The 69,059-nt window shown below is 33.9% G+C and overlaps 1 protein-coding gene across 1 annotated transcript; it reads left to right on the forward strand.

Moving 5' to 3' along the window:
• Positions 1–39,588: 39,588 nt before the first annotated feature.
• LOC131145542 (cytochrome P450 71A1-like) lies at positions 39,589–42,067 on the forward strand. Its single transcript, XM_058094685.1, has 2 exons — positions 39,589–40,618; positions 41,286–42,067. Exons 1-2 carry the CDS (start codon positions 39,611–39,613, stop codon positions 41,892–41,894), a joined length of 1,617 nt encoding a protein of 538 aa, XP_057950668.1. The 5' UTR covers positions 39,589–39,610; the 3' UTR covers positions 41,895–42,067.
• The last annotated feature ends 26,992 nt before the right edge of the window (positions 42,068–69,059 follow it).

Genomic DNA, 69,059 nt, shown 5'->3' on the forward strand with positions numbered 1-69,059 from the left:
ACCCAAATTGCCGTTTCAACTTTCGTTGAGAGAGAGAGAGAGAGAGAGAGAGAGAGAGAGAGAGAGAGAGAGAGAGAGAGAGAGCAATACCTAAAGATAATTAAAAAATAAATCATCAAAAAATTTTATCATGAACCAGACTAATGAGGATATTTATATTTTATACTACTATCAGCAAAGATAATACAAAATGAGAGCTAAAATCTAAAAGGTAATATGCTAATATGCTGGAGTGAAATATGGCACATAAAGTGAAATATGGCATATAGTGAAATATGACACATAACTTGTAAATATGTTATACAAATATGCAAGTAAGAAATCATACTTTATGAGCTAAACAGATTCATATTCAAACATGTTGGATGATATGCTATTTGTTCACTTAAATTTTTTGTTAAAAGGATGCTTATTGTAAGGGGGAGTTTTTTTTTTTTTCAAAGGAACTCTTACCTTTACTTCTTGTTTGTCATCATTAAAAAGGGGAAGATTGTTGGCCTAAATGGGTTTTTTCAATCAGTTTTGGTGATAACAAACAAAGGAAAATCTAACTTGGAATGGTTGAGTAGTGATGTTTCAAGTTTGACAATAATACAAGGATCATTATGGATCATCAAGCTACAAGTGATCTAAGAGAAGCTCAAAGCAACACTAGATTGATCAAAGCATGGGGAAACCAAAATTAGCTCAAGCTAAAGTCCAAGAGATTTCAAAGTGACCATGAAATGGAAGATTTTAAGTTTAGAGTATAAGGTTTTAGGATGAGCAATGTAAGTACTTCAAAGTTAAATATCTATTGAACTATCAGTTGAAGCTCTTTAGGGAAAATATATGGGCTTAGAGACCTATTTTAAAATCTCGAAAAATGTTTTATAAAATAACAAAGAAAAAGAGAAAAACATATTTTTGAAATGGAAATAAAAACCTAGAAAGTATACTACTCAAAAGACTGAAGTTATTGCCCAGAAGATTGAACTATCAACTTCAGAAGACTGAAGTTTAAGCTCAATCGTTTGAAGAATTACTTCAGATGTTTGAAGATCAAGTTCAGTCGTCTAAAGTTGACACTTCAGTCTTCTGGGCAGTAACTTCAATCTTCTAAGCAGTATACTTTCTGGTCTTTTACTTCCGTTTCAAAAATATGTTTTGCTCTATTTCTTTGTTATTTTATAAAAAAATTTTCGAGATTTTAAAATAGGTCTCTAAGTCCATATATTTCCCCTAAAGAGCTTCAATTGATAGTTCACTAGATATTTAACTTTGAAGTACTTACATTGCTCATCCTAAAACCTTATACTCTAAGCTTAAAATCTTCTATTTCATGGTCACTTTGAAATCCCTTGGACTTTAGCTTGAGCTAGTTTTAGTTTCCCCATGCTTTGATCAATCTAGTGTTGCTTTGAGCTTCTCTTGCATCACTTGTAGCTTGACGGTCCATCATGATCCTTATATTATTGTCAAACCCGAAACATCATTACTTAACCATTCATTTGTTTGTTATCACCAAAACTGATTGAAAAGCCCATTTAGGTCAACAATGTAACGAACCGAAGAATAATGGTAATTAAATAATAAAAAGAAAGGGAAATGGAAATAGGTACAGAAGGAGGCAGTCGACGACGTTGCATTTTGGACAGGATAACCCCAGGAAATTCTCCAGACCTCATCGACGAACACAGGGGATTCATTGACGAGGGTATAAGAGGAGCTCGTTGACGAGAAAATACCGAGCAAGAGTTTGAGAGATTCTAAATTTCGTTGACAAGGAGAGAATTCATCGACGAGTCTTCTTCATGACCTCGTTGACGAGATGACGTGGCTCGTCGACAAAGGCCAGTGTATAAGTAGGGGTAAAATTCATTTTTGGCCTAAAACCTGCGCAAGTATTCCTCCTTCTCTCTCTTCTATGCCCCTCCTACCTTCTCTCAACAATCTAGGTCCAGATTGTTGTCAGTTCGATGATCTGAAGACACCAGGACGCTCCTGGGAAAGTTCTCTACAAATCTGTCGAAGCGAATCGTCGGTGGGGCTAAGTTGTGAACCATCGCAAATCCAGGGTAGGACTTTCTACTCAATATTTGAATTTTTGACTATTGTAGAAAGCGTAGTATACGTAGAAATACTGAACTTTAGTTTTGGGAAATTCCTTTTTCAGGGCGTTGAACAGGGAACCCTGCGGGTGCAGGAGTATTTCTCTTAGGGGCTTTTCAGGACACTAGTAAGGGGATAAACTAAGCAAGTATTTTATGAAAAATATGTATATTATTATAGCATTTGATTTCAGGAAAATAAATATATATATATATATATATATATATGTTTTATATTTCGAAAATACTGTTGAAAATGAGGGTATGTTAAATATATGAAAAACTTATTTAGTGTGACATAAGTAGAAATTGTTATGAAATACTGTTTTGGGAATGTGTTAATGATACCAATTTTTATAATAAAAAATTGGCGTACGGGCCGAGATTTTTATATATGTTTGCCGGCGTACAGGCCAATTTATGTGTATGATTTGTCAGCGTACGAGCCAAGCTATGGAAATGATTTACCAGCGTACGGGTTGTGCTATGGATATGATTTGCTGGCATACGGGCTGATCTATGAAAATGATTTGCCAGCGTACGGGCTGTGCTATGATATGATTTGCCGACGTACAGGCCGAGCTATGGTAAAATGTGAAATACAGGCGTACGTGCCGATGGTTTTCATGATATACATATATATGCAAAATGATATGATTAATTTGATAATTAATGATATAAGATATCCATGTATCACAGTTTTAGTATATGTTATATGATATCAGAATCTGGTTGGCTTGGTCTAGGCTAGCACTTGCACGGTACCGTTGCTATGTGTCCATGGTCATCATGATCATGATATTTGTGTTAACGCCGCTGTACGGAGTGGTGTGAGATTGGATGGTCGATGTGGTTTTTAAGAAGTGTGTGAACGCCCCTGGTGTATGGACCAGGTCTGGAAGACCCATCAGACTTACAGACTGTACTTTTGACTTGGCAGTGGTCGGTCAACCATTGTCAGGTCCCGCCTTCGGGCCACACAACCCAGTCATGTGGGGGTAATACATGACAACAGCCAACTAACCTACCAGGAATGTTTTTGTATTATTATTATATGAGATGATATATGTTTATGAAAATGCAGTATGTTCTGCCATGTTTTGATGATATATATGTTTTCCCAGATTTAACATAACAATTTACTGAATATGTTCTGTATGGTATATGTATAACATGGAATATTCATGATGCCACACACTAGTATTAGTTTATTTCCCTTACTGAGAGGTGTCTCGCCCCGAATTTTATAAACATTTCAGGAGCCCTTGATAGGAGAGCGAGTAAAACCCCACTGATCTAGTATGGTTGACCTGCCCTTCCAAAAGGGTAAATGTTTTGATAGGGTCGGATGTATTTTGTGAAAATGGCCCTAAGACATCTTTTGGATTGTGTATTGTGTATATCTATATCTATATCTATATATATATATACAGTGATTGTAGTAACTCTGGTATTGTGATGTATGGTATAATGAGATGTATATGATTGTATGTTTCCTACTGCTTAGGCTTCCGTTTTGTATTTTGATGTATCCCTGGTACCCACGGGTCCAGGTGGGTTATGATTTGCTAAATTTTGTGATATTATAAAAAAAAAATGTGGAAATTAAGCAAGTCGTCACAAATAATCTTCCCTTTTTTGATGATGACAAACAAGGAGCATAGATAAGAGTTCCTTTGAAAAAAAAAAAAAAAAAAAAAAACCCTTACAGTAAGCATCCTTTTAACAAAAATTTTAAGTGAACAAATAGCATATCATCCAACATGTTTCAATATGAATCTGTTTAACTCATAAAGTATGATTTCTTACTTGCATATTTGTATAACTTATTTACTTGCATATTTATAAGTTATGTGCCATATTTCACTATATGCCATATTTCACTTTATGTGCCATATTTCACTTTAGCATATTAGCATATTGCCTTTTAGCTTTTAGCTCTCATTTTGTATTATTTTTAGCATATTAGCATATTGACTTTTAGCTTTTAGCTCTCTTTTAGCATGTTGCCTTTAGCTTTTAGCTCTGTTTTAGCATAGTTCCTTTTAGCTTTTCGCTCTCTTTTAGCTCTCATTTTGTATTATCTTTGTTAATATTTTCTCCCCCTTTGTTATTTCTCAAAAAGAAACAAGAAATAAGAAAGCGAGTCATATTATAACAGCAAGGATGATTTACACATAGAGGGAATTTACAATAAAAAAAGTAAAAAACAAACAAAAAAAACATTCAAACATTATCATACAATGCAAACAACTTATGACTACATCATAAACTAGCCATCTACTCTAGTTTCTTCATTTTCCTGTTCCTCTTCTTCTTCTTGACTTTCTTCTTGACCTTCTTCTACTTCCTCTCCTTCTTCTTCCTCAGATCCTTCTTCTTCGTCCTCAAATTCTGTTTCAAAACTATCAGCTTCACTGCGAGGAGCTGAGCTGATGTCCATAGGATCGCCACCCATAGAAGATTTCTTCTAATGTTCCTCAATCCGAGTTATGCGTTCATCAAGTGAGATAACTTTATCCTTGATACTCTGAATCCTGGATAGCACTTCAAATGAGAAAGTGGAGAAGTCTTTCTAAAAGGACAAAAACCACGAGGGTGCCTCTTGTGAAGATCCCTAATCGTAAGTAGGAGAAGGAGGAGCTCCTGCTAAGGCTGCTAGAGCACGCTAAGGTCTACCAGTCTTAAAGTACCAACCCTCATTGCCTTTTTCGTATCCCATTTTCTTTTTAAGGTGGTAATATTGAAAAGATCATATCGGGTTCTTTTAACGAAGAATTTAGAAGCACTTGAGATATGAAGATGAGCAAATAGAAGAGTGAGAACACCACCGTAGGGGAGAACAACTCTGGTGGATTGTAGTTTGGCCCACATCCATTTTATAATCAGGCCAAATCTAGTTTTTTACCTTTGACAAGACACCAATGAACAAAGCATTCCATGTATAAAAGATGATCGAATGAACCTTGTTTGGGGAGAATATTATAGGAAATAATATTAAGCAGAATTTGAGCTTTTAAAGTGAGTTGCTTATATAACAGAGGATGCCCAAAGTATACGGGTTCATTGTCCATAATTAATGGAAGAAAGGTTTCGAGAGTAAAACCTTGTTCCAAAATCCAGGATTGAGTGGGCGTAGGACATTCAAATTCTCCTAGAGTAATTTTGAAGATAGGAGATAAAATTTTAGAATTTAAAAGAATTTTCTTCCCTTTAACTTCAGATGAAAAAATGCCATTTTCATAAGTCAAGTTTGCATAGAATATTTTAATGAGATTGGGAAAGATGCCTTCAGGTTGCTGAACAATGAAATCATACATCCTATGTTTTTAAATAATGGGAGAATTTCAAGAAATTCAGCAGTAGAGAAGGAGATATCTAACACCTTACCCAGAATAGGATCAACGGTGCCAAGAGAGGCACGGTAACAAAGTTTGGCTTGTGGTGCAACAAGCCATTTTTCAATATTTTGTTCTTCCCTTCTTGAAGAAGAACTGCGATTTGTTGTTTGTTTGGTGCAAGGCATGATTGGAGTAGGCGAAAAACAACTTGATTGGAAAACCCTAGACTTCATGAGATTTACTTTTAAGGAGTGAATGGAGCTTTGAATTGAAGGATTTTTGGTTGAGAGTGAAGGGAGATAGAGAGAGGTGAGTTAGGAGGAGTGAAGGAATAGTTTTCAGATGTCTGAAATTAGGGTTTTGAAAGAGTTGTTATATTTAAACTTCGCGACTTCAAAATATTGAAGATTATCTTCAGTCGTCTGAAGATTTCCAGATCCTAAATTTTAAAAGTCAGTAGCCTCCCAGACGTCTAAAGTTTCAGGTTCAATCTTCTGAACCTGTAGTCTACAGTGTTAAGTCGTCTGAGGATTTATGTTCAAACGACCGAAGTTCAGAAAAATTTATAATTTCTTTTCTAAAACAGATCTCTGCTATGTATTAATCCAAGTTCTCTCCTTATGGTTATAAATCTTTCTTCATTGAGAGGTTTAGTAAATATATCTGCCCATTGATCACTTGTATTAATAAATTCAATTATTATATCTTCTTTTTGAACATTATCTCTTAGAAAGTGATGTCATATATCAATGTGCTTAGTTCTTGAGTGTGAAATAGGATTTTTAGAAATGTTTATTGCACTTGTGTGGTCACACTAAATTGGTATTTTTTGGTATTCAAGATTGAAGTTTATCGCAAGAAAATTCTCAAAAGCAAAAACCGGTATCAGTTTGTAATTCGTGCATAACTTTTCCATCCAAGCTTCGATCGAGAAGATTCAAAATTCTAGAGAAAGATGAGAAGATTATATACAACTTTCATATTTTGATCTTTGAGTGAAACGAACTCCAAAAGGATCAAAATTAACTTGTTCTCTAAGAAAAAAAAAAAAGAAGAAGAAGAAAGAAGAAAAAGAAAAAAAAAATAAAACAAACAATTTTGATGTGACCCGTTTATGTAGCCGGGTCGGGTCTCCTATCTGGGTCTTGTGGGCATAGGGTAGTGCACCCCCTCCCTATTTAACTCCCTCTTTTCCTCTTGTTCCGGTGGTGCCCCACGCACGCCCTCTTCCTCTTCTCTCTCAACCCTTCTCCCTGCTCTCTTTCGGTTTCTCTTTTTTTCTTTCAGTCTCTCTTTTCGGCTGCCATCTTTTTGCTCTCTTCCTCTTCTTTCTCTTACTCTCCTCTCCCCTCTCAGCTCTCTCCCTAACTCTCCCTCAGTCTCTCACTCGAGTAGCCCTCTAGTCCATGCACCAGCTACAACCCAGCCCTCTGCAACTTCGGCCAACCACCAGAACTCCAATAGCACCAGTTGAGGAGATTAGCCGCCAGCCGAGCACGAACTAGCCACCACCATTTTCAGACCTACTACACCATCCACCAACTACTCTAGGTCCAGGCCATCCACAATTGTTGCAGCCGAGCACCAGGCAACAGAGCCACATTTCCACCTCAGTCCGGATGCCAAACCACTCGAGAGCAACTAGCAGCCACGACTCTGCTGAGAGCACATAGCATAGCTCCTCTGCCCCACGACCAAGTCACCAACCACCTACTAGCAACCACACGACTCTCTCTCTGTCTCTCTCTCTTTTTCATCTTTTCTTTTCTTTGTTTTATTTTAGTATCAGTTATTCTCTTCCTCTCTCTCTCTTTCATATTTTCTTTTCTTTGTTTTATTTTTGTTAGTTAAGTGAGTAGTGATAAAGTTTAGTTTTAAAGTTCATTTAAAATTTTAGCTGTTGAATATTGTTTAAGTTGTTTAAATATTATTGAGGTTATTTATTTATTTATTTTCTTTTAATTAGCGGTAGATTTAAGTTAATCTATTAAATTAAGTCTGGTTTGGTTCTAAAAAAAAAAACAGAGAATAAAATACAAAAAAAGAAAAAAAAAAGCGTTTTTTGTTTTTGAGAAATTAAATTAGTTGTTTTTTTTTTTCAAGATTTAATTTTTTGTTGAAGCTCGATTTAGTCTAGGGTCCCTTTTATTAAAGTTCGTATTTTTATTGAGTCTGGTTATTGTTTAAGTTTTTAAGGTGTTAAACTTTTTCCCGAGTTCTTGGTTGCGTTTAAATTGCGATTGTGGTTCAAATTCTTGATTTGGTTAAAGATCCAGTTTTTATTGTTCGCGTCTATGTTTGTGTGAGTTTCATTATTTCATGTTTTAATTACGTGTTTAAAGTTATCATCGGTAGTTAACGCTTGTTTCGATGCTTGCCTGATTAGACATAGGGTTTCTGTTCTTACTATTTAGTTCAGTGTATGCTAGGATTAGGGTTTTAATTCGCGTGTTCGTTGAATTTGTCGAAGGAAATCTTAACCAATTTTGAAAATCTTGAATTTGAACTGAGTCTAGTAATTTTTTAATTTCGATTGGAAAAACGTAAAACTTGATATTAAAACGCGTTCCCTGAGGAGACGATTTAGCCCTTGGGCTAAACATTACATAACATAACTCCTATACTTGGGATAGCTTTTGAACTGCTCATTTTTCGAGTGAGTCAAGTTTTTGGTACCGTTCCCGGGGAATGTCGGTCTTAGACTCAAATTAGCGTTTCTCCTGTCATTTTAATTAGTCTTATGGAAAATAAAAAAAGAAGAAAACAAAAAAGAAAAAATTGAGTTTTTGAAAAAAATAAACAAATAAATATGGCTGCACCAGCACCACGCACGATGATGAATTTTTTGCAGCTTAAATACACAACTGCACCATCTACCACTGTTTTACCTAATGAAGAATTTGATTTCATGATGCAGCATGAGAGGATGTCACTACTACCCTAGTTCTACGGGATGAAATATAAGTGCCCTTCTTAGCACTTGACAGAGTTCGAGTTAACTTGCAATATGTTTTTCTCTCATGCTAGAACTGATGAATCTATTAGACTGCGTTTATTTCTTGCCTCTTTGCAGGATGGGGAAAATTTTGGTTTAATTCCTTGAGACCTCACTCTATCACTAATTGGGCTAATATGGGGCATGAATTTCTTCACATGTTTTGTCCCTCACAAAGAACTCGATTTTTGCAGGAACAAATTATTCAGTTTGTGTAGTAGAGTGACGAGACATTTCAGGTTTGCTGGGAGCGATTCAAGGTTCTACTAAGTACTTGTCCATATTACGGGTTTAACTCATGGAGGTTAGCTAATTGTTTTTATACTGCTCTTACCCTTGATTGCAAGCACTTTGTCCAGACCATGTGCAATGGAGAACCCTTCAGCGAGGATCCAGATCAGGTACTATCATTCTTTGATTACCCAGCTGAAAGTGTTCCACAGTGGAATACAAGATATAATTAGGCACCCATGATAGTACACCCTATCGGCACAATCAGTGGTGGAGATAAATATGAGCCAACATACTACCTAGACACCTTTCCACCTCAGTATTAGCCACAACAGATCCCTCAGAACTGTGCACCATTAGGATTTCTTGATGATAGCATGACACGGATGGCGAATATGCTCCAACAATTCATGCAAATTCAAATTGAACAATCTACCCAAGACTTAAATGAATTGCAGGATGTCGTTAATGCGATAAGCACGCGAGTGGATATCTTAGCAAAAAAGGAATTTTCTGTGGAACCTCAACCTAGTCCTCAAGAATACCAGCAACAACAACACCAAATACATAATGATTCTATTGAGACAGTGGAGGTCTCTAATACTTCAAGAAGCAAAAAAGAAGTCCCCCAACCTGAGATGCTCATCGCCGGACAACCAGTTGTCCTTGCACCGGAAGTTATGGCTGAAACAGAAGAAGTCAAAGAAAAACCAGAGGAAGCAGGCCTAGAAGTGAAGCAGTCAGTTAATGAGGAAGCTAATACTAATAAGGAGTACCAACCTATGGTACCTCATCCTCAGAGCTTGGCAACCGTGGAACCGTCACTCCCGATTGAATTAAATGTCAAGGAACCCAATGCTAAAATAGATCCTTGCAGTGGTAAGACGATTGGTACACTCGATAAAGAGGGTGAGCAGAATGGTGAATGTTTATCTTTCAAGGAACCAGGTAAAAATTTTAATGCTAATGCTTCTAAAGAACTAAAGGTAACTGTTCTAATAACCTTTCCTCAAACACTAGTTCGTATAGAACTAAATTTCCTAGAATATATGTTGAATAAAGACCTTTTTTTGTTAAAACAAGAAAGTCGATCTACACATGTATTGTCTGGTATTTTGACAAGTATTAATTCATTTAAGGCAAACTTTCGTGCAGGTATGAAGACTGATTCCTTATGGCGGCTCAAATTTGGAGACCCGCTAGTTCAATTTATAGACTTACACCCACCAGACGAAATTCCTTTAGAGCCTCCGTCAGACAACTATGATGTTTTTCTTTCCCTTCTTTTCATTTTATTTTACCTTATTTCATTTTTAGTTAATTTTCAGGTACATTTTCTTACAGTTCAATTTTCATTTTCCATTACTTCTCCACCCAGGTATGCCCTATTTCTCCCGTGCACATTTTTTTTATTTCTCCGATGCTTTCACATTGAGGACAATGTTCCACTTTAGTTAGGAAGGGGGGTGAGCAATTGCATGTGACACTGTGCATGTATACTTGTTGGGTTTTATATATTAATTTGAAAAAAAAAAAACAAAAAAACAACAAAAAAAAAAACATTTCAAAAAGAGAAAGAAATGAAGAGTAGTGAGGAATTACACTGAATTATGCGATGATTAACACTGACTCATACCCTTCACATACTTGCATATAACCTGAGAATTACACACTTGAGTCATTTATGCGTAGTTTCTCTTTATATGACATTGTAACTCCATGAAGAATTGATTGGTAGTACACTCGTGTTAATCTGGTTAAATAATTTCTTGTATTTACATGACATCTCACGAGGCTGAATAGACACATTCATGTGATTCATTGCACTTAGGGTTCCTTGTGAGCACTAAGAGAACACCCATGGTGACTATGACACCTTGTGAGATATCCTTGAGCTATTTATCGTCCTTTTGAGTGTTAACATCAAATCAGAGTTCATGGAACTCAGTTCTCTTTCCTTCTGGAATATTCTTTGTACACTAGTCTCTATTTTTGATTTGCTAGCCTAGAGGTGACATCTAGTGGGGAGATAGAAACCTAGGCCTTGTAGCCTACTCAAGATGTGAAGGCTGAGCCACCCCTAGAAATAGACTTAGTTCATGGACTACTGTTTGAGCTTAATTCCCATTGATGGTATGAAGACAACAAAAGAAGTGTAATGACTATCCTAATTGATTAAGAAAAGATAGAAAATGAAGAATGAGCAGAAGAAAGAATAAGAAATAGAAATGCACATGAAATGAAATGCTAATGCCTGCTCCATAGAAATACATCAAAAAGTCAAGGACACAACACATGTTTTCCACATACGAAAATTCTTCAACCAATTAATGCGTCAAATGTATTCACAACAAGTTTGTGAATAAGTTTATCTAGGGTGGTCTTGGTTAGATATGACGAGTAGGTGATGTAGACACCCCATTTTTACCCAGACCCAATATATGTATTATTATTATTATTATTATTATTATTATTATTGTTATTTTATTATTATTATTATTATTATTATTTTATTTATTCTTATTATTATTATTATTATTATTTTCTTTATTATTATTATTATTTTTCATTAGTATTATTAATATTACTTTTATTTTTATTTTTTACGTCTATTTTATTATTATTATTATTTATTATTTTCATTATTATTTTTATTATTTTTATTATCATTATTATTAGTATTTTTATTACTATTATTATTATTATTATTATTATTATTATTTTTCATTAGTATTATTATTATTACTTTTATTTTTATTTCTATTTATATTGTTTATTATTATTATTATTATTATTTATTATTTTCATTATTATTGACATTATTTTTAATTATTATTATTATTAGTATTTTTACCTTTATTATTACTATTATTATTATTATTATTTTATTTATTTATCTTTTTTATTACTATTATTATTATTATTTTATTATTATTATTATTTTTATTGTTATCATTATTATTAGTATTTTTTATTATTATTATTGATATTATTATTTTTATTATGATCATTATCATTATTTTAGATATTATTTTATTATTATGGTATTATTTTTATTATTATTTCTTTACTATTATTTTGATTATTCTTATTTTTCTTGATTATTATTATTATTATTATTATTATTATTAGTATTTTTATCTTATTATTATTAGTATTATTATTGTTTTATTATTATTTTTCTTACTATTATTATTATCATTATTATTATTTATTTTTGTTATTATTATTTTGTTATCATTTTTAGTATTTTTATTATTATTTTTATTATTATTATTATTATTACTATTACTATTATTATTATGCTATTATTACTATTACTATTATTAATACTATTATCTTATATATTATTAGTGTTGATACTTTACTATTCTTATTATTATTATTTTTATTATTATCATTTATATTATTTATTTTTATTATTACTATTTTTATTACCTTATTATTATTATTATTGATAAGCTAGGGTTTTGGGAGTTTTGTTTTATAAAAAGCCAAGAGAGGTGCTGCAAACAGGGGGGGCGCTGCAGAGGCACAACATCACACAGCCGGCAACCGGAGACCAAGAAAAAAAACAAAAAAACCCGGCCATCCATCCTCTCCACTCTCCCCTGGTTCCTCACTGAACCAGTCATAGCCTCACGCCACCACAGTCGCCACTGCCGCCGCCTCAATCCTCCTTCGCTGCTCATCCTCCTTTTGGCCACGGCAACTCCTTCCACATCATCCTCAGCCACGAGATCCACGACCACCAACCGACCTCGCCTGCAACTCCAGCCACAAGATTCTCCAGCCATCGTCCTCAGCCGTCACCCGCGTAAACTATTGCTTCAGTTCAACCTCCATTCACACCGCAGCAGCAGCGCCGCCGTTGCTCCCCGCAGATCCAGTCCAGCCCCTGCAACTCTCCGCGACGACACCACCTGGGCCCCGAGCACTTCTCCAGTCGCTGGTCCTGCTGGAAGCCGAGAGAAGCTACCCAGCACCAGCAGCCGTCGCCGTTCCTCCATCGCCGCCACAGGCTCTCCGCCCCACCGCCTTTCGCCGTCGCCGAGCCTAGCTCCGATCACCTTTCCTTGCTGTCGTCACCGCTCCCAGTCTCAACTCTCCGGCGGTACCCCCCGCTGTAAGTCCCTCTGCTGTTTTTGCTGCCCACTGTAATACACACACACCCGCTCTTACTAAGCACGCACAATACACACGTGCACGTGTGTTTTATTTTTATTTTTTTTATTTATTATCTTTTATTTTTTTTTTCATTCATTTATTGATTTAATTTTCTGTTTCTTTTCTTTTTTGGATTCGTTTTAATATTTAAAGCTTAGGGCTTCATTGTATAGGTATGTATATTAATATATTATTTGTCGTGATATGTAGTTAATATTCGCATGTAGGCTTTTTATTGTATATAAGTTAAATTTTAATATTGTGTTTACGATTTCATTTTACGGCTATGATATTTGTTTAGATTTTTTTTGTGATAATTATTTTAAATACTAATCGGTTTGTTTTCATTATTGTAGGATTTTGTTTTATTGCGGAGGTACGAGTTTTATTGTTTGATAGTTAAATGTAATAAGTAATAAGTTTTGATCGTTGGATATTTTTGAGTGTGCCATATTAATATTATATGTTTAATGTTTAAGTTTTTCTTATAGGACCCTATTTAGGCAGTATGATTAATATTTAGGGTTTTGGGTTGTGTCTTTATTCATATTCATTGTTGTGTGTATTTAGGCTTTTTGGTTATTATTGCACTCATTGTATGTTTAATATTTGTATATTTAGAGTTGTGTATTATGGTAACCATACTAAATAGGTGTATACTATTTTTAGAAATAAATTTTTTTCATAATTTCATTACTTTCTTGGCTTCTCAATGGTTTCCATATTATTAACCCGTAAGTTTGATTTGTTTCCTTAGTTAGTAATTTACCAATATATGTAGTGTGCATATCTTTAATTGCATGTTAGTATTAAGGGTAACTTTTATATTGTCAAGATATGTATATTATTATTATTATTTTTTTATTAGCGTCATTAATAATATTTGCTATTATTACTATTAATATTATTACTATAATTATTATTTATTATTATAATTTATCATTACTATTGTTGCATTTATCAATGTTACCATTATCGTTACTATTATTCTTATTTATTGTTATTATCACATTTGTCATTATTATTAAAATTATTGTTACTAATACTATCATCAGCACTATTATCATTATTACTATTATTACTATTATTAGTTATTATTATTATTCCTTTTTTAGGTATATGTAGATTCAATTGTGTTATTTTTAATACTTGTATTAATTTGTTATTACTTTAGTATTATAACATTTTTATTAAATATTTTTTATATTTAATCCCTATGATTTTATTGCGAGGGTATGAGCCTTCGGGCATTACGTACCCTAAGCTCTGAGGGAATATATGTATATATTTATTTATTTTCCTATGTATTTATAAATTCATAAAAAGGAGTAATGTAAAGATTTATTAGATTAACTTAGGGATAATTTTAAATTAATTAGATGCCGTTCTTAAGAACGGGCGCGTAGGGGGTGCTCGTACCTTCCCCTCGCGTAACCGAACTCCCGACCCCAACTCTGGTAATGTAGACCGATTCTACCCCTAACGGGGTAGTGATCATGTGTTCTAACCGCACTAAAGGTTAGTGGCGACTCCTACACCATATTTTTCCTGAAAATATTAAAATAATTTTAATTTCGCCGCCCGGGGCACACGCGCTCCCGGGATGCCGCGACAGCTTGGCGACTCCGCTTGGGAACTTAGAGTGTCGAGCCATTAATTAATTGAAAATTATCCAAAGTTTAAATTTAATAAATCTTTTAATTACTCCTTATTTTGTAAATATAGTAATTCATAAATAACCTTGATTAATTGTAAATATTTTACTTCCATAATTTGTAAATAACCAAAATTAATTAAAAATATTTTGTTTCCTAATTTTGTGAATATTAATTATAGATATTTTATTTCCAAATATTCTGAATAAAGCATATTAATTGTAAGATATTTTAAAAAAGTAAATTAATCATAGATATTTTGTATACAAATCGTAAATATTTTGTTTCCTTATTTTTGTTTCCAAATTTTTTGTGAATAAACATATTAATTGCATATATTGTGTTTCCTTATCTTTTGAATATATATATTAATTGTAAATATCTATTTTCCATATTGTTTATAGCATGTGAATAAATGTGGGGATAGTGAGATTAGGTTAAAAATTAAATTCACACACTCTCACGCTCTACACCCGAGCTTTCTTTACTAGGATTAGATAGGAGTGTAATAGCGTTTGTCCCCACGTGGCAGGGCTTGTGGGGACCCGCGAACCACTCCACTCAGTTTAAACTTTGTCCAAACCCCTTTTGGGTGAGGATGGAGGTTAGATTGGGAACCTGTTTTATATAGGGATTAGAGCCTACCCACACGTAATTGTCCATAGTTTTCCCTTAATTAGGATAGAGCCATGAAGAAACCCTATAAAATAGGTGTACCTACCCTGGGATGGGACAGGAGCCACATCTTTCTCCATGTATAGTGTGTTGTATATAAGCTATAAGATACTTTGTATTATATCATACATTTGACATCCATACATACTACTTAGTCAGTATTTAGAAAAAGCCCAATAATGAGACAAAGGCCCATCCTTTCAAAAATGAAGCACTTGGCCCAACTATTTTAAAATATGGGTTGACCCAACCCTTTTCAAATAACTCGGGCCCAATTTTTTGAGAAATAACAAGTATAGGCCCAACATTTTCCTAAGCAAAAACTCGGCCCAGGCCTGATTTTCAAAAAAAAAAAAAGAGGGGGTTAAACCCAAATTTCAAAAATGGGCTTAGGTCCTATTACCTAAAAATCCGGCCCAACCCTTTTCAAATAACTTGGGCCCAATTCTTTAAAAACAAACCCAGGCCCGACATTTTCCTAAGTAAAAACTCGGCCCAAGCCTGATTTTCAAAAAGGTTAAAACCCAGGTTTCAAAAGTGGGCTTCGGCCCTATTGTTTAAAAATATGGGCCAATATTTTTCTAAGCAATCCAAACCCAAATCCCTTTAAAATTAGGGCCTGATCCCATCATGAAGTATATTGAAGCCCATATTTTAAAATACTTGAGGCCCAAGTGCACACTAAAGTCCACAAGTCCGCACTGAACAAGTCCAACGGGTTGACCAACCTGGGTCAACCCCAACCTCAGATCATAATTTGACCCTTCATAAAATCTGAGATACATGAACCAATTGAGGGAAGAATTGAATTTAAATTGTGGCCCATCAATGATTGTCTTGAAATCTCTCATTAGTGGGACTTTTCCTAGAATGCTGACAAAGTAGTTAGTTAGGTTACATTGCATCCATGTATTCATGCGTAATTTCACGAGTAATTATGCACGCTAGGTCACATGCATGTTCATATCTCTATTTGTATGTGTAATTGCACTAGTTACATCCATGCACAAACATACATTGCATCCATGCATTCATACCTATGCATTCACGATTCTAAAAAGGGAAGGTTTTGGTTTGCAGTGCCTAGCCACAGAATTCGTCTGAGCAAGCAACATTGAGACTGTCACGCATCAATACAATACCAGGAGAAGGGCAAAAGAAATGAGTGAACAATTGGAAGGTAGAGTCCTGGGCATAGAACAAGGACAGGAAGAATTGATTGAAAAAATGAGTAAAATTATGGAATTGTTGATGAACAAAGGAAAAGAGGTACAAAATGATTCTAAAACAGATATAGACCCTACTCATCCTCCAGGGTTCACCCTAAATCATGGACAAACATCAGCTCCACCACCGGGTGTCATGGGGGATCCAATGCCAAATATGCCTCCATTTATCCTAACTGTGCCTGCACAGGGGTTTCCAGTGGTAGGGACTTCCCCCTTAGCAACTCCTGATATGGGGATAAATAGACCTGAGTCTGAGCGTCGTTGTGACATATTGGAGGAGCGCTTGAAAGCAATTGAAGGGTATAATACATTTGATTCCGTTGACCCTAATGACCTTTGCCTAGTACCAAAGGTCACTCTGCTGCCAAAATTCAAGTTGCTGGATTTTGAAAAATTCGATGGGACCCACTGTCCTCGGACCCACCTGCGTTTGTATTGCCAAAAAATGGCTGCACATACTGATGATGAAAGGTTGATGATGCATTGCTTTCAAGATAGTTTGACTGGAGCAGCTATCAGATGGTACATTCAGCAGGATCGAGCTCGAATTCGTACTTGGAAAGATCTGGCAAATTCCTTCATAGCTCAGTACCGCCACGTGATAGAAATGGCGCCTGATCGCATGACCTTACAAAGCATGCAAATGAAACCTAATGAAACATTCAAAGAATATGCATATAGATGGAGGGACATGTCCATCCAAGTGAGCCCTCCAGTGGAAGATAGGGAGGCTATCTCCCTATTCGTGAATACATTGAAAGATCCCTACTTCGGACATCTCCTACGGGCAACCCCACATGACTTTATGGATATTGTTGCTACTGGAGAGAGAATTGAAACGGCCATCAAAGTCGGAAGAACCAAAAGTGGTGATGCAGAAACTGACCCAAGTAAGAGGAAGAAAGACGAGGAAGCACAGATGATTCAGGGGCATCATTACCAAGAGGGTAAAATCCGGGGGACAAATAAGAATTTTTCCTACAAGCCCATAGTCCATCAGATAGTGCATTCAGGTGCGCAACCCCAAGCAGTTCCCTTCGGACCTAAGCCTATTTCAAGGCAGCTGAGTGTTCAGGACATGGGAGGGAGCCCCCTAATGGAAAGAAAGAGAAAAGAAGTTCAACCTATTCCGATGACTTACGCAGAATTATTCCCGCAATTGGTGGAAATTCAAATGGTTGCACCAATACTAGGATTGTTGCTACAATCCCCTTTCCCAAGGTGGTACGACCCAAATGCTCGATGCGAGTATCATTCTGGGGCAATAGGTCATTCAATCGAGAAATGTTGGCATTTCAAGCATAAAGTACAAACCTTAAGAGATTTGGGTCTATTGGCAATTGATGTGGAGGAGCCTGTTGTGCAACATTAAAAGAATATTTTGAAGTTCAGATCAGTCAGAGAAGTACAACAAGTTTTGAAGTTCTCTTCCCTCTTCTCTCTTAACCCTTCTCCGTGCTCTCTCTCGGTTTCTCTCCTTTTCTTTTAGTCTCTCTTTCTGGCTTCCATATTTTTGCTCTCTCCTTATTCTTTCTCTTACTCTCCTCTCCCCTCTCAGCTCTATCCCTAACTCTCCCTTCGTCTCTCCCTCAGTCTCTCACCCGAGGAGCCCTTTAGTCCATGCAGCAGTTGCAACCCAACCCTCTGCAACTCCGGCCAACCACCAGTACTCCAAGAACACCAACCGAGGAGAATAGCAGCCAACCGAGCACGAACCAGCCACCACTATCTGCAGACCTACTACACCATACACCAACTGCTCTAGCTCCAGGCCATCCACAGCTGTTGCAGTTGAGCACCAGGTAACACAACCATAGTTCCACCTCAGTCCAGCTGCAAAACCACCCGAAAGCAACCAGCAGCCACGGCTCTGCTGAGAGCACCCAGCACAGCTCCTCTGCCCCACGACCAAGTCACCAACCACCTGCCAGTAACCACACAACTCTCTCTCTCTCTCTCTCTCTCTCTCATCTTTTCTTTTCTTTGTTTTATTTTAATATTAGTTATTTTCTCTCTCTCTCTCTCTCTCTCTCTCTCTCTCTCTCTCATCTTTTCTTTTCTTTGTTTTATTTTTGTTAGTTAAGTGAACAGTGATAAAGTTTAGTTTTAAAGTTCATTTAAAATTTTAGCTGCTGAATATTGTTTAAGTTGTTTAAATATTATTGAGGTTATTTATTTATTTATTTATTTTTAATTAGCGGTAGATTTAAGTTAATCTTTTAAATTAAGTCTGGTTTGGTTCTAAAAAAAAGAGAATAAAATACAAAAAAGAACAAAAAGTGTTTTTGTTTTTGAGAAATTAAATTAGTTGTTTTTTTTCAAGATTTAATTTTTTGTTGAAGCTCGATTTAGTCTAGGGTCCCTTTTATTAAAGTTCGTATTTTTATTGGGTTTGATTATTGTTTAAGTTTTTAAGGTGTTTAACTTTTATGGAGTTCTTGGTTGCATTTAAATTGCGATTGTGGTTCAAGTTCTTGATTTGGTTAAAGATCCGGTTTTTATTGTTCGTGTTTGTGTTTGTGTGAGTTTTATTATTGTGTGTTTTAATTACGTGTTTAAAGTTATCATCGGTAGTTAACGCGTGTTTCGATGCTTGCCTTATTAGACGTAGGGTTTCCGTTCTTGCTATTTAGTTCAGTGTATGCTAGGATTAGGATTTTAATTCGAGTGTTCGTTTAATTTGTCGAAGGAAATCTCGACGAATCTTGAAAATCCCAAATCTGAACTGAGTTCAGTAAAATTTTTTATTTCAATTGGAAAAATGTAAAACATGATATTAAAACACATTCTCTGAGGAGACGATCTAGCCCTTGGGCTGAATATTACACGACATAACTCCTATATTTGGGATAGCTTCCAAACTACTCATTTTTCGAGTGAGTCACTACCCCATTTTCATCTTTCTTATTTATAAAGACCCATTTGGTTTTTATAATTGAATGTTCTTTGGGTTTAGGTACTAGTTGCCATATTTGACTCCTTTCAAACTAATTTAGTTCGTCTTGCATAGCCATAATCCAAGAATCGTCTTTTAAATCTTCTTCAATATTCTTGGGTTCATCTTGAGATAAAAATGTATAATGGTTGCATATAATTTTCAATGATGCTCTAGTGGTTACTCCTTTTGATGGTTCTCCAAGAATTTGATCTTTTGGATGACTTTTAACATATTTCCACTCTTTTGGTAGTTCTTGGTTTTCTATGGAGTTTTCATTTGAAGTTTCATCATTGTTTTCTTCTTTTATTTCAAGATTTTTTTTTTTGGTGAGATATCTTCTCTTTCATCATTCTTAATTTCTTTGACATAGTGATTTGATTCATCAAAAGCTATATGAATGGATTCAACAATAGTAAGAGTTCCTTTATTATAAACCCTATAGGCTTTACTATTTGTGGAATATCCTAAGAAGATACCTTCATCAGATTTTGCATCAAATTTACCTAAATCATCTTTAGTATTGAGAATAAAGCATTTGCATCCAAATACATGGAAGTAGGATATGTTGGGTCTTCTACTTTTCCATAGTTCATAAGGTGTTTTATCTAGACTTGATCTAATAGATACCCTATTTATAATATAACAAGTAGTATTTATAGCTTCCACCCAAAAGTACTTAGGAAAATTATTTTCATTTATCATGGTTCTTGCCATTTCTTAAAGGGTTCTATTTTTTCTTTCTGCAATTCCATTTTGTTGTGGAGTCTTAGGTGCTGAAAAGTAATGGTTTATTCCATAATCATCACAAAATTTATCAACATCTTTGTTCTTAAACTCTCTACCTTGATCACTCCTAAAGTTAGTTACATTATAGCTTTTATCATTTTGTAGTTTCTTGCATAGAGTGATTAGCATGTTACAAGCTTCATCTTTATTTGCTAAGAACAATACCCAAGTGAATCTTGAATAATCATATACAATTATAAAGGCATATTGTTTGCCTCCTAAGCTTTGGGTTCTAGTTGGACCAAATAAGTCTAGGTGCAAGAGTTCCAAGGGTCTACTAGTTGATATGTATTTCTTCTTTTTGAAACTTGTTTTGACTTGTTTTCCTTTTTTGGCATACATCACAAATCTTTTCTTTTATAAATTTTGTATTTGGTAATCCTTTTACTAATTTTTTCTTGGATAGTTTAGATAATAGGTCCATGCTTACATGTCCTAGTTTCCTATGCCAAAGCCAACTAGTTTCATTCATGACAGCCAAATAAGTTACATTTTGATTAACTAGGTTATCAAGATTTATACAATATACGTTATTCACCTTATGATATGTGAATAAGGTTTCATTATTCTTAGGATTTTGGATAATACATTTATCTTTCTTAAAAATTATTTCAAAACCTTTGTCACTTAATTGACTAATACTCAAAAGATTATGTTTTAAACCTTCTACCAACAACACATCATCAATTGTAAGAGAGGGTTCTTTACCTATTTTACCAATGCCAACAATTTTACCTTTGGCATTGTCACCGAAGGTCACGTATCCCCCATCTTTTTGTTTTAGTATGGTGAACTTGGTCCTATCTCCAGTCATGTGTCTTGAACACCCACTATCCAAGTACCACTTTTCCCTTGATGGTGTTGTCCTAAAGCACACCTACAATGAAGGATTCATTGTGTTAGTTTTTGGAACCCAAATTTTCTTGACTTTCTTTGAATTATTTCTAGTTCCGTTGTTTACTCTCCATTCACCTTGAATTTTAACATATTTACTTTTGAGTGGGCAATTAAACATCACATGTCCTTTATTCTTACACATGTAGCAAGTAGTATGTTCATGCATATTGGTTGAGGAAGTACTAGCACAGTACTTTGCTTCTTTAACAAAATATCTCATGAATAACTTCTTACTTCTTTTAATTTTTTTTCCATTGTATCCGATTCCTTCTCTATTTCCATGTAATCTTTGTTGTCCAATCATCTTTTCAAAATTTTCTTTACGTTTGGTAAAGCTATAAATGATTTTCTCTTTATCCTCTATTGTTTTCTTAAGTTCATTTATTTCTAAATCCTTCTTATTTAGATCATCTACTTGTATTTTGCCTATTTCTTGAGTCATATCTTTTATTTCCTCTTCTAACTTTTCAATACAAGAATCTTTCTCCTTTTCAATGGTTTTAGAAAATTCAAGTTGTTTTATTAGTTTTTCATTTTTCTCTTTCAAAGTTATGTTTCTTTTGGAGAATTTGATAAATCTTTTATGTAAGGGAAATAACTCGGCTTGTAGTTCTTTATAGGAGGGCATGCTATCGCAAGATTCATCACAAGACTCATTACTAGATTCTGTTGAGGAGTTGTAAGAATTTACCTCTTCATCATTTGCCATGAAGCACATATTTGCCATCTCTTGTCCACTTGACTCGTTCTCTATTTCGCTTGAGCTTGAATCATCCCAAGTAGCTTTCATGGCTTCCTTCTTCTTCTTTTTATCCTTTTTAAGTAACGGGCAGTCTGACTTGATGTGTTCTGGTTTCTTGCAATGATAACATATAGGAGGATCATTTTTACTTTTGTTTTCTTTCCTACTTATTTCCCCTTTTTCAGATTTCTTTTTACTAAACTTTCTAAGGAATTTTTTATTTCTCCTATAGAACTTGCCAAGTATTTTAGTGATGAATGCTAATTCTTCTTGGTCTAGGTCACTTGATTCACTTTCTTCTTCACTTGAACTTTTACTAGATGCTTTTAAGGCAATGGATTTCTTATGCTTAAGTTCAGGGTTTCTTTCTTTTAGTGTCATTTCATAGGTGAGTAGTGAACCTATAAGTTCATCTAGTGAGGTGGTCTTAAGATTCTTACCTTCCATAATTGCAGTGGCCTTTGGTTCCCATATGAAGGGAAGACCTTAGTATTTTCCTAATCATTTCATAGGTGGTGTAGGTCTTTCCTAAGGCACTTAAAAAATTTATTATGTGAATAAATCTAGTATACGTACTAGTGATTGTTTCATTTGAATTCATTTTGAATTCTTCATACTCACTAGTTAGCATGTCTATCCTATTGTCTCTAACATCTACCGTTCTTTCATACGTTACTTCTAACTTGTCCCAAATTTCTTTGGCCGTTTTGCAGGCCATGACTCTATTGAATTCATTGGCGTCTAACGCACAATACAAGGCATTTATGGCACTTGAATTTATTTGAAGCATTTTATAGTTTATATCGGTCATATCCTTTTTCTCTTTAGGAATTTGTTTTCCATCCACTATTTTAGTAGGAATTAGATCTCCATCCATGACTACATCCCACGCTTTCCAATTCATATGACGAAGATAGATTTGCGTTCGTTTTTTCCAAAAAGTATAGTTATGTCCACAAAAGATTGGTGGACGAGTTGAGGATTGGCCCTCTCTGAAGGGAGCTACTCCTATATGTGCCATTTGATCTTTTTTTTAGCTTCTTGTTAAGATTTACTATAACTAGGATCTGATACCAAATGAAATTAGAATAGCTTTCCCAAGAGGGGCGAGGGGGTGAATTGGATTATTTAAAAATTTAACCTCTTTTTAACTCTTTACTTGTTTTAATGCAATAATAAGAAAGTAAATTAATCTTATGATCACAACCAAATCACATCACAAAGTAGTGAAAAATTAAAAATACAATCTAACCAGCCAAAGTATGAAAATCAAACAATCATTCAAGAACTTTATGCTTTTTGGTAGCAGCCTTGTAGTTGTTTGCAAACCTTGCTTTGAATGAAATTTTTATTGCAATTCTCTTAATCAAGATTTCTGCAAATTAACCAACATACTCCCTTGTGGGTTTCCTCAAATGGTTAATTAAAACGTACTTTCTAAAACCAAAAGTCTTCTTTGACTATGGATTTTAAGCCCTGCAACCTACACTTAGCATACACAAAGATATATGGTGTAGAAAATAAAAAGAATAAGGATAAGAAGAACACCGAGATTTACGAGGTTTAGCTTATGCACAACCTACGTCCTCGCCTTTGGCAAAACACCAAAGGATTCCACTAGCTTAGTTCCTTTACTGGGCGGAACAACACCTTTACAATCACTCCTTCAAGTAGGCTAGAGCCCGCCTCTCCAAACGATTTTCCCTTGTTCAATCAACGATCCAACAAGCCTGCAATCGTCCAATAACTACAAGAGAAACATCAAGTAGATGTGTACAAAAAGTGCTCACACACAGAGTTGATTAGTACAATTCAAATCTATATACTTCAAAATTTAAATATCAAAGATGAAATACAATTCGAAGCTCAAGATTAGAATTCACCAAGTCCCCTTTCTCCAGATGAGAAATTAGTATGTAGAACTCAGGGATTGATGATCAACACTTTTATAATATCAACACTTTTAGATTGCAAGAGGTTTAACAAGTAATGACTTTGAATGCAAGAGAGCATAGAGCATATTTTTCAATTCTTGGTATGTTTTGATTTGCAAAACCATGTATTTATAGGCTTTCAAAAGTGTTTTCGTGTCACCCAAGATTACTTGGAGTATTTCCCAAGTTTTTAGAAATTTTGGGGCACAAGCAACTAATATTTAAAATTTAAAATATTTAAAAAATTTGACCATTAACAGTATTCAGATGACTAAACCTTCGAGGTCAGTCTGCCGAAGTTCCTTAAGCTTTGAAAATATTGAACTGGACACAGGGTCAGACGATTGAGGTTAGGGATCAGACTTCTAAAGTTTCGGGTTCAGATGACTGAAGTCATGGTTTAGTTTTATGAGGTGCTTTTTCCAGTTTTTGTATTTCACCAATAAATCTTTAGACGACTGAACTTAATCTTCAGACAACTAAGCTTAAACTTTAGTCTTCTGAAGTTGCAACTTCAGTCTTCTGGGCAGTAACTTCAGTCTTTTGAGTAGTATACTTTCTGGTTTTTTTATTTTCGTTTAAAAAATATGTCATTCTCTCTTTATTTGTTATTTTATAAAACATTTTTTGAGATTTTAAAATAGGTCTCTAAGTCCATATATTTCCCCTAAAGAGCTTCAAATGATATTTCAATAGATATTTAACTTTGAAGTACTTACATGCATTGTTCATCCTAAAACCTTATACTCTAAGCTTAAAATCTTCCATTTCATGGTCACTTTGAAATCCCTTGGACTTTAGCTTGAGTTGGTTTTAGTTTCCCCATGCTTTGATCAATCTAGTGTTGCTTTGAGCTTCTCTTGGATCACTTGTATCTTGATGGTCCATAATGATCCTTGTATTATTGTCAAACCTGAAACATCATTACATAACCATTCCAAGTTAGATTTTCCTTTGTTTGTTATCACCAAAACTAATTGAAAAGCCCATTTAGGCCAACAACTACTAATGGTGGCTCACTTTTAGCAGGAATTTGAGAGTGGAACTAATCTTAATCATGTCTTAAGATCACCATTTCGAATCCTAAATCACCCACACATGCACCCATGACACATACCACAATTTTGGAATGAAGGGGCCGGTTGATGCCCTTCTATTAAGAGGTTTATAATTTTTCCAAGTTCTCATGGTGCCATATAAACGTACGCACACTCATAAAGGAGCTGAGAGTAACCAGGCATCAATTTGCATGACATGTAACAACCCAAAAAATAATGATATTTAAATATTTCAAGGAATTTCCAGAACTCATCGACGAATACAGAGGTTTGTCAACGAGTGCATAAGGAAACTCGTCGATGAACGCAGGGAGTTCGTTGACAAGTGCATAAGAGAATTCGTCGATGAAGTCACGTCTTATCGACGAGAAAATACCGAGCGAGGTTTTGGAGCAGCTTGAATTTCGTCGACGAGGGAGCAATTTTTCTTGACGAAATTACTGAAAGATTCGTCAACGAAATGACGTGTCTTGTCGACGAAGGCCGCGGTATAAATAGTGAAAACTCGGATTTTTAATTTCTTATTTCCAGATTCCTCTCTCTCTCTCTACGTCCCTCTCTCACTTCTCTCTTCATTTCCGGGCCTGTTTCTCTCCGGATCGAAGATCTGAGGCTACCACGACGCTTTTGGCGAAGTTCTTTGCAAGTTTACTGGAGCTAATTGTTGGAAAAATTGGGTTGGATTTCGTCTCAATCTCAGGGTAAGACATTTTATTCAGTATTTGTCTTTCTCCCAGTTATAAGAAATGTTGTAGGTAAGAAAATACTGATGTTTTGTTCTAGGAGATTTTGTTTTCAGGATGTTGAGTTAGGAACCCTGCGGGTATAGAGTCAGAATTTTATAAGGGTTTTTCAAAATTAAGGTAAGAGAAATATGCTATGCTAAGAGTTTTCATAATGCTATCAGAGATTTCATAGGCATACGTTTATACCAATTCATTATACAATATTTACATAATATAAGTTTAAATGCTTGTATGGCCTGAGTAGATTTTCATAAGATGAAGAAATTTATATAGCTTTTATAATATATCATACTATATTGAATACACAGATATAGACATTATATACGGTTTACATAGTTTTTCCCAGTATAAGGAGTTATACAAAATATACAGATATAGATCTATATTCATAGAGATTATATAGAGAAATTACATGCATATACAACCTTTATACGAATTGTTTCATGGAACAGAATATATATATATATATATATATATATATATATATATACATGTATACAGTTTTACTAAGATCAGTATATATATCACAGCTTTATACAAAACTATATATGCAGAGTTATAGCATGTCATGTTTCCTATTACCATAACATACAGAGTATATAGACAGAGTACACAGATAGATATACAGAGGTAGCATCAAGATGCTACAGATACAGTATACAGAGATTACAGTATTTACAGTACAGAAAGATAGCGTTATGGTAATTTTGGAAACATGATGAAAACAGTAAAAGAGTATATATATATATATATATAGTATCAGATCCATGTGGAAAGATTACATACAGATACAGTACAGATATAGAATACAGAGCAAGGTACCGTTGCTATATATAGATAGAGTGCAACCACATATCTCAGATAGTGTGTGGGTACCGTCAGCCGTGCTCGGAGAGGTTGCAGCTCCCCAGTTCACTGGGTGGAGGGGCCGGTTTGATGAGGTAGTAGCCAGTCCCAAGCTTAGGAGTGGATGCAGTTTGGCCGGACTGAGGTAGTGTAGAGTATATTGACTTATCTGGAGGGCCGACCAGATGAAGTCCCGCCTACGGGCCGCACAACCCTGTCATAAGGGGTCAAATCATGATGTACAGAGTCTCAGGGATAAAGCATAGTTATGTATATGTATACATTTTTACAGTATATGATGAGTATAGTATGATATTATCAGTATGAAAAGTAGAAAATACAGATGATACAGTATATTTTAAATTGAGAAAGAAATATATGCTTGAAAGATATGCTTTACAGATTATTTATTGCATTTCAGTTCAATTGCTATTTTAAAAGTATTCTCAACTTAGTTGTCACACACTAGTAATAGCATATTCCACTTACTGAGCGTTGACTCACCCCATTACTTTAACATTTTTCAAGTGAGCCAGTTAGGCGAGCAGATCAGACTCACTGATAGAGAGTGGTTGATCACCCTGGTTATAGGGTGAGTTTTTGACAGAGTTGTGTATATTTTTGAGTAGATGATGTTGGAAGGGTATTTTTGTATGACTATGGTCTGTATACACTGGATTCTGGTATTGTATAGCATATGTTTGAATGATTGTATGAGTTATGTTCCCGTTGCTTAGGTATAGATGTAGATACACACACACACACATACACAGATATATATATATATATATATATATATATATATATATAAATAATATGAATTTTGAGGATGTTACATGACAGGTGCGTGGTAGCCCAACTCTCACTTATTTCAAGCAATGTCAATTGAGAGGTTACAAATTCAAACCCATTGGTTGCGACACATTTCACCTCGACACCTTGCTAGCTAGGTCAACATCTTCTATAGAATATACACACACATCCACGGTTGGACTTAACTGCATGCATTGTGGGAAAATAAAAAGGCTCACAAAATTCAAAGCAGAGCCAAAGGTCGCCTAAAGAGGAAGCGTTTTTGGAAGAAAAGAATGGGATGGAAAGAAAGGAAAGAGATAGTGACTAGCATTTGTTTAGATGGTCTAATTATTCAAGTTAGATCCATGAAAAAATAGGTAAAAATATGTTAATTCAAATCAAATTTGATCCGATGTGCTAAGCTGATTTACATCTACCTCGCATGTTAAATAAACGAGTTGGATATCAATTGCAAGCATTTGGTCACCCAATTATTACTCAATTTGATCCATTGTGCCAAGTGGAAGGCGAATGTTATGATATCACAAAACAAAAATAATTAATTATAAAGATTTTCATGAGTTAAAGTTAATGAGAAAGATTCATTTGTCATTTTGTTTAAGAATTAGTTTTTAGAAGTGTTATGCTTTTTTATATTTAAATTTATATGGAGATTACATTTTAATATTTGTCAATTCTAAGAATTACATTTTAGGAATGCTTAAGTTTACTATTTAAATTTTGACAGTTAGTTGTTTTACGATTAAGAGCTGCTATATTTTTTATTTAGTAAAATTTTAAAAAATCATTAAATATAAATCCAAATATAAATGCTTTAACTATTGTATAACAAGACAAAGATTATTTGCTCATTTGATAATTAGTCTAATCCGTCAACGATTACCAAATACAATCTGCTTTTAGTACTGGTCTAATTTGAACATATAAGAGGGAACGTAAATATAGCTTATCATTTGAAACCACCCAAGTATGGGTTTTATATTTTATAAATTTTGGAAAGAATATAATTCAATAAAGAAGTATTCAATTTTATTCCCTTCCGAAAAGCAAATAAATCTTACTCTTAAATGAAAATATAAAAATCTCTCATTTTAGGAGATGTTTGGTAAAATTATGTGTTATGTGCTAAACATTAAACTCAAATACGATTTTTAGAACCAATTTTGATTTGGATTTGAACTGGTTACTGAATTTAAAAGCTAAACTATTTTAACTATATGGTATTCAATATTTAAACATGCGTTATTTTCCAATTTTAACCTCCTGATCAACTTTTAAGAACATAAATATTTAATTCTTTTAAAGTTTTGAATTTAATATAAATATTATTTTCTTGTCATATATTTGATTAACAATTGCAGGTAATAATACTTACAAGATGTTGACTTTTTGAGTCCAATTCCGTTTTGATTATGACAAACTACTTGTATGTCATGTGTGCACTTAGTGTTTGAACAGATTGATGATTCAGCACACACATGAGGTAAAAGAGGAATGGAAGCCCAAAAGACTCAAAGAACATATTGTCCGACATATTCCATGACAAATCAGATGAGCAAAGAAGAAAAAGACTTATACATTATTTGATGTGTAATTGCATTTAGTTTATATTTGGTATGTAGTAATGCATGCTCCATATGATATGATGCTAAGCTCATAATGACCATATACTGACCTTAGGGAACCCAAATTTGCATGAAAAACCCTTCACTTAGAATGTCATACTCATAGACATAGGGTTGAAAATTCTAAGGTCAAAATCAGGGCAAAAACATAGGTTCTTACTGACCTCGATCGACCGATCAAAGCACGTTATAATCAGCTCGGTCGACCGACCATACTGTTGGTCAGAAGTCAAAATTGTACAAAGCTCAGTCGACCGACTTGTTTTCAATTAAGTTTCCTCAGTCGACCAAACATCATAAAATGTGCATCTCACTTTAAGGCCAATCGATCGGTGCATTCACCAGTCAATCGACTTAAGTTATCTGGCCATATTCAGAGGCTTAGTCGACTGCCCATAGAAGAATAAAAAAAATCCTCAGTCCACCAGTCTTTAAGGCTCAACCAACCGACTCTTTTGGCCAGCTGACTAAACTCATAAAGGGCTGGAAATCGCTCGAGCTCAGTCGACCGACCCTCTCGGGTTTGACCATTTTTTCCACCGCTAAACGTATTTAATTTTTAATTAAATAATTTTAAAAATACCCTCCGCGTCCCTTAATGATTGGATTTTTGGAAAATCTATAAATAGCCCTTAACTTCAATTAACGACTTTTAATTAGCTAAAAACTTTCTCAAATACTCAGGGCATTTTAAGTCAAAATCAAAAGCTTCACTCCATCCTTTCATTACAAATATTTTTTGGAGTGCATCAAATAGAGTTTTCTTCCTACACTTTGTTTTGAAAATATTCATTGGAGAAAACATTTTTCTTTGAGCTTAGAAATTTTAAAGGAGCTGGTTATTGCATATCTTTATTGTTTACTCATCCTTTAAAAAACATGATCGAGTTTATTTTCACTCTTCTATTCTTTATCTCATGTTTTACAAAATCTTTTTGGGCTTGATTTTAAAAGGCTTAAGCACATTGTAGACACCCCAATTTTAACTAGAAAACCTTGCGTACTAAAAAGTTGACCTTGTATTCCCGGGAATGGAAGGATCCGATTGAAGTCCTGTTTTACTTCAAATGTGAGTCTTGGTTATTTTAAAAATTAAGGTCGTTTAATTTTAAAAGGTGGCCCAGTTATTTTAAACTGAGTCTTGGTATTTTTAAATTGAGTCATTTTGATTTTTAAAATGAGTCCCAATTATTTTTATATAATTTTTTTAAATCAAGTCTTTTAATTTTTAAAAATTGAGTTTTTTACATATTAAATTTTAATTCTTTCAATTAAGTATTTTATTGAATCCCTAAAAATCGAGTCCTTTTTTTTTTTTTTTTTTTGAGTCGTTTTTATTTTAACTTGAGTTCGGGTCCTCTTTTCCAGGAATTTAAGTTCACATTTTTACCATGCTTTTCCTTTATTTTTGGAGGAAGAAAATGATAAAAAAATATTTTTTTTGCATGGGCCATGTAGCCCATGTAAGTTAAATACAAGGGCTGCCGCATACCACATGGATTAGGGCTTCTCTTAGGATTTTTGGGTATTTGTGGTTTATAAAAACAAAGCCAAAGGAAGCAAAGAGAAGAGGTGGGAATACAGAGGCCAAACACAGCAAGGGGACACGGCCATAGGAAGAGGAAAAAGAAGAGGAAGAAGAAGAAGAAGAAGAAGAAGAGGAGCAGCAGCAACACAACATCATCGGCGCCTGCGCAATTAATTTGATGAAGCCAATCGAATAGTGGGTTTTTATCCGATCGAATTGAAATTTTATCAGGCTGTTCCTGACTCACTAATTTTAATTTTCACCAATTCAATTTTTATTTAGAGCTTTGAAGCTTTGAGTTTTATTTCTTGGACAGTCAACTTACCGCAGCAGCAGGAGGTTCGCCGGTGCTGCGTGGTCAACTTGATGAAGCCAATTGAACAACTATTCCTTATCAGATAAAATATAAATTTTACCATGTAGTTTCTGACTTACTAATTTTACTTTTCATCATTTGGATTTTTATTTAGAGCTTTGAAGCTTCTATTTTTATTTCTTGGACAGCCAACTTACTGTAGCAGTAGCAGGTTCATCGATGCTACGCAGTTGACTTGATGAAGCCAATTGAACAACGATTCCTTATCCGATGGAACTAAAATTTTTCCAAATTGTTTCTAGCCCTTTTTTCTTAATTTTTTCCAATCGGATTAATTTTTTGAGTGTTACAATTTTATTTTTTTTTCTTGGACAGCCGACTCACACAGCAGTGGCAGGTTCACCAGCTCCTGCACAGTCCGCGTGATGTAAATGATCCGATGGTAATTACTCGTCCGATGAAGCTCAAATTTTTGCAGGTGTTATGCTTACATGTCTTTTATCAGGATTTTTTTTTTCTTTGTGGTGGTAAGTATTTTATTGCTTAATATTTAACTATGGTAATTTTTGTTGTGTTTATTTAAGTACGTAATATTCAAGTTGTATATTTAATATTTAGGGTTATTAGAATATTAATATTCGCATTATAAGGTTTATATTGTTGATGTGTATAATTTAATGTTTAATATGTATTTTTAGGATGTGGTTGTTATTCGTTGTATTTATTTTGGTAGTATTCATATTGTAAAATCTTATTACGGTGGTATTTATTAAAATGTTAGTATTCATATTGTAAAGTTTATATCGTTTTTAATGTTTAATATGTATTCTTAGGGTTTTTTTGTTATTATGTTGTGTTTATTATGTGTAAGATTTTTATTATCGTGGTCTTGATTCAAATGTGTATTATTCATATAGTTTTTATTATCATATCACGTGTAAGATTGTTTTCATACTTTATTATTATATTTAACATATAAAAAATATAGAATGGTATATCGATTTTTGTTTTGATTTATTACCACAATTTCGTATTTGGTCACCATATTGATGGTCTACGTATTAGGAATAGTTTGGATTCGTTTCCATAATTTCACTACCTTCTTGCCATTGTATAATTACCTGCTAATCTTAAGTTTACCTAGTTTCCATAATTTGAGTAATAGATTGCTTCTTTAGTTTTAGTAATTTTGTTTCTATATGTATTATGTACATCATTGATTGTGTGTTCATATTAAGGTAAATATCATATTATTAAAATATGTATATTATCTTTATTATCATTTAACAATGCTATTATTATTATTATTATTATTATTATTATTATTATTATTATTATTATTATTATTATTATTATTTATTATCACTATTAATATTATTACTAGTATTATTATTATCATCATCATTATTATGTTTATTATTATTATATTTATTATTATTATTATTATTATTATTATTATTATTATTATTATTATTATCGCCATTATTATTGTTATTATTGTCATTATTATTTATTATCGTTATTATTGTATTTAGTATTACTATCATTATTATTATTGTATATTATTATTAGCGTTACCATTATCATTATTAATATTATTATCGTATTTTTTTTCATTATTATTATTATTATTATTACTCTCATTATTCTATTTTCAAGTATGCATATATTCAATTGTGGTATTTTTAGTATATATATTAACTTGTTATTATTTTATTACTCTGATTATTTTCGATTTTCATCCCTATGATTTAAAAAAAGGGTATGAGCTTTTGGACTTCACGTACCTTAGTTATGAGGAAATATATATATATATATATATATCATATATATTTTTGTATGATTTATTTCTTTACATGTGTATTTCAAAAATTCACTAAAAGAGAATAATTTTAAAGAGTTCTTAAATTTAATTGGCGGGATAATTTCATAATTAATTAGGTACCGTTCGTAAGAACGGACGCATAGGGAGTGTTCGTACCTTCCCCTCGCGTAACCGAACTCCCAATCCCGATTTTGGTAACGCATACTAATTCTACCCTTAATTCGGTAGTAATCAAGTGTTTTAACCACACTAAAAGGTTAGTGGCGACTCCATTCCTGTTTTTCCCAAAAATTTAAACCACAATTTTTATTTCGCCATCCCGGGGCACACGCGCACCGGGATGTCATGACACACATATTTACACTCATATATATGATGCTTGAAAAGTCTTATTGCATTTGAGCTTTCATATATACATATTTTGTTTACAAAAATCATTTGAAAGCAAACCCTAAGTTCTGCTACACTTTTATTGAAAAATAATTTTTGGAGAAATATTCATCAGAGTTTAATCTTTGAAGTTTTTATCATATATACCTTATTCAATGATTATGAAAAATTGTTTTCAGAAAATAGCCCCTTACTCACTTGAACTTTAATTCATATCTTGTGTGAGTGCTTTTTTGAGCTTTATTGCGTACATCCCTGTTTATTTGTGGAAGCATTTTATTATGTACAAAAATTGTTTTCTATATTGATTCGGCTGAGCCCGCAAATTGAGTTGGGGAGTCTCTGCCTAGTAAGGGAGACCATATTAATAGAGCATAAACAAGGCATGATGAGGAAACTTCTGCACAACAACATCCTCACGATCAGCAGCATCCTCATAATCAACAACAATTTGTGGAAATAATTTTGGATGACACGGTTGACTTGAGTACAACTCATTCATAGCCAAGATTTAATCTGACCCGATCACTGTGTGAAGATCCTTGCCTAAAATCAAGGCAATATAGTCAAACTGTCCTTTTATACTTCAACATCTTCAATCAAATCCTGTCATGAATTATAGTCCACGATATTATCTCCCCTTCCTCTTCTGCACAAGGTCTTTCAGCCATTGTATAATTACTTTAAATACAGATTGTACCCTCTCTTTGTTGCTCACGTTGTGAAAGAAATATAATATTCACATCTTCAATTCTAAATTTATTTTTGGTATCAGAGCTAGTGTGAGCAACGAGTTTTTTTTTCAATGGCCTCTCTTCCTCACAATGTTGGCAATTTCATCACTCTCAAGCTAAAACAAGACAACTACGCTCTTTGGCGTGAGGAAGCTCTGGATCTTTCTGAAAGCCAAGACATGGTTGGTCATCTCACTGGAGAAACAATCAAACCAAACATGTCCTCCACATCAACCACAGACAAGCCTGCAGACAAGACTGCGGATGAGATCATCACGTGGCGGAAATCAGACCGGCTTCTTCGTGGATGGCTCATTAGCATACTTGCTGAAGAAGCACTTGTCCTTCTTATTGGCCTGGAAATTGCAAAATTTGTTTGAGATGCTCTCAAGTAATCATATGTGCAAGACTCACAAGAAAGAGAGTTCACTCTTCGTCAGCAACCTATGCAAAAATATGACAACACAATCATTAGCGAGCATGTTCGTAATTTCAAGGGCATCTGCGACAATTTAGCAGCCATAGGAAGCCATGTAACTGAAAAAGCTAAAATATTTTCTCTTCTCACAAGTTTAGGACCAAAGTATGAGTCCTTTACCACAACTATGTTAACGCTGCCATGTCCAAACTATACCGAATTGGTGTCCCTGCTGCAAGGGTATGAACAGCGTCAAAATTGGTTCACCACCAATACTTCAATTCACCAATTGGCCTTTTATGACTTGGTGTTAGGTCCAAATGACTTGGGATTTTGGGTAGGATCCAGGTCAACAGTGTAACGCCCCGAACCCTTAATCCCGGGTCCGGTGCGTTATACGTGATAAAATTTTGATAATCCATAAATTAATGTATACACAGCGGAAAACATAAACATATTCTCTATAAATATAATACCAAAGTTTACTATTTCTATCTATAAAACATATTATCCATTCATCCACTTGTATTCACAAATCTACATACCTCCAAAAACTTAATCCACAAAACCAGTATTCACAATCATTCATTTCTCAACAGACTTAAAACATAAAAGCATAAACTTAAACTTTATATAACCCAAAGGTATTATCAAATATACATTTTCTCTTTGTAATCCTAAAAAATGCTATAAACCCTCGAGCTCTCTAAGTCCGACCATGAGGATGTCCTTAAAAAGAAATATTCATATTCGGGTTAGACACATCTCAGTAAGGGAAGAAACAATATATTAAAAACAGTGTGGGGCTAACATGAGATTATAAATATCATTTTTAATAACATTTGCAAAACGTTATCATAAACACTGAAATCATTCTCTGAACCTAATCAAACACATGCAAAATATTTAACCCCACGAGATTACCCAAAGATAGGGGTGATTACGCGCCCATACAAGTAGCACTCCTTTGCTTTGATACATTTGGCAACCCGAAGGTCTCTGTTGAAGCATACTGGGGCACTCACCTTACTCAATAAGCCCTCAAGTATTAAACTGACCTCGTACTCACGCAGTTCAAACAAAGGTTTACTAGCATAGGCCCCAAGGATAGGAAAATCTACACGCCCATACAAGTAGGTTTCCTCTGCCCTAATACGTTATGCAGCTACTGCCATATATGAAGTTACTAACGAACTCACCTTTCTCAGCAAGCCCTTAGACGAAGAGTACGTCTCGCCTAATCATAATATGTTCTATTAGCATAAATACTTCTAATATCATAATACTTTGTTCTTTCTGTCATTATTCGATCATTCACATCAGTTCATGTTCTTAACTTAAACATTACAGTACATTTCACTTTAAGTGACTCTTTCTCATTTACATCGTTCACATTTCACATTTCATTCTATTGTCATTTCAATCCATTTTCATTTCATTCATTCGTATTACAGCTGCTCTTTAGCCGTCATCAGTTAGTCCACATAGAAATGAGTTAGAATCTGCTAACACAGCTCCGTTTAGCTGTCATCAGTTAGTCTACATAGAAATGCACTAGAATCTACTAACACAGCTCCTTTTAGTTGTCATCAGTTAGTCTACATAAAAATACACTAGAATCTGCTAACACGGCTTTCAGCTATCATACATTTGCATGGTTGCATTAACATACATAAGCAACATAGTTCATTTCATATTTTATTTTCAATGCATTACTTACTTAGCCTACATCTCAAACATACAACATACATTTACACAAAACTTACATTTACTCATGTTACACAATTTAGTAAAAAAATTTATACATATTCCTTGTAAAATAAGTCAACCCACATTTAACATTTAAATACTGAAAATATATTTACCATTTCTTACATAATTTCCCAAAAAATACTTTTCACTTTCATCAATTCATTTCCACATATACATAGCTAAATAAATGGTCTTAAACTCAGAAAACATAATTTACATGGTTAACATTTTTAAACTCATCCCAAAAACATATACATAAGTATAACATAATTCATTATTTTTATTTCACAAAACCTGATTTAATATATAATTTCCCCTTACTAGATTTCTGCACTACGTCGGTAGGATCCCCGAACCGATACCCACAGCGATCACTTGGATCCTAAATCAAAAACCCTAGTTTAATTGAATAAACCCCTAACTAACTCAAATCTTAGGAAAAATACTTATTTAGGCTCCAAATAACGATATTCATTAAGAAAATTCCTAAAATAATTCACTTACCCTAATTTTGGGATGTTTCCCAAACTTTTCAAACCAATGATCAGCTCCTACAGCCTTGCAAAGAATGATCCTACGAGTCTCGTGGTGGTTCCGGGTCGTCAAACCGGGTCAAATCCAGCCCGAAATCGAAGAGAGAAGGTTGGAGATCCGTTTTTTAAAGAGAGAGAAAGAGTGAAATTCTGAACGAGTGGGTTTGTCAACGAACTACTGAAGAGATTTTGTCGACGAGAAGATACATTCGTCAACGAAATTCAGAGTGCAATTACTCTCTTGGGATTCCTTCGTCGATGAGGAACGAGAGTTCGCCCACAATCTCTAGAAAGACACTCGTCGACGAAGACAGAACATTCGTCAATGAGGCCTGCTATTCCTTCCTCTAAAATCTTTCCTTTTTCCTTATTATCCGTTAATCCATTTCATTTATTATACTTCCTAATTATTTTAAATAATTTAAATTTTCGGGTCATTACATACAGTACTCGGGTCTGGATATTCTAAACTAGGGTAAAAAACATGAATTTATTTGAAATTTTCTGGAAAAAATCTGAATCGTTGTCTTGTCTAAATTTAAACTCCAATTATTAAATCCTAAGTTCAAAATTCAGTATTTGTCAAATATTGGAATAAAACCAATGACAAATTTAATCAACGTTTACCTCTGTCCCTAAATTCTGACTTTTGCAGCCGCTTCTTCATTTGCGTAAGCCATTTTGAATTCCCTTTTGATGCACTTGCCCTTAGAATCACATGCCCTTCAACCTTTCTGCTACCAACTTTTAACTCTTCTTGCTCCTCACAATTGTTAATAAACAATTTACTCCTCGTGTCAACTTTTGTGTGTTTGTCCGTCCCGTCCTACTCTCATAAGCACATTATTTATAGGCTTGGGGGATCACTCAGTTTAACAATTATTAGATCAAGTAACACCTTATTTGATCAATTAAATTTAATTTAAATTAACTCACATGTTTTAATTTGCAATTCTCACATGTCTAGTGGCATATCTTTCTTTTGTGCTTGCAAATTTGAAGCTAAAGATGTTGGCCCACCTTTTTTATTTCATTTTTTCCTTTTCTATTTTTTGTTTCAATGTAAAAATTCCCTTTTCATTTGTAAGCAAATACATCAACATATTGTTGTCTCTTATATTCAACGATCAAATGATCATTATCCACGAGCAACAGTCTGGTTGCCTTAGTAATTTGCTACCACATGGTTACAATCACATCAATTCAAAAATGATACTTTATTACTTGTTAATATCACAAAATAGTTTTAAAATTTTTTATTATTTTTATTTTTATGCAAGTATTATAAAATCAAAAAATCAACTCACTTTTTTATTTTATTTTTTAAAAAAGTAAAAAAATAAAAAATATTTTCTCACAAGTCCAAATTAAACCAAGGTTGCGTCTCCGTTGCCCCAAAATTAGGCATGTTGGGTTGAAAATTAGGCAAAAGCTAGCCCTTGGAATTGGCAAATGCAAGTAAAATATTATCTACTCAAATACCTAACTCCTCGGCGGAGTCAACAGAGTTTGTCGTCCCATGCCTTCGCATCTTTTTTTTTTTTTTTGATCAAATGGTAAAAGTATATATTGATCAAAGTACGCATGTACAAATACTCTGGGCATACCCAGGCCAATCAAACAAGGTATTACACCAAATCAAAAATACATCCAAAAGCCAGGGCATACCCAGGATCCAAAGAGAATCAGCCAATCTCAATATATTCAAGTCTAGGTATCCTTAGAAGAAATCATACTATTTCTTCCTTACATAACCGAGACAAGACAATTTTTAATAATTGAATTATATATTGACTAGAAACATATCATATTTGTTAAAAACTGCCGGGTGTGTCTTTGAATTACCTGGCATCTTTGCTCCACTCCTTTTTTGCAACGCAGAGTAATTGGCCGTCGCCCGTCAAGCATCAGTGACGAGTGACTGATAATTTTAAACTAAAGACATCCACATATTGTTGCCTCTTATATTCAACGATAAGGTGGTCATTTTCAACCGGCAAGAGGTATTCTGATTGCCTTGGTAATTTGCTATCACATCATTACAGCCACACCAATTCAAAAATGATGGCTTCTTAAATTCCAAGCATTTGGTATCGTAAAAAATTATATAAAAAAAATTAAAAATCAACCTAACTAATATTTTTAAAATTAAAATAAATTAAAATTTTGATTAAAAAAATGCTCCTTTTAGTCCTTGAATAAAATTATAATTAAAAATTATATGATTAAAATAATAAAAGTACGAATGGTATAAACTAAAAATATTATAATAAGAAAGAAATATATTATAAGTATTATACTTAATTATTATATTTTAAAATTTACTTCCGAATAAAAATCTTGTTGTATGTAGATGCCGATTGAAAAACAGTAAAAACATTTTGTAAATGACCTTTCTTATTATTTTTAAAATATTTTATTGACACGTTTGTTTTAATTACAACTTCAATTCATACGATCATTTTATTATAATTTTTAAATAAAAATATGTGTAAAACGAATTAAATAATTCAAAAAGGTTTGTTTTGGACGCAAATATATTATGCCAATAGGTTATCAAAATACTTGAAAATAGGAAATAGAAATAAAAAAATTGATAATGATAGAAAACATATTTTACGGTCTATTTCTTCACTTTACAAAAATGAAAATAAAAAAAAAGCAATGACATAAATGGATCCTAAGATTACAGCCATGCTAGTTAGTATTATACTATTATATTTGAAATTGTCGGAATTATTATTTTGTTTAAAAGGTTCAATTATTTTTGGTGCACATTGGGTTAATCCATCTTTTAATCTCACATCTCTTCTCTTGTATGTTTTGAATTTGAAAAATGGATTTCAAATTCCAGCCATCAAAATGATTCCAAAAGAAATTTTAAAAGTCGATTCGACAAAATATGTATTAGCTATTTAAATAAATTTAATTCTAAATATTCATATGTATTAATATCTAACCCAATATTTGATAAGAACAAAAAATGAAATTAGTTTTTATAGTTTTACATATTCGCTATATATGACATTTTATTTAATTCCATTGTATCAAATAAGATATAATCTAGTATTTGGTACACTAAAATAGAATAGATTAAAAATAAAATAAAATAAAAATTAACAATATAAATATATCAATTAAATAATAAAAACCAATTCTAATTTATTTTATTTTACTCTTATATATCAAAACAAATCGTTTGCAAGCACCCACTACACTATTAATGGGCTGTCATATTCATATTTTGGGTGGTAGGACCAAACATGTCTTTTATCTCTTCCTATAAATTGACCTACATGGCAATAAGGAGAGACCAATGGAAGGCCCAACTTGGAGATTGGCTATGGAATTGCATAACCTACAAGCCATCATCTTCCACCCCTTTTCCCTATTCTTCTCATTTCTCCCCTTCTCTCTCTACAAATGGCTCCTCTTCTCCCTTTTCTTTTCCCTTCTCTTCTTTCTCTGCAAATGGCTCTTCTTCTCCATTGGAGCGCCTAAAAAAAACCTCCCACCCTCACCTCCAAAGCTCCCAATCATAGGAAACCTCCATCAACTCGGTCTGAACACACATCGTACTTTCCATGCCATGGCCCAACGTTATGGCCCGCTCATGCTACTTCACCTTGGTAGGTCACCGACCCTTGTGGTCTCATCTGCGAATACAGCTCGTGAGATTATGAAAGTCCATGACACTGTCTTCGCCGATCGAGCCAAATTGAGCATTATGCAAAGAATTTTATATAATCAAAAGAATGTTTCCATCTCGCCATATGGGCCATATTGGCGACAAATGAAGAGTATATGCATAACACAACTTCTGAGCTCAGTTAGAGTCCGATCATTTAGAGACATCAGGGAAGAAGAGACGACTCTACTCATGAAAAAAATTGAAGAATATTCTTATGCTACGTTTGACAAGACAAAGTTAAAATCTTCGTACTCCCAAACACAACACAATCATATATTAGGTTCGATGAATTTAAGTGAACTTTTTACTTCACTTAGTAATGGAGTTATTTGTAGGGTTGCTTTTGGGAGAAAGTATGAAGAACAAGGTGGGAGAAGGTCTAGGGACCAAGTAGAAGAGATGGGCGCTCTTTTCACTACTTTTAATATGAGTGATTTCATTCCATGGCTTGGCTGGGTGAATTATGTTAATGGTTTGAATCGAAGAGTTGAGAAGTTGTTCAGAGAGGTTGATGTTTTCCTTGATCAGATAATTGATGATCATATGGTTCGGGGAAGTAAAGAGAAAGTAGACTTTGTGGATATTTTGCTTGAGATTCAAAAGAATAGCCCAGATTGTGAAGATTTCATGAGACGGGAAAACATCAAAGCTATAATCCTTGTAAGGATACTTCACTTTTATATCTCTTAACTTTACTTTTATATTTATTTATTTATTGTTAATTGTGATTATCTTGTTAATCTATCTAAGAGAAACTAAAAAAATAAAAAAACAAAACATAATCTAAGAAAACCTAAAAAATAAAATAAAACATAGTCAAATACCTATTTTAATCCCATATAAATTGTTTGGCATCATTGTCAAAAATTACGAAACATGAAGAAGCATGAATGAAAGCTATAAATTAGAATAAAAAACTAGATTAAAACTAGTAACATATTTGATTAATATTATCAAAATTAAAACAAATTAAAACCCTCCATTGTAGTGCAAATTCATTTTTGTCCTTTAATCATAAAAATTATAAATATGATTAGAATAATAAAATTTTGCAAAATATTAGAAATTAAAATATATTATAGTGAAAATAAATTTAATTATAAATATTTTACTTAGAATAATCTTTTCAAAGCCAACTTTTAGTTCTCCAAGAATAATCTTATTTTATAGGAAAGCTAAACCTTAGTTCTCCAAGAAAAGTCGTTAAGCTTACGAAGTCCAAATGCTTAATGATAAAACTTAATCTTAAGTTTGCTTAAATATTTAAATGGAACACTTATTTAATAATTTCTAATCACAATCTATATGACATGCATCAATGTTGTAGGATATGTTTACTGCTGGAACAGATACCTCTTCTGCGGTTCTGGAATGGGCTATGACAGAGCTACTGCGACACCCACAAGCCATGGAAAAAGTACAAGAAGAAGTTAGAAGGATTGATCAAGGTAAATCACTAGTAACCGAGGATGATATACAAGAAATGCACTACCTGAAAGCAGTAATCAAAGAGACCATGAGACTACATCCTCCACTTCCATTGCTTGTTCCACGAGAATCCATTGAAGATGTCAAAGTACAAGAGTATGACATTTTGGCGAAGACGAGAGTATTTATCAATGCTTGGGCAATTGGGAGGGATCCCGAATCTTGGGAAGAAGCTGAGGAGTTTAGGCCAGAGAGATTCTTGAACAATCTTATCGACTTTAAGGGACATGATTTTCAGCTTATTCCATTTGGAGCTGGAAGACGGGGGTGCCCTGGAATTACGTTTGCCATTACCATTATTGAGCTTGTGTTAGCTAATATTTTGCGCAAGTTTGATTGGATGGTACCTGAAAAATTAGGGAAGGAAGGTTTAGACATAACTGAATCTTCTGGAATGAGCACTCATCGACAATTTCCCCTCATTGTTTCTGTAAGGCGTCAATGGTAGTAGGTTGTGAATCTTTTGTTTCCTCTTCATATTTCTAGCACTGTTGTTTGAGAGGAAGATATTTTATGTTGGAAGTTTCATATAATTCAAACCTTGAAAATAGATGTTGGGGATGGGCTATCCCACTGTGTAAAAAAATAAGTATGAAATGAAATAATCTAATTAATTCTGTAGCTGAAGTAGTCTTGATTGTAGTAGCCTTCTTATTCTAATAGCATACTACCAAAGTAAAAACCAATATTTCTATTACATATGATTTACTTACAAAATGGAGTAGAGTTTGAATAGAGTAGAAATTGTATAAGAAAATACTAGTTTAAAAAAAATGTCCCACATGAAAGATTTTATATTATTCCATCCATCTTAGAACAAAAAGGGACTTCACATTTTTGTTGTGAAATTTGAGAATAGTCATTTCTCATACATTGATTGACCTTTTTGCATTGTCATTTTACTTATACTAAAAATATTTTCTTTTGTAAGTTATATCATCCTCGTATTATAAGTTAAGATCATTTAATTTCCAATTTATTTCATTTTAATTATGAATCCAACATAATTTTGGAGATTGGAAATTATGCAAGTTTTTTTGGTAGTTTGTTTCAATTAAAATTTGCCCAAACAAAAGAGATCCTCAAAAACCCAAATACAAAAAATACATTAAAAATTTTCAAGACTCTATTATATGTTCACGGAAAATATTAGGCCAATGCAAACTATCATGTCACCCATACTCCAATTGTCACAACGTCTTGGAGGGTTGACACTGAGAAATTGTAGAGATTTTAATCTCAAACCGCTTCAACCAAGTGGCAAACTCAACATGATATGATATGAACCTTGGCAAATATATCCTCTATGAAATGGGTTACTTTTAAAAACAATAGAGTCGCCACTAACCTATTTGTTCTAAATGCGGCTAGAACACCTATTTAACATACTATCAGTTTATTTGTCACCAAGGTTCAATGAAGCCAATTGTCAATAGTCTGCACCACCAGGTTTGGATTTAGGAGTGTAGTTATGCAAAAGAAATGTATTAGCACCTGTTCACACTCACCTAGCAGAGGATACCAGATTAACCCATAGATTACTTTCAAAATTGACCAATCAAGACTTTAATTCTTCTACTTATCAATTTACCTAACCTTTAAAAAGTGGATATTATTTTGAAGGACAAAGACTATTCTCACCTCAGAACTCCTAAAAGTATGCTAAGAACATAACCCACAATTATTCTTTCGAGGATTATTTGCTTAAAATTTTCTTATTTTTTTAAAAGGTGTTTATTACCTGACCTTTAATTCTCAGGAGGACTTGCATAAGACAAAGATCTCATGCCTTCAAACCTCAAAGGCTTGCAAAGACATTGCCTTCGAGATTTGAAAGAAAATTCTTTAAGGTTTTCTTTCAATAGCACACTTGATCGCAGGCAAGGAAAATAAAACAATTAAACGTATTCATAATATGCAATTAAAATCACAACTCGTGCAAAAGTCAAATGTAAAACATGCATCATAATTAAAGGATTCTAATAGAACCACTAATGGAAAGATTCATAGTGATTCTGTTAGAATCTCTGCCCTTCGTGGGATAATTAAGGATAAAAAAACTCCAATTAATTCAATAATCCTCATAGGGATTATGCACACAAACATGCAAACACACCCACACATAAAGAAGAGACAAAAACATGCACTCATGCATCAAATAGAGCACACAATAAGCAAACACATAAGAGAGGTGTTAACCACTTAAAGTTTGTTACAAATGTACGGTACAATACATTCGAGTTAGAGCACAATATAATTGTATTATAATACGAGGGTATTTTCGAGTTTCCATATGGGTTATATATACATATTGTAGTCGAGAGTTGAAACTCTAAGACAATTTTCATTATATGATAGTGAAAATTACAAAGGAACACTATGAACATAGACACATTATCGAACCATGTAAATTCATGTTTGTTTCTCTGTTAATTTTCTCTATTTTTTGTATTTACTTTGTGTGTGCACACGCATAACCTCAGGGCTTGATTTCTTAATAGTTACAAATTTAATTGGGCCTAAATTAGTAAAGCTTTAGACTATGAGGTAGGCATTTCATATTTTGGTGTCCAAGTGAAAGATATCTTTATATATGGAGCCGACAATTCACCGGATTCTAATAAATATCAATATGACTCTATGGTTGCTCCAAATAGTATTGATGGTTGTGTTCTCAAACCTAAGATATATGATCATTAGATCCTTGATGATTACTCACACGTGACCAAGAATACTTTGGAGACGTTACTTCTGAATCAAATTGGGATAAAGTCTACCTTGTCATCTAAGACAAGTTTGACTACTGTGAAAAGCTTCAAATCATTGTTGGTCTAAAGCCTCTCATTTTGTGGTTCGGGGAGTGTTACTAGAAGTTGGATTATATATATTCATTAATGATGATGTTGATAAGATGGAGTGGGGGAAAATGTTAGGGTCTTAGTGTTTTGCAGTCCTGACACATGATTTTGGTGTATGATTATGAGTTAATTGGAGGGATGCTCACTTAACCTAGATTCAACTATGTAAATGTCATGGGGATGGTTCCAATAATATCACTTTGACACTATGGTTGCCCCAGATAGTACTGATGATGGTGTTATTAAACCTAAGATATATGATCATTAGATCCTTGGTGATTACTCATATGTGACCGAAAGTACTTCGGAGACATTACTTTTGGGGGAACACTAGGTGCACAGCCTACCTCTCACGGTATCCTATTGGGTACTAAGTCGGCATCTTGAGGAGAGCTGAAAGGTAGACTATTGACATCATCGATGTAACGACCTGCTTAATTTCCACATATTATTTTTTTTCCATAATATAAATAAAATCATAATAACAAATTCAGCAAATCATAATCAACCTGTACCCGTGAGTAATAGGGATACATCATAAACACATCACGGAAGCCTATGCAGCAGGAAACATAAATCATAAACACCTCATTATACTATACATCACAAAACTAGAGTTACTACAACCACTATAGTTATATATACACAATACACAACCCAAAAGATGTCTTAGGGTCATTTCCACAAAATACTTCTGACTCTATCAAAACACTTACCCTTTTGGAAGGGCAAACTAGTTGTATTATCTCAGTGAAGCTTTATCCACTCTCCTATTAGGGGCTCCTGAAATGTTTATAAAGTTCGGGGTGAGACACCATTCGATAAGGGAAATAAACTAATATAGTGTGTGACAACATGGACATTTCTGTGATATATATATAATCATTTATATAAACATAACCAGTAAAACTGTATATCTCATTTCTAGAAAAACTGGTTTGCTCATTTCAAAGCAGAACATAATGGATTTCTACAAGCATAATTTATCTCATATCATAACAATAATACGAAAACAACCCTAGTAGGTTAGCTGACTGTTGTCACGTATTACCCCCACATGACTGGGTTGTGTGACTTAAAGGCGAGACCTAACAATGGTTGACCGACCACTTCTAATTCAAAAGTACAGTCTATAAGTCCGATGGGTCTGCCAGACCTGGTCTATACACCAGAGGCGCTCACACTTCTTAAAATCACATCGACCATCAAATCTTACACCACTCCGTATAGCAGCATTAACACAAATATCATGATGAATCATGAACACATAACATCGGTACCGTGCAAGTGCTAGCCTAGACCAAGTCAACCAGGTTCTGATAACATATAGCATATAATGAAACTATGATACATGAATATTTATACTATTCGTTGCCAAATCAATATCATCACATCATTTTGCATGTATATATATATATCATTATGAAAATCATCGACTCGTATGCTGGTATTTCATATTTTTCCATAGATCGGCTCGTACGCCGGCAAATACATCAATAGCACTGCCTATACGCCGACAAATATATCAATAGCGCGGCCCGTACGCCGACAAACATATCCATAGCATGGCCCGTACGCCGGCAAACATATCCATAGCATGGACCATACGTCAGCAAACATATCAATAACAGATTCCATAACATGTCACATTTCTGAGAAAACAGTATTTTACCATAAATTTTACTCATGCCACACAAACTAGGTTTTTTCGTATATTTAACATACCATCATTTTCAGCAGTATTTTTCAAATATAAATCATATATAAATATATTTATTTTCCTGAAATCAAATGATGTAATAACATACATATATTTTCATAAAATAAATAGCTTAGTTTATCCCCTTACCTGAGTCCTAAAAAGCCCCTAAAACAAATAGCCCCGCACCCGCAGGGTTCCCCGTTCAACACCTTGAAAACGACATTCCCCAGAACTAAAGTTTAATATTTATACGTGTACTACACTTCCTACAACTGTCAAAAACAAAATACTGAGTAGAAAGTCTTACCCTACATTTGGGATGGTTTCCAACTCAACCCCACCGACGATCGGCTCCGACAGACTTGTAGAGAACTTTCCCAAGAGCGTTGTGGTGGCCTCATATCGTCAATCCAGTGACTAATGGGGCCGAAATCGAAGGGAGAGACCGTAGAGAGAGAAAAGAAAGGGTTTCGATGAACTTCCTATGTAAGAAAATAAGTTTAACACTATTTATACTGTGAGATTCGTTGATGAGTCACATCATCTTGTTGACAAGTCCTGTAGAAAGTTCATCGACAAACCCGAACCCTCGTTGATGAATTTCAGACTTTCAAAATTTCTCTCTCGGTATCTTCTCATCGACGAGATGGAACTTTGTCGACGAGATCCTGAAGAACCCTTGTCAACGAAACCTCTATGTTTGTCGACAAGGCCTGAAAAATTTCTTGAGATTATCACATTCAAAATACAATGTCGTCAACAAAAGTGAAGCATTTGTTGATGAAGTCGGCTGCCTCTTTCTGTTCCTGTTTCCATTTTTCTTTCTTTTTATTATTATAATACCATTATTCTTCGGGTTATTACAATCGATAAGTGTCTTGGGCTTCCATGTGAGATTAGGATCCTCATGGACGATCTATTTGAAAATGAGATTGTTTATTCAATGAGTCCAATCCAGTTTTGATAATGACAAATCACTTGGTATTTGATCTATGCATTGAGATTGTGAACATGAACTATATTAAGCATGCACGGAAAGATAACAAGTCATGGAAGCCATGAAAAGTAAAGCATGCACAACTTGGCAAATCCATGGAATTGAAAGAGTACAAGAATGAAGATGCAAGCGGCAAGTTCAAGAGCGTCATAGGAATGGGTACTTAGAACTCACGTATTTACATTTTCATATGATTTAATTTGAAGCTCAAATCCTAAACTAGAATGACCTTAGGACTCATGCATTTCATGAACATTATTAGGGGACATTCATGGACTTAGAAATATTTTTAAAACCCCGAAAAATATTTTTATAAAAGAGCCAAGAAAAAAAGAAAAGCAGTTTTTCAAAGTATAAAGAAAAAAATTCATGAAATAGGAACTTCAGATGACTGAACTTAGCGATCAGTCACCTGAAGTTGCCACTTTAGAAGACCGAAGTTAACCTCAGTCATCTAAAGAATTTATTCATAAGAGCAAAGATTAAGTTCAGTCACCTGAAAAATTAATGGTGAAACACAGAACCTAACAGAAGTACCTCAGAAGACTGAACCCAGACTTCAGTTGTCTAAACCCGACACTTCGGTCATCTAAACCCGACACTTTAGTCGTCTGAACCCCAAACTTTAGTCGTCTGACCCTGTGTTTAGGTTATTTTTTCGAAGCTCTTGGAACTTCAGTCGTTTGACAATTTAACCTCAGTCATTTAAACTTACGGGAAAACTTAAAAATATAATTTTTAATAAGAGAACTCGTGAGATATTTTTTGATCCAACGGTTGAGATCTATTCTAAGGACAAGATACCTATATATTGAACATGTAAACCCTAGTACGTAAGCTAAAATCAATGAGAAGAGAAGAGAACATTTTTTTTGAAAAAGAATTGAGATACTTGAGCATATAGCTATACGATTGCCTGCACTCCAGCTCATATTCATCAAGTTTGGGCAAATCAACTTAGAAAAACAAAAGGATTTCGTATACACATATTGATTTCTTTCTGATATTGAGGTTTGGTAAATCACACTAATTGTTATGAGTTATTCTCATAGAGTTTCTCCATCTAAACTAATGTGCTGATTAATATCTAGTTTTCAAAGAGCTTGTCATTGTAAAATCTACTTTTGAATATTTGTTAAGAGGATGATCTTGAGCGTGCATATACTAAATCATTTTTTGTAAGATTACCACTTGAGAAAAGCTTTTGTTATTGATTAGATATTTTTGATTCAAGTGAGTTTTTCATTCAAAAACTTGGTACTTTTATTATTCTAAAATCTACATGACTGAAAAGTCTAAAGGTTATCTATATACACTTGAGAGAAATATTGTTGTGACAAAGTTTGTTTCAAATGTTTGCAATCTTTAAAGTTTTTTTTTTTAAAAGATTTAACCTAAATTCTCCAAAGCTTTTACTTATATCATCATTTTGGGAGATTTGATTAAAAAAAGGGAAATTGTGTGTTGGAAGCATATTCATTCATATAACGATTATATCATTACATTCATTCTGAGTTTCAAATTTTATCATATGATTATGTATTAGGAATTTCAATTGTACTCACTAACTTTGTTAGAAGCAACATTGAGTGTTTTGCAGATATTTGATATTTGATTGTAATCACGGTTCGGGTTGTGAATCGGATTTGAGGAGAGAGTTGTATCTCTTATAAGCAGCAGATTAGGAGGAAGTTGTACCTCTTGTAAGTTGTGGATTGTAAGGGAAGTTCCGTCCCAATTTAAGGAGTATAGATTATTGTGGATTCCTTGAGTGGGTTGCTCAAGGCGAAGACGTAGGCCGGGTCGGCTGAACCTCGTAAAATCGCATTTGCGTTCTCTCTTCCCTTATCTTTTAATTTCTGCAATGCACATCATTAGTTACATTGCATGTATGTTCGTTGAATAATCTCACACAAACTTGGTAAGTAATTGGTTAAATTTAGACACAGGGACTAAGTGGTGAAAAAGTTTCAAACAATTTTTAAAAGACCCAATTCACCCTCCCCTCTTGGGATGATACCTAAATCAACATTTGGTATCAGAGCGGGTTTTCAAAGTTTTAATAGTTCATTTGTAAAAAGATCACATGGCACACATCGGTGTAACTCCATTCGGTGGGGGACACTCATCCACTAGACCATGTATTTTTTGCGGTGTAAATTACACTTATTGGAAATGTACAATGAGCATATACCTATTAAACGTAGATTGGAAGGAGTGGAAAATAGTAACTAAGGGAAATCATGTTCCCATGAAAGTCATTGATAAGATTAATGTACCTAAAACTGAAGATGGGTATACAGAGGAAGAATGGAAATACGTACAAATAAACGCTACTGCAATGAACTTGTTTTTCTGTGCATTAGCTATAAATGAATTTAATAGGATAATGGCATGTAATTGTGCTAAAGAAATTTGGGACAAATTAGAAGTTACATATGAAGGCGCTAAGGAAGTAAAGGATAGTAGGATAGACATGCTCACCAGTGAATATGTAACATTTAAAATGACTATTGATAAATCTATTCAATCCATGTGCACTAGATTCACACACACTACAAATTCTTGAAATGCACTTGAAAAAACTTACTCTACTTATGAGTTGATTAAGAAAATACTTAGGGGATTACCTCCAGTTTGGGAAGCGAAAGTTACAACAATAGTAGAACGAAGAAATCTCAAGGAGATGTTTCTAGATGAACTCATTGGATCGCTCATCACTTATGAGCTGACAATAAATGAGAGAAAGAATAAGCAAAGCAAAGCAAAGCAAAAATAGCTACAACACTTAAGGCATCGTCAAACAACTCTAGTGAAGAAAGTGATTCGGAATCAGATGATGACATGGCGTTGCTAACAAAGAAGTTCGGGAAGTTATTGAAGAAGAATAAGAAGTTCAACAAAAAATTTCAGAACTTAAAATCAGAAAGAGGAGAGTCAAGCATGAAGAAAAAAAAGGAAGATCCACCAACATGCTACAACTGCAGAGAGGTTGGACACATCAAGCTTGAGTGTCCCAAACTAGTGAAAGCCTCTAAGAAAAAGAAGAAGGCGCTAAAAGTCAGTTGGGATACGCACAACACTAGTTGTTCTGAATCAGGATCCAGTGATGTCAAAATTGCCAATTTGTGTCTAATGGCACATGATGACCGTGAGGTACAATCATCATTCTCATCATTTTCTTATTATTCTAGTGATTCTGAAAATAAGAATGACATGCTTTCATATGATGAACTGAAACAAGAATACTTGTACTCTATTAAAATGCTTGAGAAGAAAACAAAGAAAATTTCTAATTTGAAAAGTAAAGTCAAAGAACTTTCAAGTTTAGTGGAACGCCAAAATGAATCTCATGCATCTCTCGTGAAAGACAAAGATTTGAAAATTGAGGAGTTAGAAAAGGATTTGAAAGATAAATATGAAATTATTTGTAAATTTACTGAAGAACAAAATAATTTTGAAAAACTCCTAGGAGCTCAAAGAAATTCCCTAAAAAAGGAAAGGCTTGGTTTTAATGGAAAGGAAAATCTAAAACAGAGACATCTTCACATGAGATATTTTATAAGAGTGTCAAAATCATATGTTCCAACTAAATATTATCATAGAAATATTACATGCTTTAAATGTAAGAGGTTGGTGTTAGTTAAGGTGTAGTCCCAAGAGGGGAGGGGAATTGGATATTAAAAAATTTAAACCACTTAATATTCTTTCACACACTTCTTATAAGTTCACCAAATGCTTCTAGTTGCTCAATTTTGTGTGAGTGTGGCAATCCTATCTATGCATGCAATATCCTTAATTTAAATACAATGCGGAAAATAAAGAGTAAAAGGGAGAGAGATGACAAACGCGATTTTACGAGGTTCAGCCGACTTGGTCTACGTCCTCGCCTTGAGCAACCACTCAAGGATTCACTAATAACCCTACTCCTTAAAGTGGGACAGAGCTTCCCTTACAAACCGCTGCTTATAAGAGGTACAGCTCCCTCCTTATCCGCTGCTCACAAGAGGTACAGCTTCCTCCTCACACCCGGTTCACAACCCGAACCGTGTTTACAATAAAATCTGACAATAACACTCAAAACAATGCTTCTAAACAAAAGCTTGTGAGTACAATTCAATTTCCTAGTACATTAACATATGATAAAACTTGAAGCTCAAGTATGTATGAAAAATGATACAATCGTTTGATGTATGCTATGTGTCAACACACAAATTCGTATTTAATCAAAATAGGTTTTTCAATAAGAAGCCCAATGAACAATATATATATATATGAATATGTGTTTATCTACTTCTTGAAGTTCAAATCAATCAACCAAGCTAACAAGATTTTCTCAAAACATGATCTTCCTAAAATTCAGTTTTTATATTTGAATACACACTCAAGATCAAAACTTCTTTCAAACGATGAACAAGTAAAGAGATGAGAGATTCTTGAAAAAAATGATAACTTGACAGATCAAACCTTAATACTGGATCAAAGTTTAGTTGGATGAATGAGTGCTCTTTTGATTTCAATTGAGATTTTCCCAAACAAATATGGAAGAAGATTGAAGTGCAGAAAACCGACTCTAGGGTTCAAATCTTGCAATGAGAAGTATGTATTTCTTGTTGTCTCCCTTAGCTTATGTTCTAGGGTTTTGATATTCATAATATATATTATATTACCCTTAGAATTAATCTTAGTCATTGGATAAATAATATACTCCGCGTGTCTTTCTAATAAAGAGTTGATTTTTAGGCTTTCCCGCGAGTTCAGGCAACTGAACTCGACTTTAGGCTCCTGAAGTGTCAACTTCAAGCGCCTGAGGTTCCAAGGTCAGGCGACTGAAGAGCCTTGGCTAGGTTCTGTCTTTCCATTTAATTCTTCAGGCGACTAAACTTAATCTTCAGGCAACTGAAGAAATTCTTCAGGCTATTGAGGTTTGAGTTCAGGCGACCGAACTCACAATTTTCTCAAATTTTCATTTCTAACTAAAAAATCTTCTTGACTTCTTTTCTTGGGTCTTTCATAAAATATATTTTTCATAATTTTGAAAGCATTTCAAGGTCTATGAGAGTTTCCTAATGATGTGCATGAAATGCATGAGTCTTAAACTATTCTATGTTATAATGAGCTTCAAAATAAATCATATGCCAATGTAAATACATAAGCTCTAAATACTCATTCCCAAGAGTTTCTTGAACTTTGCCGCTTGCATCTTGATTCTCATACTCTTTAAGTTCCAAGGTGCTTTCCACGATTTGTAGGCTTTACTTGAATGCATCCATAACTTGTTATCTTTCCGTGCATGGTTAATATAGGTCCTGTACACAAACTCAATGCACAGATCAAATACCAAGTGGTTTGTCATTATCAAAATAAGATTGGACTCATAGAGTCAACAATCTCTCCCTTTTTGATGATGACACATGCACGAGCAAAAATATATAATGGGTTACGCCCAACTAAAGGCTCCCCCTCAATTAATGCATCAAATATTCAACGAATGACAATATGTTCATGTTCATACACAAGGTGTTTAGTCTGAATCCAAATAAAATATGAAATATGCTTCCATGTTATTACTTTTGCCTTTTTCCAGATTTTCTCCCCTTTTTGACATCAACAAAAAGGTGTAAACAAATAAAGCATGAGTAGACACAACCTTATGTTCTTCTGCCCTTAGAGATCTTAAGGTTTTAAATGTGTCAAAATGTTGATACCAAATATTAATAATATGCACTTCCAAGTGATTTAGTCATAAGAAATGTTGCTCCCCCTAAATTATATCATCTAACACGATTTTAAGCAACCTCTCGACTATGCATGAGACCTAATTCACGCCTAATTTGTATAAATTTATCCTTTGAAAGTGATTTCGTGAATATATCGGCCCATTGTTCATCTGTGCATACAAATTCAAGTCTTACAACCCCTTTTTGTACATGGTCACGAAGAAAGTGATGTTGTATTTCTATGTGCTTAGTTCGTGAATGTAATATGAGATTCTTTGAGATATTTATTGCACTAGTATTATCACATCTTATGGGAATTATTTCATAGCTTAATCCAAAATCCTTCAGTTGTTGCTTCATGTAAAGCGTTTGAGCACAACAACTACCTGCCGCTATGTATTCAGCTTCAGCTGTGGAAAGAGCGACTGCATTTTGTTTCTTGGAAAACCAAGAGACCAAGAAGTGTCCTAAGAAGTGACAAGTACCACTAGTGCTCTTCCTATCCACTTTACTACTTGCATAATTAGCATCTAAATAACTAAGAATCTCAAATGATGTGTGTTTAGGATACCATAACCCAATGTCCATGGTTCCTATCAAATATCTAAGTATACGTTTAACAGCTAGCAAGTGAGACTCTTTTGGAGTAGACTGAAATCTTGCGCACAAACATACGCTAAACATTATATTTGGTCTACTGGCAATCAGGTATAACAAGCTACCTATCATTCCACAATATAGTTTGACATCTACTGGTATACTTTGTTCATCTTTATCTAATTTCAATGAAGTGCTCATAGGTGTACCTAGTATTTTTCCGTCTTCCATGTTAAACTTTTTGAGTAGGTCTCTAATATACTTTGATTGATTTATGAATATTCCACGATTTGCTTGTTTAATCTGAAATCCTAGGAAGAAATTTAGTTCACCCATCATGCTCATCTCAAATTCATTTTGCATTGTATGGGCAAATTCATTACACAATTCTTTATTGGTAGCGCCAAAAATGATGTCATCTACATACACTTGCACTAGGAGAATATCATCTTTCTTAGCCTTTATGAACAGGGTTGTATTTATCTTTCCTCTTATAAATCCATTTTCTAACAGAAAACTGCTTAGCCTTTCATACCAAGCTTTAGGAGCTTGCTTTAAACCGTACAAGGCCTTTGTTAGTTTATAAACATGATCTGAGTTCTTATGGTTTTCAAATCTAGGGGGTTGTTCTACATACACTTTCTCATTTATGTAGCCATTTAAAAATGCGCTTTTCACGTCCATTTGATTTCAAAATCTATACCTTCTTCTTGGTTATATCCCTGAGCTACTTGTCGCGAAGTCCCGGGAGCGCATGTGCCCCGGGCGGGGAAATAAAAATCAATTTTTAATTTTCTAGGAAAAATAGGGAATGTCGGAGTCGCCACTAACCTTTAATGTGGTTAGAACACGTGATTACTACCCCGTTAGGGGTAGAATGGGTATACGTTACCAGAGTTAGGCTCGGGAGTTCGGTTACGCGAGGGGAAGGTACGAGCACCCCCTACGCGCCTGTTCGTACGAACGGTACTTAATTAATTTAGAATTATCCCTAAGTTAATTTAAAAAATCTTTAAATTACTCCTTTTATGAATTTATGAATACACATGAAAAATAAATAAATAAATATAATAAATATAATATATACATATATATTCCCTCAGAGCTTAAGGTACGTGATGTCCGAAGGCTCATACCCCCGCAATAAAATCATAGGGATGAAAATCAAGAAAATACTTTACAAAAATAGCTCCCAGATTTATTTTCAAAATTTATAGATTTTTCATAAATAATTTAAAATATTTTCCAAAATTCTCTGGGAGATTTCAATACATGATAATAGAATAATAAATTAATATATTAAGCTAACATATAATAAGCAATAAAATATCATACGCTATACATGTTAAGATACTAAAAATACTAAAGCAAATAGTACCAAATAATAATAATAATAATGTATAATGTAGAATAAATTACTAAAAATAACATAATACTGAAATATACCAATATTCTTAATATAAACGTATAATCTAAGAATACTAAATATAACAACATACTTAATATAGCAGTATACTCATATAAATCATATAACAATATAATATAAATAAATATGTACAATAATGGTAATAATAATTCACTTCTAATAATGATAATGATAATAAGGATATGATGTATAACATAATAATTACCTTAATATTAACATGCAATTAAAGATATGCACACTACATATATAGGTAAATCGCTAACTAAGGCAGCAAATCAAACTTAGGGTTAATAATATGGACACCAATGAGAAGTCAAGGAAGTAATGAAATTATGGAAACAAGTTATTGCTGAAAATAATATATACCAATGCAGCACGGTTGCCAAACTTAATATACACCCTAAATATACAAATGTTAAACATTCAATAATAACAAAAATAACCATAAATATGAAAATCGAACAGTTAAGATAGTCATAATAATAATAAAAACCCACCATGTGATTATAACAAAAAAAAACCTAATCGTGGATATTTGGATATACAACAACAATGACCGCTTTAAATATGCGCACAAATACATTTACACGTAACACCACTAATAACAAAACTCAAAGTAATTAAACTTGAACACACATTAATAATGAAAATTCTACAAAAAAGATAGAACCTAAATATTAACAAATATGATATAAAAAATATCCCCAAACAATATTATAGGTGAAAAATTTTAAATTTTAAATATTGAGACAAGTTAATAAAATTTCTACAAATAATGACAAAATAAAGTAAAAACATTAAAAAAAAAAAGTATAATAAAATACGATAAAATAAAAAAGTCCTGTACAAACATGACCAATAATTGTTAAATTCCGCCCCTAGGGTTGAGCTTAGTTGGCAGGGCGGACTCCAGGGGTTGCCTTTCACGAGGTCAGGGATCTTCCGACCCCGGGTTCTATTCCTGCGGCTGGGCGCCTGAATTTACCCCTCTGTGGTGTGTGGGGCCATACTACAGGGTGTGGGATTAGTCACAGGCCGGTGCAACGGACCGTAAAACGGACGTCGTTGACGGTAGTGGACACCCGGGACGTACCCAAAAAAAAATTGTTAAATTCCATTACTTTAAAAATAATAATAGTCCGTGTTTACAATATACTGCAAGCATAATAAAAATTCAAACTTGAATAATCCTACATATATACATGTGCATGTGTGTGTTTACTGCGTGCCTGTGTTTGTGCGTGTGCAGGAAGGCTTACAGTCGTGCGAGTGTGTCACCGTTGCTGGGGAAGATGGCCGTGAAGTGGTGAGAGTTGATGGGGTTGCCGGAGCGTGGCTGTGCTGGTGGGCAGGGAGCGAGCTGCTGTGTTCGGAGGGCTCTGCCCGTGCTTGGTGTGGGGGAGATACTGACAGTGGCTTGCAGGGGATTGGGAGTGTTGCCGAAGGAGCTCTCGGAAAGTGGTCGGCCAGAGTTGCAGAAGGCCGCTGGCTGGTTCTCGGCTACAACAGCTGGTGTCTGGCCAAACTGGGCAGTGGTTGGAACAGGGGAAATCTGTAGAGTAACAGAGGACTTGGAGGATGGCTGGACTGCGGGTGTGATCGGGACCAACTGGTATGGCTGCTCGGTGGTGCTCGGAGGGATATGAACGGAGGGAGGGCGAGATTGAGGGGGCAGAGCTGTGCAGAGAGGCTGTGTGTGTGGCGGTGGTCGGAGTGGAGGTTGCTGGGGGACTAAGAGACAGAGAGGAGAATAGTTGTGCGAGGCCCCCCCCCCCCTAGTAAAAATAATAAAGTACTAAAAATAATATAAAAAAAAAAAAAAACAACATCAACAACAACAACAACAACAATAATAATAATAATAATAATAATAATAATAATAATAATAATAATAATAAAAATAAAAATAAAAATAAAAATAAAAATAAAAATAAAAGTAATAATAATAATAGTAATCAATAATAATAATAATAATAATAATAATGATAAAAATACTAAAAATAATACTGATAACAAAATAATAATAATAGTAATAACAAAAATAAATAATAATAATAATAAAGATAATAAAAATACTAATAAAAAATAATAATAATAATAATAATAATATTTAAAAAATAACAAAGGTAATAATAATGAAAATAAAAATAATAATAGTAATATTATAATAATAATAATAATAATAATAATAATAATAATAATAATATTGGGTCTGGGTAAAAATGGGGTGTCTACACTACTAATCTAGCCTTATTTCTCACAACTATTCCATTTTCATCTTTCTTATTCTTATATATCCATTTGGTCCCTATGATTGACTTATCCTCTGGTCTGGGAACTAACATCCATACTCTATTTCTTTCAAATTGATTTAATTCCTCTTGCATGGATAGCACCCAAGATTCATCCTCTATAGCTTCACTCCCATTCTTATGTTCTTCTTGTGATAAAAATGCACAATGACTCATCATGTTCCTAAGAGAGGAGCGAGTGGATACTCCACGTAATGGTTCACCTATTATTTGATCTATGGGATGATTCTTTATGTATTTCCATTCTCTGGGTGGTGCATTTACCTCAGCTGTAGTTTCTTCAATTTCAATGGATGGTTCTCTAAGTTCAATTTTCTTTTATAAATCATTCTCAATTGATAGTTCTTTTAGTTCCTTGTTTAATTCAGGTTCATCTTCATCAATTCTTTTGGAGAAGTGGTTCTTAAGCAAATCTGTAAGATACAATTAAACAACTAGCTTTGGTACCCAGATTGTCTTGGGTCCAGGAGGGTTAGTGCTAGGTTCACCCTTAATCTTCCATACTTTCCTAATTTTTACATCTTTGTTTTTGAATGGGCAGTCAAATAGTATGTGACCCAACCTTCTACATTTAAAGCATGTAGTATATCTATAATGATTTTTAGTTGGAACAAATGACTTTGATTCTTTTGTGAAATACCCCATGTAAAGTTGTCTTTTGCTTATATTTTCTTTACCATTAAAATCGAGCCCTTCTTTTTCTAGAGAATTTCTTTGAGATCCTAAGAGCTTTTCAAAGTTGGTTTGTCCTTTGGTAAATTTACAAATAATTTCAAATTTGTCTCTCAAGTCCTTTTCTAATTCCTCAATTTTCAGCTCTTTATCCTTCATGGAAGATGCATGAGATTCATTTTGGTGTTCAACAAGATTTGAAAGTTCTTTGACTTGGCTTCTTAACTTAGAAATTTTTTTTTGTTTTCTTCTCAAGTATTTTAATAGTGTATAGGTATTCTTATTTCAGTTCACCATATGACATCATATCATTTTCATTTTCAGATTCACTAGAGTAGTATGAAGATGATGAACGAGATGATAGTACCTCAAAGTCATCATGTGCCATTAGACACAGATTGGCAACCTCGTTGTCGCTGGATTCATATTCTAAGATGCTAGTGCTGTGTGTATCCCAGCCGACTTTCAACGCCTTCTTCTGTTTTCTTGAAACTTTCATGAGTTTGGGGCACTCAGGCTTGATGTGTCCAACTTCTCGGCAATTGTAGCATGTTGGTGGATCCTCCTTCTTTTTCTTCATGCTTTGCTATCCTCTTTCTGATTTAGAATTCTGAAATTTTCTGTCGAACTTTTTGTTCTTCTTTAAGAACTTTCCAAACTTCTTTGTTAGCAAGGCCATGTCATCATCTGTTTCGGAATTGCTTCCTTCACTTGAGTAGCTTGATGATGTCTTAAGTGCAGTGACCTTCTTAGCTTTGCTTTGTTCATTTTTCCTCATGTTTATTGCCAGCTCATAGGTGGAAAGTGATCCAATGAGTTCGTCCACTGACATCTCCTTGAGATTTCTCCCTTCTGCTATTGCAGTAGCTTTTGCTTCCCACACTGGAGGTAATCCCTTGAGTATTTTCCTGATCAACTCATAAGAGGGGTAAGTTTTTCCAAGAACATTTAAAGAGTTAATGATGTGTGTGAATTTAGTGTACATGGATTGTATGGATTCATCAATCGTCATTTTAAATGCTTCATATTCACTAGTAAGCATGTCTATTCTGCTATCCTTTACTTCCTTAGTGCCTTCATATGTAACTTCTAATTTTTTCCAAATTTCTTTAGTTGAGTTACATGCCATTACCCTATTAAATTCATTGACATCTAGTGCACAGAAGAGTATATTCATGGCAGTGGCATTAATTTGAACTGACTTCCAATCCTCTTCAATATATTCATCTTCAGTTTTAGGTACATTAATCTTATCAATTACTTTCATGGAAATGTGATTTCCCTTATTCATAATTTTCCAAACTTTCCAATCTATGTTCAGTAGATATATGCTCATCTTATGTTTCCAATAGGTGTAATTTACACCACAGAAAATAGGTGGTCTAGTGGATGAGTGTCCCTCACCAAATGGAGTTACACCAATGTGTGTCATGTGATTGTTTTACAAATTAACTATCAAGTCTAAGTAAACATGCTCTGATACCAAATGTTGATTAAGTTGTAGTCCCAAGAGGGAGGGGGGGGTGAATTGGATATTAAAAAATTTAAACCACTTAATATTCTTTCACACACTTCTTATAAGTTCACCAAATGCTTCTAGTTGCTCAATTTTGTGTGAGTGTGGCAATCCTATCTATGCATGCAATATCCTTAATTTAAATACAATGCGGAAAATAAAGAGTAAAAGGGAGAGAGATGACAAACGCGTTTTTACGAGGTTCAGCCGACTTGGCCTACGTCCTCGCCTTGAGCAACCACTCAAGGATTCACTAATAACCCTACTCCTTAAAGTGGGACGGAGCTTCCCTTACAAATCGCTGCTTATAAGAGGTACAGCTCCCTCCTTATCCGCTGCTCACAAGAGGTACAGCTTCCTCCTCACACCCAGTTCACAACCTGAACCGTGTTTACAATGAAATCTGATAATAACACTCAAAACAATGCTTCTAAACAAAAGTTTGTGAGTACAATTCAATTTTCCTAGTATATTAACATATGATAAAACTTGAAGCTCAAGAATGTATGAAAAATGATACAATCGTTTGATGTATGCTATGTGTCAACACACAAATTCGTATTTAATCAAAATAGGTTTTTCAATAAGAAGCCCAATGAACAATATATATATGAATATGTGTTTATCTACTTCTTGAAGTTCAAATCAATCAACCAAGCTAACAAGATTTTCTCAAAACATGATCTTCCCAAAATTCAGTTTTTATATGTGAATACACACTCAAGATTAAAACTTCTTTCAAACGATGAACAAGTAAAGAGACGAGAGATTCCTGAAAAAAATGATAACTTGACAGATCAAACCTTAATACTGGATCAAAGTTTAGTTGGATGAATGAATGCTTTTTTTATTTCAGTAGAGATTTTCCCAAACAAATATGAAAGAAGATTGAAGTGCAGAAAATCGGCTCTAGGGTTCAAATCTTGTAATGAGAAGTATGTATTTCTTGTTGTGTCCCTTAGCTTATGTTCTAGGGTTTAGATATTCATAATATATATTATATTACCCTTAGAATTAATCTCAGCCATTGGATCAATAATATACTCCATGTGTCTTTTTAATAAAGAGCTGATTTTTAGGCTTTCTCGCAAGTTCAGGCAACCGAACTCAACTTCAGGCTCCTGAAGTGTCAACTTCAGGCGCTTGAGGTTCCAAGGTCAGGTGACCGAAGAACCTCGGTCAGGTTCTGTCTTCTCCATTTAATTCTTCAGGTGACTGAACTTAATCTTCAGACAACCGAAGAAATTCTTCAGGCTACTGAGGATTGAGTTCAGGCGACCGAACTCACAATTTTCTCAAATTTTCATTTCTAACTAAAAAATCTGCTTGGCTTCTTTTCTTGGGTCTTTCATAAAATATATTTTTCATGATTTTGAAAGCATTTCAAGGTCCATGAGAGTTTCCTAATGATGTGCATGAAAGGCATGAGTCTTAAACTATTCTATGTTATAATGAGTTTTAAAATAAATCATATGCCAATGTAAATACATAAGCTCTAAATACCCATTCCCAAGAGTTTCTTGAACTTTGCCGCTTGCATCTTGATTCTCATACTCTTTCTCATACTCTTTAAGTTCCAAGATGCTTTGCACGATTTGTAGGCTTTACTTGAATGCATCCATAACTTGTCATCTTTCCGTGCACGGTTAATATAGGTCCTGTACACAAACTCAATGCACAGATCAAATACCAAGTGATTTGTCATTATCAAAACAAGATTGGACTCGTAGAGTCAACAGTTGGGTCACATAAAATCTGACTGTCCTTTCAAAAATAAAAATGTCAAAATTAAGAAAGTATAGAAAGTAAAAGGAGAATCTAGTATTAACCCCCCTGGACCCAAGAAAATATGAGTACCAAAACTAGTTGTTTGATTGTGTCTTGCAAATATGCTTAAGATCGTCATCCTCAAAAGACAGATGGTATATGGATAGCAGATGTTCACGTCACATAATCAAGGATAAAGTAAAGTTCACATCCATCACACCCAAGGATGGAAGATTTGTCACTTTTGGAGATAATGCAAAGGGAAGGATCACAGGTGTCGGTAAAGTTGGTAATGATTCGTCATTAATTATAGAGGATGTTTACTGGTTGATGGTTTAAAGCACAACTTGTTGAGTATAAGCTCAATGTGTGATAAAGGTTACAAAGTGTCTTTTGAACATGACAAGTGCATAGTTGAACACAAAACTGATAATAAGCTACTATTCACAGCTGAGCGTCTTGAAAACGTATATACCACCAATTTTGATAATTTAACTTCATAAAGTGTGACATGCTTCTCTACTATGAATGAAATTAGTTGGATTTGGCATAGAAGACTAGGACGCGCAAACATGGACTTAATATCTTAGCTAGTTAAGGGAGACTTAGTTAAGGGATTGCCTAAGACAAAATTTGTCAAAGATAAAATTTGTGAGGCTTGTCAACTAGGGAAACAAGCAAGAACAAGCTTTAAGAACAAGAAAGAAATCTCCACTACTAGGCCACTTCAAATGCTACACTTAGACTTTTTTTGCCCAAACCCAATTCAATGTTTAGGATGAAAATCATACGCATTTGAAATAGTTGGTGATTTTTCAAGATATAAATGGGTACTATTCTTAGGTCACAAAGATGAAGCATGTGAACAATTTATAAACCTGTGCAAGAAAATACAAAATGAAAAGGGATATACTATCACTAAAATTCGAAGTGATAGGGGTAGAGAATTTAAAAATCAAGGCATGGAAGACTATTGCAATTCATTAAGAATAGCTCATAATTTTTTGCCTCCTAGAACACCACAACAAAATGGTGTAGTTGAAAGGAAGAATAGGTCTATACAAGAAATGACCAGAACTATGCTTAATGAATACAAATTACCTAAGTATTTCTGGGGTGGGGTAGTGAATATCGCCTGCTATGTTCTAAATAGAGTATTGATTAGACCATCTCTCAACAAGACTTCGTACGAATTATGGAATGGTCATAGATCAAACATATCATATTTTCATGTCTTTGGCTGTAAATGTTTTGTGCTTAGAGATAATGAACATTTAGGAAAGTTTGATGTGAAATCAGATGAAGGTATCTTCATAGGGTATGCCTTAGACAGTAAAGGCTATAGAGTATATAACAAACGAACATTGACGGTTATAAAATCTATTCATGTAGTATTCGATGAGTCAAATCCCTTCTCCAAAAGAACTAATGAAGATGAAATTGAGATAAACAAGGAACTTGAGAAACTATCCATTGAGAATGATTTAGAAAAGAAAATTGAAATTAAGGAACCATCCACCGAAACTAATCAAATTGAAAATGAGGTTAATAAACCACCTAGAGAATGGAAGTACATAAAAGATCATCCCATTGATCAAATAATAGGTGAACCATTACGTGGAGTAGCCACACAATCCTCACTAAGGAATATGATGAGTCATTTTGCTTTTCTATCTCAAGAAGAACCTAGAAATGTAAGTGAAGCAATTAAGGATGAATCATGGGTGTTGTCCATGAAAGAAGAGTTAAACCAGTTTGAAAGAAACAAAGTATGGACATTAGTTCCTAAACTTGAGAATAAGTTGATCATTGGAAAAAAAATGGATATATAAGAACAAGAAAGATGAACATAGGATAGTTGTTAGAAATAAGGTTAGACTAGTAGCTCAGGGATATAACCAGGGAGAAGGAATTGATTTTGAAGAAACATTTGCACATGTAACTAGAATGGAAGTCATTCGAATGCTTTTAGCCTATACAACTTTTAAGGATTTCAAACTATATCAAATGGATGTCAAAAGTGCATTTTTAAATGACTACATAAGTGAAAAGTATATGTAGAACAACCCCCATGCTTTGAAAACCATAAAATTCAGATTGTGTGTATAGCCTAACAAAAGCCTTGTACGGTTTAAAGCAAGCTCCTAGAGCTTGGTATGAAAGGTTAAGTAGATTTCTACTGGAGAATGGATTTATTAGAGGAAAGATAGACACAACTCTATTCATAAAGTCGAAGAAAGATGACATTCTCCTAGTTTAAGTATACGTAGATGATATCATATTTGGAGCTATAAATAAAAAATTGTGTAATGAATTTGCTAGTACTATGCAAAATGAATTTGAGATGAGCATGATAGGTGAACTAAATTTCTTCCTAAGACTTCAGATCAAACAAGCAAAACATTGAATATTTATAAATCAATCGAAGTACATTAGAGATCTACTCAAAAATTTTAATATGGAAGATGGAAAAATACTAGGTACACCTATGAGTGCTTCATTGAAATTAAACAAATATGAACAAGGTATACCAGTAGATGTCAAATTTTATCGTGGAATGATTGGTAGCTTATTATATTTGACTTCCAGTAGACCTGATATAATGTTTAGTGTATGTTTGTGCGCAAGATTTCAGGCTACACTGAAAGAGTCACATTTGCTAGCTGTTAAACGAATACTTAGATACCTAATAGGAACCTTGAAAATTGGATTATGATAACCTAAGTACACATTTTTTAGATTATCAGCTATTCAAATGTTGATTTTTTTGGTAGCAAAGTGGATAGGAAGAGAACAAGTGGTACATGTCATTTCTTAGGACATTCGTTAGCTCTTGGTCTTTCAAGAAGCAAAATTCAATTGCTATTTCCACAGCTAAGGCAGAATACATAGCAGCAAGTAGTTGTTGAACTCAAATGCTATACATGAAGCAACAACTGATGGATTTTGGTTTAAGCTATGAAATAATTTCTATAAGATGCGATAATACGAGTGCAATAAACATCTCAAAGAATCTCATATTACATTCACGAACTAAGCATATAGAAATACGACATCACTTTCTTTGTGATCGTGTGCAGAAAGGAAATATGACACTTGAGTTTGTATGCACAGATGAACAATGGGCAGACATATTCACAAAACCACTTGCGGAGGATAGGTTTATCCAAATTAGGTATGAATTAGGCTTGATGCATAGTCAAGAGGTTGCCTAGAATTACATTAGATAACATAATTCAGGGAGAACAACGTCACTTAACATTCACAATTTGTTAAAAAAAAATATCATAGTCAACTCATTTATTCTCATTTTGTATCGCATTTTGAATATGTGAACATTTGGAATCACATTAATTAACATTTGGTATCCTCACAAAGTCTTTAAAATTTGGCATATTGTGTATGTTTACAATGCAATTTATATTTCACAGCACAGATTTATGCATTAGCAAAGGGGATGGTTGATGTCAAAAATTAGAGAAGTAAATTTTTTTGTGTCAAATCTGATGGTTGAACTAGTTTAAAACTTTAAGATTTCAAATGGGAGAAAAATATAAGACTATATCCACTAATGTATTAATATTATATACCTTTTTGTTGATGTAAAAAGGGGGAGAAGAATCTAGCTTTAGGTAAAAATGGGCAAAAATGATTCACAACACTAATTGTGTAAAAGGGAGAAGAATCCAGCTATGATAAAAATCAGGCTATAGGAGAAGAATCAGACTAAACAACATATGTATAAACATGAGCATATTTCATTTGGAATCAGGCTAAACAACATGTGTATGAACATGAGCATATTGTAATTGGCATGAGCATATTTCACTTACTGAATATTTGATGCATTATTTGAGGGGGAGCCTTGTTAGGCGTAACCCATTTTATTCTACATTTTAACTTGTGTATTTGTCATCATCAAAAAGGGGGAGATTGCTGACTCTATGAGTCCAATTCGATTTTGATAATGACAAATCACTTGGTATTTGATTTGAGCATTGAGATTGTGAATAAGAACTATATTAAGCATGAACGGAAGGATAACAAGTCATAGAAGCCATGAAGAGTAAAACATACACAACTTGACAAATCCATGGAACTGAATGAGTACAAGAATGAAGATGCAAGCGACAAGTTCAAAAGCGTCATGGGAATGGGTACTTAGAACTTATGTATTTACATTTTCATACGATTTAATTTGAGGCTCAAATCATAAACTAGAATGACCTTAGGACTCATGCATTTCATGAACATCATTAAGGGATATTCATAGACTTAGAAATATTTTCAAAATTCCAGAAAATATTTTTATAAAAAAACCAAGAAAGAAAGAAAAACAGTTTTTCAAAGTATAAAGAAAAAAATTTAGGAAATAGGAACTTCACATAACTGAACTCAACGGTCGGTCGCCTGAAGTTGCCACTTCAGAAGACCGATGTTAACCTCAGTCGTCAGAAAAATTTATTCATAAAAGCAAAGATTAAGTTCAGTCACCTGAACAATTAATGGTGAAACACAGAATCTGGCAGAAGCACCTCAAAAGGCTGAACCCAGACTTCAGTCGTCTAAACCCGACACTTCAGTTGTCTGACCCTGTGTCCAGGTTATTTTTTCAAAGCTCTAAGGAACTTCAGTCGTCTGGCCATTTGACCTCATTCGTCTGAACTTACAGGAAAACTTAAAAATATAATTTTTAATAAGAGAACTCACGAGATATCTTTTGATCCAACGGTTAAGATCTATTATAAGGGCAAGATACCTATATATTGAAAATCTAAACCCTAGTACATAAGCTAAGATCAATGAGAAGAGAAGAGAACATTTTTTTGAAAGAGAATTGAGATACTTGAGCATATAGCTATACGATTGCCTGCACTCCAGCTCATACTCATCAAGCTTGGGCAAATTAACTTAGAAAAACAGAGGGATTTCATATACACATCTTGATTTCTTTCTGATATTGAGGTTTGGTAAATCACACTACTTGTTAAGAGTTATTCTCATAGAGTTTCTCATCTAAACTGATGTGTTGATTAATATCTAGTTTTCAAAGAGCTTGTCATTGCAAAATCTACTTTTGAATATTTGTTAAGAAGTTGATCTTGAGTGTGCATATACTAAATCATTTTTTATAAGATTACCACTTGAGAAAAGCTTTTGTTATTGATTAGATATTTTTGATTCAAGTGAGTTTTTCATTCAAAAACTTGGTACTTTTATTATTCTAAAATCTACATGACAGAAAAGTTTAAAGGTTATCTATATACACTTGAGAGAAATATTGTTGTGACAGAGTGTGTTTCAAATCTTTGCAATCTTCAATTTTATTTTTTTTTTTAAAGATTTAACATAAGTTCTCCAAAACTTTTACTTATATCATCATTTTGGGAGATTTGATTAAAAAAAGGGAAATTGTGTGTTGGAAGCATATTCATTCATATAACGATTATATCGTTACATTCATTCTGAGCTTCAAGTTTTATCATATGATTATGTATTAGGAATTTCAATTGTACTCACTAGCTTTTTTAGAAGCAACATTGTGTGTTTTGCAGATATTTGATATTTGATTGTAATCACAGTTCGAGTTGTGAACCTAGTTTGAGGAGAGAGATGTATCTCTTGTAAACAACGGATTAGAAGGAAGCTATATCTCTTATAAGCAGCGGATTGTAATGGAAATTTCGTCCCAATTTAAGGAACCCGGAATATAGTGGAATCCTAAAGTGGGTTGCTCAAGGTGAGGACATAGGTCGGGTCCGTTGAACCTTATAAAATCGCGTTTGCATTCTCTCTTCCCTTATCTTTTAATTTTCGCAATGCACTTCATTACTTACATTGCATGTATGTTCATTTAATAATCTCACACGAACTTGATAAGTAATTGGTCAAATTTAAACATAGGGACTAAGTGGTGAATAAGTTTCAAAGAATTTTTAAAAGATCCAATTCACCCCCTCTTGGGATTATACCTAAATCAACAGAGATTACATAGTGCTCTCAGTTTGGAGGTTTGGGTGGTCACCCTTCTTGGACAACTATACAATTGATAATGATAATTACACGATGTGGTATTTGTGATATTTTTCAAAGGAAATTGTTTCATAGCTTCAAGGTCTTTAGTTTTCTATTTGACATATTTATAGAAAGACTAATCAAGTGGCTGATTATGTTGCTTGTCAAGGCAAAGAAGGTATGATATATCGATTTGAGGAGGGAGGATGAGCTTCCGAGGAAGCTCAGAGGCATATTGAGACTTAATAGTCTCGGTGTCCCTAGTATTAGAGGTTAATGTTCTATCTTTCATTTTTTATTTCGATTAGGCTTGTGCAATTTATGTTGTTTGTCTTGTCAGGTTCTGTTTTGGGCCGTTTGGTTAGACTTGTGTAGTTTTGATTTTTCTGCTTTTTGTTTATGTTTGTGGTTCTTCTTGGAAGGGTTTTATTATTTATTTGTAATCTCCCAGAGACTGTGTTTGTAACCACGGTTTTCCTCTGTCATAAGTGAAGGTTCTTTGATAAATTTTGAACGAGACCACTACATGGGTGGTTATTTGCTCTTTAAAAAAAAATTATACAATTGAGCAATATTATCTGAGATGCAAATTGTACTTTTGTTTATATTTGTATTATCATATGAACGTATTTTGGAATTTTCGTATGGGTTAAACATACATATTGTAGTCGCGAGTTGAAACCTTAAGGTAGTTTCTATTAGATGATAGTGCAAATTATATAGGAACTCCGTGGATGTAGAGACATTGTCGACCCACTCAAATTCGTGTTCTTTTCTCTATTAATTTTCTCTATTTTTCATATTTTCTTTGTGTGCACACACACATAACCTTAGGGCTTGATTTCTCAATAGTTACAAATTTACTTGGACCTAAATTGGTGAAGATTTAGACCGTGAGGTAGGCAATTCATATTTTGGTGTCCAAGTAAAACATATCGTTATATATGGAGCTAGCAAAAGGGTCATAGCTTTTAAGATTGTATTGGAGTATATGGCTCATATTGAGGGGTACATGTGCTCAGGGGAAAGCATAGTGAAGCTAGAATAAAGTAGTTGAGCTATAGGAAGAAACCGTCGACAGTTGGGTCGACGATTTGCTCCCAAGAGATAACTGTCGATGGTTTTATTATAGTTATTTTAGTCTCTGTTATATAAATTGAAATGCACAGCATAATAAACAACCACACATGCACAACACTTAAAAGTGAATAATATAGAAATGACAATGGCAATGACTATAATGAAAGCAATAGAAATAACACAAGGAATTACGTGGTTTGTCAATGCCTATATCCATGGGAGCAATCGACAATCTTTCTTACTATCTTGTGTCAAATACATGAACTCTATTACAAATACATCATGAAAAACATATAAATAAAGTTCCCAGAGGCTTTCCCTTCAAACTCAAACCAACTTAACGTCCCTTATTTAAGTTTTGAAAATCTGCATTGGGTTCCTGAGCCAAACTTTCGATAGTTAGTGCCAAATTGTCAACAATTTCAGACAGAGACCAAAACTCTAATATTATGTGCCCAACCGTTGCCGATTTCATCGACTGACTGGCCAAACTGTTGACAATTACTTCCAAACAATCGACGGTTTCCCCAGCTCTACCCCAGCATCTTTATTTTCTACCATGGTTTCTCCTTTGTGCATGCTTTCCACTCAGTATGTGAGCCACATATCACAATAATCTCCACCTTGGAAAATATACACCCCTTAAGAGAAATTGAAAAACATAAACCTGTTGCTCCATCTTGACTTTTGGAAACTAGGTTAGGACTGTCTCCCTTCTAGCAATTGAGGACAAAAACCAAGGCCAAGCAAGGCTTGAACTTGCGCATGGCAGCTTCAACTTTTGCCATGAACGTCAATTCAGTTGTATATATAACAACTTGAGACAACACCCTAGGCTTCCAATAAGCAAGCCTTCCCACAATAGTAAACACAAAACCTATTGTAAACCTTCTATCATCAAAATTCCCTGCATAGTCTGCATCAATATACCTCACAACTAATAGACCTACT

Source organism: Malania oleifera, chromosome 13 (assembly GCF_029873635.1).
Source record: "Malania oleifera isolate guangnan ecotype guangnan chromosome 13, ASM2987363v1, whole genome shotgun sequence".
Taxonomy (NCBI): domain Eukaryota; kingdom Viridiplantae; phylum Streptophyta; class Magnoliopsida; order Santalales; family Ximeniaceae; genus Malania; species Malania oleifera.

Coding starts and splice junctions, on each gene's coding strand:
- LOC131145542 (XM_058094685.1), top strand. CDS start 39,611: ATGGAATTGCATAACCTACAAGCCATCATCTTCCACCCCTTTTCCCTA. Junction 40,619..41,285: donor ACATCAAAGCTATAATCCTT/GTAAGGATACTT, acceptor TCAATGTTGTAG/GATATGTTTACTGCTGGAAC.